The sequence below is a fragment of the Dipteris shenzhenensis genome, chromosome 3, assembly GCF_047967505.1.
Source record: "Dipteris shenzhenensis isolate YYH24624 ecotype China chromosome 3, Dip_SZ_1.0, whole genome shotgun sequence".
Lineage (NCBI taxonomy): Eukaryota > Viridiplantae > Streptophyta > Polypodiopsida > Gleicheniales > Dipteridaceae > Dipteris > Dipteris shenzhenensis.
This window is the reverse complement of record NC_141598.1, coordinates 47354895-47426983: the sequence shown is the minus strand read 5'-3', so window position 1 is coordinate 47426983 and position 72089 is coordinate 47354895. Positions and strand designations below refer to the sequence as shown.

Below are 72089 nucleotides of genomic sequence, written 5' to 3'. Positions count from 1 at the left end.
TGGTACACCATCCAAATTCATTTCTATACTTAAAGTTCTATTAAAAAATTCAACTTTATGAAAATATCCTTCCCAAACCAAAAGTTTACTTTTTAGCACTACATTTACTAATAATGCAAAAACAAAGAAACATAATTCTCTATGTTGCAAAAGTCCTAGTAGTATACATCTTTATTTTGAAGAATCCTCATTTAAAAACTTAACTTTTCCTTGGCTTGTTAATAATTTAAATCCATGAAAATTTGTATATACATGTGTGTGTGTATCTATATCTGTATATATATCTACACACACACACACACACACACACACACACGTATGTATGTATGTATGTATGTATGTATGTATATATATATATATATAGTAAAGGTCCATACATGAGATTAATTTACCATGAGAGACCTATAAAATCTCCAAGACTTACTAACGGTGGTAATGAACACCTTTCAGAGTTTTGGAACTCTAAAGTCTCAAAGACTTAATAATGGTGCCAATAAACACCTTTGAGAGTTTCAGAAAGCAACATTGGGAAAATCTCAATGAACATTAAATGGTGCCAATCAACATCTTGCAATTATACTTACAAAGGTTTTTAGATGTGTTTGGAGTGAGTGAAGCACACACCTTCAAAGCATGCATCTTGATGGAGGGGGAAAGAGAGGGAAAGAAGGAAAATGGAGGGGAAGGCAGTAAGAGATGGAATGGAGGGGAAAGAGAGGGGGAAGGAAAGATGGAAGGGGAAGAGGGAGCGGATGGGGAGGGGGGGAGGGGAAGAGGAAGAGATAGAGAGTGGGGGGAGGGGAAGGGGAAGAGAGAGGGGAGGGGTGAGGAAGAAAAAGGGGGAGAGGGGAGGGTGTCTCTCACGCTGCCACTGCGGTAGCAAGAATTTTAACACAAAAAAGGGGGAAGGGGGAAGGGAGATGGAAGGGGGAGGGGAGAGAGGAATTTTTGAAGAAAAAATTTAAAAAGGTAGGAGGAGAGGGAAGGTGTGGGTGGGAGGGGGTCGTGCTACCGTGGTAGCAAAAAAAATTTAAAAATCCAGCCCTTTTTGCTGTCCACGGCAGTGCAATGAGGGTGGGGAGGGGTGGGAAAGGTGGGGAAGGAAGGGAGGGACAGAGGAGAGTAGAAGGAGAAGAGAGAGGGAGAGGGAGGGGAAGAGAGAGGGGAGGAGAAGGGGAATAGAGAGAGGGAGAGGAGGGAGGATAATGAGAAAGGAAAGGGAGAGGGAGAGGGAGAGAGGAAGGGAGGGGAACATGAAGGGAGTGGGAGTGGAAGGGAGGGTGTGATCGAAAACGAGTTATGGGAGAAGTGATATAGCCCTAAAAGAATTCAAACTTTCCTCTCCCCCTTTCTCCCCCCCCGTCACATGGGTGAGCAATCCAAACACTCAAAATCCCTCATACCCTACGACTCCCATCAAGATCAACGAGTAGACCTCGTTTGGACATGATGAACCATTGGCCTAATTACTCGGAGCTGGTTCTTTAAAATACGAGAGATGGCGTCGATTTGGTGCTCCACAAACTCCCCTTCTAGTAGGACTCGCCCGACCATTAGGTCAAAATTCCTAAGGTAGGTAATTGACAGAACCCTAACTACTATGCTCACCAAACCAAACCAGAGCACCTACTACTCTACGGCTGGTCGCCTAACCAAACTAACTATTAACTACTCATTGGCTAAGCCTTAGCTAAGCAGGTGACTTAGTCCGCCACTTTGTCTTAGTTATGCAGACTAACGCATTGTAAAAGGATTGGGACTTGTACCGCCACTTCAGGCCCATAGTCACCGCCTCCTAAATATTCCACGAGGATTCCCTTTTTTGTAGAAGGGCATTCACCTGAGGTCGAACCCCCAACTTCATGCCTCACACACTTGTAACCTAGCCGTTGAGCCCTCTCGCAACTTAGTGACCCTAGTTGCACCCATCATTTATAATGTTATCTTCGAGGGTCCATCCGTGCAATAGGAGCTCGGCCACATGGGTGTCAACACATCCGTTTTGATTCTCAGAATATACTTACCTTCCTGATGAAGTTCAAACCTGTGTCGACCGATCATTTAGCTTGTCTGATGATAACCATTCCCGCTAGCATCCCTATGGGTGACATTCCATATGGGCATATATTATTGACTCATTAAATTCCAAGCACACCCCATTTCTGTCCATCAAACCAGATGCCACATCTACAGTCCCGTTGCAAGGTCCTAGTCTGATAGACCACATTTGCCCGACTAACTGGTTATCCTGCATCTACCCATGAGGGTCCTCGTCTTATTGTATGAAGGGAATAAGGGCAGCTGACTAACCAAAGGAGACGACGCCCCCATCCTAGAGGCCTAACCGAGGTTATCTCAGTTCAGACCGCAAAACTTTGACCCTAGTGACTTAGTCTATCCAGGTTTAGTTGGAACACAAACCATGTGTCTAATCTAACCACCCATTGCAAATCAACCGAACCACACCACAATCGTCCACTCAATGTTCAAGTAGAACACACAACGCTTGCATCGTTTCATTACATACACACATGCAGACTTCGCATTAACCAAAATAGAGAGCCACATAGACAATTGAGGAGGAAAGAGAGAGTCGTCTGATTGAGAGAGGTAAATGAGTCATCAACCCAGAGTATATATGCTCATAGCATAACAAACACACAGTCGACTTCCCCTCCTACACACCACAGACTCACGGGTCGCCTCGGAGTTGGAAGGTGCAGTCCGTCATTTCTCTTATGGGTGTGCCAATTGAAAGCCTTGCCTGCTTGCTCGGCCTTCATCTCCTTAGATCACATTAGATGTCCAACAATTCTATGCACCAGAGTGCTCGTGGGTTCGTCTCCGTTGTCGATGCATTCTGCTGATCAAACAGCCTATCCACCTTCGTTGTGTTGCCTTATAATCTTTGCATGGTCAAGCCCCGTTGCGCATCAGTCAGACTCGGCGTGCTCCTTGTCCCAAGTTGTGATTCCTCATTTGGCGATTTGGTCTGTGTTAGATCGTCAAGGAGCCGTTGGATGTGAATGAGACGTCCACAATCCATCTCAACTCCAACCATCGATATCCTGCATTTGGATCACAATACAGATCCGCCCTATGGTCCTGGGCTGCCACGTGTCATCCAAAGAGCTCATTCAAGATCTCCCCCAAGGGCCACACACTCCACTTCTGAGGTGCCTCATAATTGCAATCGTGGCCTTTGTATCCCGTGCCCATAGCCACAGACTATCGGTAATTCTGCTCAGGCCATTTGGCATTGGTGCCATGTACATGGATTTGCACATGCTCCTAGGTCTCCTGTAGACTGTTCTTTGATGCCACATCCTCTGCTCCTCCAGGTGGTGCCACATGTGCCAAATGTCAGACTATGGTTGGGGTCTTGGACCTTGGGCGCCATGCAAATGCGGTAGACATGCCATGTGGTCACCACATGGCTCGATGAGCTTGCAGGGCTATTGAGTCGACCGAGAAGGAGAGGATTGCTTGGATCTCAAGGCCGGGGGATCCCTTGTCAATAGCTGGACACTGTTACACACCCCCCCTTTCCAACCCCCGCCAAATTTGGGGAAGGGGTGGTGCCTGTTGCAATCTATCATCACTTCTTGGAACTACCATAGTGATGTGGTAGACTGCCACAAATTTGAACTCTCTGGTGGAGACCTCCACTTGCAGAGGAAGATCCGATTTGCGACGTATTGGTTTTATCGATCCCAATGGGCAAGAATGGCTTCTAGTTTCTCTACCTCACCTCGATCCACGAGTAGGACTGGCCCACATGGCTTCTGGGATCTTTCGGGATATGTGTCCTCATGCACAGTCTTTGGCATGGACATGTGGAAATTTGGATGCACGTGGTAGTGTGGGGGTAGCTCCGGCACATACGCCAAAGTACCGACCCGACGTCGCCAAATCTTGACAGTTTTGTCGTAGCTCCTAGCCAATTGATCTGTGATTTTGTTTGGGTAAGTGAACTGCTCGGGGTCAATTTTTAGATAGACCTGGTCCCCTTCCTTGTACTCCACGTGGTGCTTCTTATGGTCTCCTTCCAGTCATAGTATTTCTTCATCCTCGCTTGTGCCTTTTCAAGGTTCTTGTGCACAATCGCCATCGAGCTACCCATTGTTCATGGAAGGAGCGCCCTATTGGTGATATTGCCACTTTGCTGACCAGAACTACTACATCCCTTGGGGCCATGAGACGGTACCCATAAGTGAGCTAGAATAGTGAAACTCCCATAGCAGAGTATTGCCAGGCTTGTGGCCAAGTTCCCCTACCCGTGTGCAAAGTACTTCGTCCGTAGTCCCTCATGGTCCTGGGCTTTCCGATAGTGGAGGCGATGCAATGCAACCTACACATTTTGTGCCGTGACTAAGGTGGATGTGGTGGGACCAAGAAAGGAAGACCTATTCTATGGTGACCATATCAGGATGTCGTAGAGCCAAGTTGCATATGTGTGCCAGACGCTTGGATCAGTGATGGGGATGGGTGATTTATGCTTAAAGAGCAGACTGCAGGCAAAGGTGGGATTTCAATTTCTAACAGGTTGTACAGCTATAATTTTCCTCTAACAATGACACCAATGAGGTCTTTGAAAGCTTCCTATGTGTTGTAGGCTTCTAAGATGAACTTATCTTCAACTAGCATGGAGCACACTATCATAAAGAAAATTTCCCTCATCATCCATTGGATATAATTTGAAATTTTATTCCAAAAGCCCTCTAGACCAAATCTTTGCATGGGATTTGTTATAGCAAGGTCCTACAAGAATGCAACAAAGTGGTTTTGGACATTGGCTTCTACATTGGTTACAATAAGGTTCTACATGGAAGTGGCACCGCAAATCTAAATACTATGTTTTAGTATGCAATACAACAACATTTTGCATGGATGCAACAAAGAGAGCTTGAATATTACGTTTTGACATTGGATATAGTACAGTCCTGCATGGATTCATAGGGATGTCGGACCTATTTTTTGTCAAAAGTTGGCCCTAGTGTTGGACCTATTTTTTGCAAAATTAGGCCCTAGTAGCATGATTTCGGATTTCATGCTTCCAGGCTTGTCTGGTGCTAGAAATTAACTCTATACACTAGAATTGCCATTGGATCACCTGGGTTCAAGGAAAATCCAAAAAGAAATTGTTCACTGAGAACCGTAAATTTTTAGGTTGGAATATTATCTTCCAATTTTCCACCAAAATATTTATGAGTTGTTGGGTTTTGCTCTGCTAAGCCCTAAACCCTAGTTTTGATTCCCTACCTACTAATTGAAGAGAGAGCATGGATTTGGCATTTAAAATAAAATATACTAAAGTGTATAGATGATATGAAACAAATGATGAAAAGAAACCCTAAACCCTAAACTATTAAAGGTACATACCTTTTTCTACCTCATTACAAAGGGTATCAACCGTAGTGTACAACTGCAATTCTTTTTCTGGTGGGTCTTGTACTTCTTGTTGACTCGAGGTGCCAGCTTCTTCATCTTTGTCCCCGAACAACGACCTTTGCAAATCCAGGAATTCCTCCTCTGACATTTGGTACTCTAGCTCTAGATCCTTGATTGCTTTCTGTGTGAGACTCGATGGCCTCTAAATCACTAAGGCTAGAGTTATCATAGCATGCTATCTCATTGACTTTTGGATCGACGGGAGCATTGAAGTAAATGACATCCTCATAGGCATCATTTTCTAGCTAGCATAGCACCTCATCCTCTCGAAGACTAGTTTCCTCCATCACTTCTAAGAGGGTAAGGTATTCCTCACCCTCAATAGTGGTTGAATCAATCAATGTGAGGTGTGGGCTTGTTGCTGCCTCATGAGGATTATAGGTGGAGGATGGATATGCACTCGATATCCATGACTCAGATAGGATGATAGGATGACTTGGCTCAACTTGCTCTTTGGCTAGGTCTATCGCATGCTCCTCAGGTTCTATGTCTAGGTTCACCTCGCTCGCTCCATGACTTATGGACAGACCTTCCCCACCACTAGTGGATGTAGAAGGATGCTCACGCTATTGTTCAACATCCTCATCAAACTTGCTAGTTGTGAAGATAATGGAAAGGGCTACATCTCTCTCTCTATCAAATGAATGGGAGGAGATGTAGCATCCTTGAGGGGAGTAGCGTGCTCACAAAGAGGAGTCTTCTTGAACTTAGCACTCTAGTCAAGAGAACTCAAAATCTCCAATGGGACCCATTGGTGAGGGGAGTTAGCAATCATGACAGATTGCCCATGGATAAGTCTATCAATAAATTGAAGAGAGGGATTATGGGTAGGAAGGAAAGATCTCAAGTGTGATTCAAGACTGAGTGGCTTGTAGGAGATAGGGTAAATCTAGTCTACTAAGGCATGAGAATGCGTAGATGAAATCCAACGGTCCAAGGCTTGTCTAGGAGAAGCCATATTATGGGAGGATGCTTGGGAAGACAAAATAAAAAGGATTCTTGGGACAACAAAGAAGGTTGTGAGAAGTAGGAGTGTGAACAGTGAATGTAAAAATGGCATTTAGTAATGCACTTTATATATAAGGGGACATTACCCTAAAAATAAAAATAAAAACAATAAAATTAAAATTCTCCCCCCCCCCCATCTTCCCCCCTCCCCCTTCCTCTCTCCCCCCTGCCCCTTTCCTCTCTCCCTTCCTCTCTCCCCCTCTTTCTATCTTTCTCTCCCTTCCTCCCTACCTCTCCCTCTTTTTTTGTCTCCCTCTCACTCTCCCTATCCAAATGCTTCTCCCTCTCCCTCTCCCTATGTTAAGAGGGACTCTAGGGGGTAGGCTATTAGCCTAGGGTGGTCATTGTCTCTTGAGGCCTTTGCTTCAATCCCTTATTTAGAGCCATAACATTACTTAAACATTTGTTTCTTCTTTGGTAGAGTAGGTACAAAGAGAGGGAGGGACAGCGAGAGGGCTGGAGAGAGAGAGAGAGAGAGAGAGAGATTATATTTCAAATTTCTATTTCTTTTTGTTTTAGGGGGAGAGAGAGAGAGAGAGAGAGAGAGAGAGAGAGAGAGAGAGAAGAGAGACAGAGAGAGAGAGACAGACAGACAGAGAGAGAGAGAGAGAGACTTCTGAGGAATGATTATTATGTTTATTTATGGTTGGAATGAGAGAGGAAGAGAGATGTTATTAATGATATGGAAATGGGATAGGGACTATGGAGATGGAGAATGATAGATATCGAGGTAGTTTACAATTTATTATACTGAAGAACGTCAAAGATGAGCATGGGGAATGGATTTCTCAACTCTATAGAAAATATTTATGGATAACAATGCAACCCACTAATCATGGGTGCTATAAAGTGGCTCGGAAGGATGCAATGGAAACCTCCAAACATTGGAAGGGAAGGATAATAGATTTTGAGATATCTCCCAGTAGCAAAACATTAACCTAACTATATATTCAACATATATTTACCCACGCAGACATATATATGCATCCACATGTAGGCCTTCCATATCGTAGGTCCAATTGTAAGTATTCCAAAGTAATCTAGTTTCATGCTTCAAATTATTTGCATTTTTCTGGGGCCTTTTTTATGTCTTGTACTTGTTTTATAGATTTGTATCCATCTAGTTACAAAGAGTGGGAGTCTGCAGCATGCATAACTAGGGTGTTGCATGTCCACCAAGTTTAGATCAAGAGTCTTCACAATACAAAGGTCGCACACCATCAGAATGGAAGAAGGACGAGACCTTCTTTTATGACTCAATCTTTAAGCTATCTTCATTATACAAGAATGTGGAGCTCATAGTCCTCAAGGAAGTCTCATTGATCAGATTGAACACATTCAAAGCCATTGACATGTGCATGCATGAGATTAAGCACAACCACCATGAGGTCTTTTGGTGGCATCGATGTTCTCTTATGTGGAGACTTATGTCAAGAAATCCCAACAAAGGACAACTGGATTTTTTTGGAATAATCGACATGGACAAGCAATGTCCCCGGTGACTACAAATTGCAAAATCCCATGAGACTGGAAGACATAGCGTTCATCAACCTCCCCAACAAGATCCGAATCGGTTGCTATACAGAAGCGAATCTGGAACTTCTAAATGATTTGTATCAAATAGAGAGCCACTACAAAAACACACCATCCCACATCTCTTCTATACAAATGCCTCCAAGGAAGATAAGCACAACAACTATGTATTCAACTTCCTCACATCGACTCCACATGTCCTAGAAGCAAAAGACTTCAATCATAAGAGGTGCAGCAAGAGAGTATCCATTCAAGAAGACCCAAAGAACACTGCCAGTTTACACAAAGAACTACGTCTCAAACCAAGAATAATAGTGAAAATATTCTAAGGTAACCTAGACATCAATGATGGCTTGGTTAATGGTGTAGATGGGACATTCAAAGGATCCAACACACATACAAAACCATTTGTCTTGCCTGGGTCGCGAGTCCGCTTACCATAAGATAGGAGCAAAAACACACTCCCAAAACGAAATTCTTTACAACACCAACATATCAACACATGGACACCAATCCTTGAAATTAAGCGAGATTTCCAATTAGGCAAGAATCACCTCAACACTGTTTGCTGACAACAATTCCCAATCTAGCCCATAGCAGTAGCAAGATAGTATCCATCATACACAAGGCCTCTCCATGGACAATGTTGCATTTGACCCCATCCAACATCAAGGCCCATGGATTAGTATACACTAGTATTTCATGCATCCATGATCCCTCAAAACTGTATCTTCTATCAAGAATAAAGCACATACACATAAAGGTGGACCCTCTGGTCATACCAAAAATAGGAAATAAACCAAACGCAATTTCATGAGAATAATCATGGAACACAATCACTCCAAACCCTCACCACAAGATCATTCTTTTTCCACAAAAAGGACCTCCTCATTAGCACAAGCATCTGTTACTAATGCAGTAACATTTAGACTGCCACCAACTTTATGAATTGCTCTTTCATATATTTTTACAATATATGCTGAAGTTTTTTCTTTTAGAGACATATCAATACTCTCCAAAAACATTGTTCCCTTCGGAGTAATGCACATTACATTTATCAAGGGTCTAGCCTGCTTGCTAGTCCATCCATCAAAAGCAAGAGTGCACCCATATGTAGGAATAAATTCCAATATCTTTTTTTTCATGCAGTCTGCCACAGTCTGTTTAACTCTATCAAGATGATCCGTATGCATTTTATTATAATCTGGCAAAACAAATCCTAGTCTAGCACATGACTTTATGGTATTACAAAATGTCTCCTCTCTCATGACATTGAATGGTAGACCATTTTTTACAAATGCTTTGTCCATCTTAAGTGCTCTTCATGCACTTGTTGTCAAAGAAAACTGTCCTCCATAGATGATTGTTCTCCCCTTTTTCTCTTCTTTACATGACAGACATTAGTCACATCAAAACTCACCTGCAACCCGCTTGCTAGGAAATCTACATCACCTTCATTTATTGATACACCACTCACATTTATTGATGCTTCTCCTTCAACAGTCTCATCAACCTCAGTGCTCATATTAGGACTTGGACGATTCCTTATCAGGGTTAGATTAACTACTTTTTTCACTTTCTCTAAATACGATTTGCATAACGGAAGAACATTAGATGGAGTGCATGATCAAGCATCAACATCATTGCCAATTTCGAGAAAATGTTGCTTGATGCAATTAGAACCGCCCGTGAACTTATGTCCACAATATTTACACTGCACGAAAGAGATCGAGGCATGCACTCATATCTCCGTCACATAATGACCAGATATTGCCGTGCACCATGCTTTTGAAGTTGCCCAAAAAAAAATCCAAAAATATTAATTTGCGTATGCAATAGAAACATACTGCAATACACATTTTGTCGAAAGCAACACATATACTTTTAAAAACACTTTCAAGAATGCAATATATTAATTGTCATTCATTCAAATATCATTATCAAAAAACAAGATTATTTTCATTCATCAATAATTATATTTCATTCACATTAGATTATATCCTCACTAGGATATAATAATTCATTTTTTAACATTTTTTTAAAAGAATATAAAATATTCGTTCAAAAAAAGTATAAATGCAAATTGTATTTCATTCATTCACAAAATGGACTCATATTCTATTGAAAGAATATACTCAAATTGTAAATGATTCATTCACATTCTATTGCAAGAATATTACATATTCATTCAAAAGAAAGTGTAATAATGAGTAATGAAAATTGAAAGACCACAATTCATATTCTTTTGAAAGAATATACTCAAACTGTAAATCATTCATTCACATTCTATTGAAAGAATATTAAATATTCATTCAAAAGAAAGTGTAAGAATGAGTAATGAAAATTGAGAGACATGGATTCATTTCTACTGAAAGAATATACTCAAACTATAAATCATTCATCCACATTCTATTGAAAGAACATTAAATATTCATTCAAAAGAAAGTGTAAGAATGAGTAATGAAAATTGAGAAACAAATAGGAAATGAACTAAACCCAATTTCATGAGAATAATCATGGAACACAATCACTCCAAACCCTCACCACAAGATCATTCCTTTCCCACAAAAAGGACCTCCTCAATAGCATAAGCATCCTCGATGCCATAGTGCTATGTCTCGAAGAAACACATATGCATGCAAACAATTAAATAGCTTTACCAAGATTTCAAATGATCTCATCAAATTCAGGGCTAGGGATCACAACATGCTACAAACATACACTCACCTTAATGAATCAAGTCTCCTCCTATGAGACTAGCTCTGAATGCTTACTAGCCACATGTTTGTGTGTGTGTGTGTGTGTGTAGATGCATGTATGGATATATGCATGCTTGTGTTTTCCAATAAAAGGACACATCCTAAATCATATATCATAGATGATATGTGAGTTCTCAGGACTTGTATGAATTATTCAAAATTTGTAATTGTTTATAGAAATCGCATATAACAAATTGTGACCATGGAGGAATTGGAATTTATGACACATGTAAACATTTTAACTTTTTTGTTTTGAACTTACAATTACATAACCAAAAAATATGATAATGAAAAGGTTTGTATATCAAGAGTATTGCTTATTGAATGTACTAGATGAACCATCATGCTTGCTAGCAGACAAGGTGAATCCAAGGAGATGAATTGAAGTATATCATATGATACCAATAGTAAGTGTTACGGGTCCAATGAATATGATTTTCTATTATTGAGTATTGCAACACCTTAAGATTAAATATTGTGGACATTTTGCAACAAAATGACATTGTTTTTTCATCCATCAATACCGTTTGCTACTTTGCATCCATTATTAGGGTCCTACTGCCAAACCAGAATGGCAGTAAGTCAAAAACATCCACTGGAGCTATAGCCTTTTTCAAAATTTGAGCTTGTGTTAATACAACAAGAATTTAGTCTCCAACTATCATTGTTGCAAATCCTTATACACTCATTATAAGAGAAAATCAACAAAATTAAATTTCTATTGCCTCAAGATGTTTTAGATGGAAACTAATAGCATGCCACTCTCTCTCTCTCTCTCTCTCTCTCTCTCTCTCTCTCTCTCTCTCTCTCTCTCTCTCTCTATAGACACACATGTACGTGCGTACATAGACACATGTTCGCATGCACATGCATGCACACGCACACATGCATGTGCATGCGCATGCACGTGCACACGTGCGCACACGCACATACACACACACACACACTTATCTGCATTCATATTAACTCTCACACACACATACATATACACATATACAGTCATGTATACTAATTAGGAGAATAAACGTGTTAATTGTGTGAATTGACTATCCCCCTTCTTACATAAGAGTAGGATTGCTCTTACTCTACCCTTTTTTTAAACAAGATGAGTTATATTCATTTGTCTTGCCATGAGGAAAAAAAGAAATATAATTTAATAATCATGGTGGTGATATTTGAAGCACAACTAATTATCTTGAGTTACTGGTTGTGTAGATGAGAGAATGATCAAACCAATAGATAATTTTTGTTCCTCTTATTGTGTTGATGTTTTGTGGTTTGTCCAGGTAGGATCCATGGATCATTGTTAGAGTATCGATAAGTTGTTCCATTCTATGTTTACTCATGAATTGAAGAAGTTTCATCATGTTTGTGGATGTGTTCTTGTAGTTGATGTTGAAGTCCCCTATAATAAATTTATCAGATGTGTAGGAACGATGTAGAGAGCTTGTTCTACTTGTTGGAGTAGTGTCTTTGTCATGGCATTTGACTATTAATTATGGAGAGGAATTTAGATTCTTATGCTACAATATATATATATATATATATATATAGAGAGAGAGAGAGAGAGAGAGAGAGAGGGAGGGAGGGAGGGAGGGAGGGAGGGAGAGAGAGAGAGAGAGAGGATGCATGCACAAGAGTACACACATACATGGAGGGGGGGGGAGAGAGAGAGAGATTTATTATTATTTGCAATGAAGACCTCATGGGTATGTGATGTCAAATACAAAGTACAAAAATTACAAATAGAATGAGTACTACTAAAGAAGCACCTAGAGCTCTCGTAAGTGTTGGAGAAACGTTGTATAGCATACTTCAATGACGTTAGACTCTTTTATTAAGCACCTTAGAAGAGATTCATTAAATCTAACTCGAGCTAACAAGGTGAAGCTGCAGGTTCCCAAGCATAGAGCACTCTTCTAGAATCACCTTCATGGGCTTTGCAGAGCTCAACCAATGATGCACCTGCACATTTCCAAATTTGTCATATTCAAGTTCATGAAAAAACTTTGTACAGGATTTCAAAAACGTTAAAGTGGTGAAGTGTTAGACCTAAGTGACAAAGAAATCTTAGCCAAGGACTTACAAACTCACCTTCGTCTGCAGACAGCGTGCTGTAGAGGTCAACAATGCTGGGACAGTTGCCTTGGCACTCAGCAGAGCAAAGAGCTCGGGTAAAACTGCTTTCGTGAAGTGCATCGGAGGAAATGCCCACGGACATCCTGTCGAGTCCGCAATATTTCACACAATCGCGTTTTTCGATCCACTCCGCAAAACGTTCTGCTACGACCATGGATGTCTGCAACGAAAACAATTAACGATCGACTTAGCTCCCTCACGCCAGGAGAGTTCCGGAATTTTGTGATCCTGCAACGCGGCCGATTCGCACTAAACTGATCCCCGGCAAGGTCCCGAAGAACCCCAACGTCGAGCGTATTCTCGCTATAAAGTTCCCAAAGTCTAAAAACGCTAGCACAGGAATTACCTGGCATTCATATTCAATATCCTGATTCCCCACTATTCTTTTCTCGAGTATGCAGCGCGCTCCATTCGAGGCCACCGCAAAGGCACAACGATCAACTGGAAGATCTTCGCACTGCAGCTTGCCTGTTCAGCAGACTCCAAGATTACATGAAAGCTTGTAAGAGGGATTCAGTCAAGCTTTGCAATGATGAAACATCGAGCTGCTGTAATTACCTGAAACCAACAGGAAACCTGCGGACAGGATCGCGACGAAAAGGTAAAGACGTGTGGCGTGGGCCATTTCGTTGGAGGTTCTGCAATTCAGAGACGCATGCAATGCAAAAACGTCTGAAGAACCGTCTCCGCTTCTCTGTTACTCACTGATCCAGGCTTAAGGTCAGTCGTCCTAGACTTTCTCTTTAACGCAGAAACTCCCTCTCACTCTGATCTATCGCATGGGGGCGGGGGGGACGGGATGCAATGAACAAGAGGCGATACGATAATTGGCGGAGTGTAGAAATGCGTGATTAAGGTTACGTACCTACTAAAGGATGTTGCAGAGTGCGAAATTTACAGATAGAGAGACAAGGTGGTAGAGAGGCACAGGCTATTCTTATACAAAGCTGTGGAGCGTGGAAAACACCCTGGTCAAAACACCCACCATTTTTCACAAGAGATTCCCTAACCCTTTAGACTGACCTCCCAACCTCCCTAGGAATCCTCTCCCTTTGTTTGGCATTTTCAATGCCTTTCAAGTGCAAGCTACCTTTCAAGACGAAGTTTTTCAGTCCCACTACATGAGATACCGTCTCTTAACCTTTCCCTTTAGGATTCCGCTCTTAGTGGTTCCACAAGTGATAAGGAAAGCAAAGAGGGAGGGTTTTCCCAAGAAAGGATCATTCGGATTAGTAGGGCGAGATGAGTAGGATCATTGGGATTAGTAGGTCGAGAGCTTGTATCCCAATCGAGAGCTTGTATCCCAATCATTTCGGCTCGAAAAGCCCAACCTCTACACATTTGAGCATGTGGAGGTTCGTCAAAACAGGTGGCTCATGTAGTGTAGCACCAACAATAGGACACAAGTGGTGTGGGCAGAGGGCCACATCAACAATAATAGAATTAAACTTTTAAGGAAACTTGGAACAATGACTTTTTAGTACCAAAGCAATTAAGAATAAAGACTTCGACTTTTAAATCCATATGATTATCAAAGAGTAATTTACAACTAGTGTTAAGTAATTATATAGATATACAAATTGCACTTTTGAATAGTGCATTTAATGCAATGATTGCAAAAACTTTTGCTTTTAACAAGAGGTTTATTTATTAAATTTGAGAAGAGGTTTAAACTTCCTAGGATCTGGTGTGAAACTACTTAAGTAATCATATGCAACCACTTGTTCAAACATAGTTTATTTTGGGGAGTTTGTAGCTATCTTCCCCCCTCCTTGTAAACTATATCGAATTGAATTCCAAATGTGGGAGTATTATATGGTTTCCTATGAAGTGACCCCCTTTGCCGTCATGGTTGCTAAGATCATTGAAATGTACTTGTTCATTGTCCATGGGAGTTATCAAGTACCTATTGATGCATAGGGCATAACATAATGCTTCCACCTTCTTTTGCTTTTAGAGAGAGAGAGACCTTTTTTTTCCGTACTCTTAATTTAGAACATCGTTTGTTTAACAAATATGTAGCATCCATTGAGAACGACATTTTCATAATATGGTGGCATATGAATACTCATGGTCTTAATATCCTATATTTTAAGAATTCACTTTCAACAACACTTCTTTGAATAGCAAATTTTTGCAAAAATTATTTCAAATATATATGTTTCATATCAATAAGGCACATATAATCTCCAAAGAGCATTTTGTTAAAATGTTCCCTAGTTTGCTAGTTGAGCCCAATAGACTTTTTCAAGGGTTTAAATTTGACCTACCCTTGAAGTACAAATACCCTCTAATACAGATGGTATAAGTGAGGGAGATGGCATGCCTATATTTAGATATTTGGAAGATTTTATGTGGCTGATGCCAAACATCAAAGACCACCATGGTCTTACGACATAGTCTCTCGACATGGGATTGCAACAACTGACATGGACAAAATAAAGATCATCATGGAACTTCCCCCCCACTAAATGCCAATGGACTACAAGTCTTCATGGGCCATGCCGAATGCTATAGAAGGTTCATACTGAGGTATGCCATGATTGCAAGACCCCTATATAAGCTCCTAATCAACTTCATTTAGACAGACAAATGCGAACACAAGTGGAGATTGATCAAAACCACTGTTCTAATGGCACCAAATTGGGACATAGAATTTCATGTACATATTGATGGTTCTAGTTATGCAGTAGGGAGTGTGTTATGTCAACCTGGTAAACACAACAAAGATACCCAGTATACTTTGCAAGCAGACAGCAGCTAAATTATGCGGAGGTGAATTACACCACAATAGAAAGAGAAGCCTTGGCAATGATCTACAACATGAAATTTTGACACTATCTAGTGGCTACTAACTTTATCTTCTACACAGATCATCAACCCTTATTATATCTTGTAAAGTAGCCATGAACCACAGGCTGAATCACTCACACTACAAGGCATAGGTCCTTTTCTGATGAAAATACCGATGCTTTTTACATTTTTAAAAAAAAATTTTACGGGCGCAAACGTCGTTATTAAAGTCATTAAAAGCGTCGGAAAAGAACGGTCGCTATAAACCGTCGCTATATAGCGACGCTGATAAACATCACTATATAGCGACACTCATAATCGTCGCTATATAGTGACACTGGTAAACGTCGCTATATAGCGACGATTAACAGAACTAAAAACAAAGCATTAGTGGGGCTAAACAGGGCTATAGCAAGCCAGCTTGCTAGGGCTTGCTATAGCCCTGTTTAGCCCCACTAATGTTTTTTTTTTTTGTAATTACAAACAAAAGTTTTTAATTACAAAATTTTCCTTGCGAAAAGGGTGATACAAAATTGCTCAAATGAAATGATCGAGCAACAAAAGCATATACATGTCAAACATATACAACATTGTTTATTACAAAATTACCCTTTCTAAAAGTGTGATACAAAATCGCTCAAACGAGCACATATACAAAATGACATACATGGCAAAGTATATGCAAACTGCAACTACTACTCTACTACTACTACTCATTCAAATCGTCCTCATCGTCTTCATCTTGTTGGCCTGTTCCTTGGTCCTCGTGAGCTGCGTCTTCTCCCTAACCCTCGTCACGTGCGTCTAATCCCTGGCCCTAGTGATCGCTCGCCTCCGGTGATGGAACGCTTGAGCTTTGACCCTAAGATTGAACCATATAAATTGAAAATTAGATTGGAACTTAAAGAATAAAACAATTTAAAAAGTGAGATTACAAGTAGGAGTAGACTTATACCGTGCGAGCAACCACCTCAGCCCAATCGACCGTCGCTCCCATTGCCTCTTGCTCAATAAACCACGGCTTTGTTTCTATGCGAAACGCGCGTCGCGTCTCTGCATCTGTAGGAAGACAACCCATCGCAGCTTATTGTGGATCTAATTTACGAGAGTTAGAGTCAGATAAAGTGCATGTAATATGTAGTAAAACAAATAGAACAATACATTAAATGAGAAGAAGTAGACTTACCACGGTTGCCTCGAACGCCAACCGTTTGCCTACACCAAAGTGCGAAGTGCCTACGATGTCCAGCCGTCTCCTCGCAACCCTCCTCTGACCCTCGAACATTTCGAGATGGTCCCTATTCTGCTTCTTGAAGAACTTCCAATCAGCTTTGTCTGCCCAGTTGGGTTTAGCCATCCCCTTTACGATGGAAGTACGCAAGGTTAATCTACGATGCTTCAAGACCAAACCCATGCGCTCTCGCATATAATTCTCATTAAACTCCCAATTTGGTGAGTTAGGGTATTTTTGTTTTAATTCATCGATGACCGCCTGCTTCTTTTGGTCATCTTGATACCGCCAATCGGTAGCAATGCCGCTCTTGAAGTGATGGCTCATCAACCGCCTCATGATAGCCATCACTGCTTTGCCCTTTCTATCTTCTATTATCTCTCTGACAGCCATGATTTGATAGGAGAGGTCCTCGTCTGGGTAAGGAGGACTGATGGTAGTGGCAGAGTCAGAGCGAGTGGAAGCTGTGCAAGCGCTTCCGGAGAGAGGAGTAGCAATGGGATTAGGAGAGGGCAAGGGACCTGATTGAAACTGTGTCTCGGGACGCTCAAGAGAGGAAAGAGGGGAAAGAGGGGGGAAAGAGGGGAAAAGAGGGAGACATATGCATAAGAGGAGACATATGCCCATGCATAAGCATAAGCATGAGCATAAGAGAAGGAGACATATGCTGATGCTTATGCTTATGCATGAGCATAAGAGCATGAGCATGAAAGAGGGAAAAGAGGGGGGGAAAGAGGGGAAGAGAGAAGAAGAGGGAAAGGAAAGAGAGATTGGAAGAGGGGAAAGAGGGGGGGAAAGAGAGAAGAAGAGGGAAAGGAAAGAGGGAAAAAGAGACATATGCTCATGCTTATGCATGAGCATATGTCTCCTTCTCTTATGCTCATGCATAAGCATAAGCATGAGCATATGTCTCCTTCTCTTATGCTTATGCTTATGCTTATGCATAAGAGGAGACATATGCTCATGCATAAGCATAAGCATATGTCTCTTATGCTCATGCATAAGCATAAGCATATGTCTCTTATGCTCATGCATAAGCATAAGCATGAGCATATGTGTCCTTCTCTTATGCTTATGTGCATGCTTGTGCATAAGAGAAAGAGACATATGCTCATGCTTATGCTTATGCTTATGCATGAGCATAAGAGCATGAGCATGAAAGAGGGGAAAGAGGGGAGAAAAGAGGGGAAAAGAGGAAGAAGAGGGAAAGGAAAAGAGGGGAAAAGAGACATATGCTCATGCATAAGCATAAGCATAAGAGAATGAGACATATGCTCATGCTTATGCTTATGCATGAGCATAAGAGCATGAGCATAAAAGAGGGAAAAGAGGGGGGAAAGAGGGGAGGAGAGAAGAAGAGGGAAAGGAAAGAGAGATTGGAAGAGGGGAAAGGGGGGGGGAAAGAGAGAATAAGGGGGAAAGGAAAGAGGGAAAAAGAGACATATGTCTCCTTCTCTTATGCTCATGCATAAGCATAAGCATGAGCATAAGTCTTATGCTCATGCTTATGCTTATGCATGAGCATAAGAGAAGGAGACATATGCTCATGCTCATGCTTATTCTTATGCATAAGCATAAGAGCATGAGCATGAAAGAGGGGAAAGAGGGAAAGAAAGGGAGAAGAAGAGGGAAAGGAAAGAGGGAAAAAGAGACATATGCTCATGCATAAGCATAAGCATAAGAGAAGGATATATATGCTCATGCTTATGCTTATAAGAGACATATGCTCATGCATAAGCATAAGCATAAGAGAATGAGACATATGCCCATGCTTATGCTTATGCATGAGCATAAGAGAAGGAGACATATGCTCATGCTTATGCTTATGCTTATGCATGAGCATAAGAGTATGAGCATGAAAGAGGGGAAAGAGATTGGAAGAGGGGAAAGAGGGGGGGAAAGAGAGAAGAAGAGGGAAAGGAAAGAGGGAAAAAGAGGGGGAAAGAGATTGAGAGATTGAAGGAGAAGGAGAAGGAAAGGAGGGAAAAAGAGATTAAAAGAGGGGAAAAAAAGAAGAGGGGAAAAGAGATTGAAAGATGAAAAAAAGAAGAGAAGGAAAGGAGGGAAAAAGAGATTGAAAGAGGGGCAAAAAGAAGAGGAGAAAAGAGATTGAAAGAGGGATAAAGGAAGAGGGAAAAAGAAGAGACGAAAGAGGAGAGAAGAGGGAAAGAAGAGGGAAGAGAGGGTTCCTCCGCCCATCACTATAGCTAGCACTTAAGGCGCTAGCTACTTGCCAATGCAAATAACAAAAATAACAAAAGGAAAATGAGGAAGCACTTTCTTACCTGGAATAGTACATCCCGCTCGGTGTTTTGTGGACTGGCCCTACAAAAGAGAGGAAACATACCATTTCAAATAACTAGTTAGAGGAAGGAGGAGTTTAAAGAAGTAATTTCTCAAAGAGATTGGATTGAGGAGACAAGGAGAAAGCAAAGGAAGAGAAATACAAAAAAGACTAGAAGAGGTGAATCTTCTTTCTTTCACAAAATCTCATTTTTTGGCTTCAATCCTTTGAAATCAAGCATGAAAACTAGCACATAGCCTTAGCAATACAAGGAGAAACATCCTTCAACACTCACGAAACGAAATCTCACAAAAAAAGAACCTACATTGTTCAAAGAGACTCACCTTCTTGAAAAACTTCTTTTCAAGAAAAGAAAGAGGAAGAAGGGTGGAGAGGGAGCACAAGTGTTAGGAGAGGGGTGAGGTGTGGTAAGGAGTGGAGAATAGAGTGGGAGGTCATCGGAAATAGGTGGGAGGAGAGATTGTAGCTTACAATAGAGATTGCTAAAGAAGGCGCTGCACGTCACGAGGTTCGGGTTTTAACCCACAGTGTCGCTATATAGTGACGTTGGTCAATCGCTATATAGCGATGCTTATATTTAAAAGCATCGCTATATAGCAACGGAACAAAGCAAATCGTTGCTAGATAGCGATGGAATAGGTCAAAACGTCGCTATATACCGACGCTTTAGGACACTTTATGTTTAAAGTTCAAAAAGAAGTTCATAGATGCTATTTTATAACTGTTAATATATTTCCTTGCAACTTATGTTGTGATTTTATAAGTGCAGATGGAAGGGATGAGTGGAAGCTTGTCCGCCGATGATGCGCCAATGCCCGGGAGCACAAAGTGGCTTACAGAGAGGTTATATTGTCATTGCACTCATTGCAAGTGAGAAGTATGACATCAACGTCGTATTATCATGCGCCACTTGCGGATGTATGGGGACGGCGTGAATCCTTTCGGATTACGCTCGACATTTTGGTCGACATGGCCCATAGTCATGATGAATTACAATATCCCACCATAGCTAACAATAAAAAAGGGACACCTCATGCTTGCACTACTTGTGCCAGGGAAGTACAAGGCAAAAAATATGGACGTGTACATGGCACCTTTGATAAAGGAGTTACAGATATTATGGAGAGGAGTGCGGGTCTTTGATATTTCCAGAGCTCCTAGACATACCAATGATATTTTGGTCAGGGGTATCTTGATGTGGACCATGCATGACTACCCAGGATATGGAGAGTGCACAGGTACATGGTTGTGTCTCTACAAGTATAATATAGGATTATGCTTTTATGACTCTCTTTCGCACGCATGTCTTATACTAACACATTCATGCACGCGTGCAGGACTTGTTGTTACAAGTGGGTACCATGCTTGTCTTGTTTGTGGACCGGGTTTGAAATTGCTTGCACGATACTCCAAACATATGAGGAAAAATGTTTATGAAGGTCACGCTCAATACCTTCCGCTGGACCATCTCGCACGTGGAGGTCAGCTTGATCCACCACCATCATATTTGAAGGTAAGTGACTGGATTCAAGCTTGGAGGGCGAATGGAGAGGAACCTCCTCATGGTATGAAGAGGCTATCGATCTTTCACGAGCTTCCTTATTAGGGAAAGTTACAAATCAATCATCTCTTGGATCCCATGCATATCTTCAAGAATGTGGGGGCTACTATTTGGGCACACTTGGTTGGTTCCAAAGACTCGAGAGGAGTGCGAGAAGACTTGCATGCTATGAATAGGATGTCTCATTTGTGGCCCCAAGTGCATGCTTCGGGAAAAGTTGTCCTCCCGAAAGCAACGTGGATCCTCTTTACGAGGGAGGAGGCAGCGGTCAAGGCAGACATTGCCTCTTTTCAAACACCGACAGGGTACATGCATTGCTTGAAAGGAGCATTTTCAAAGGACAATAAGCTTAGTGGGCTTAAGTCCCATGATTGGCACAAGGTCTTACAGGTATTCTAAGCTGTAGAATTAATGTACCGATAATCGTGATGCATTAGCGTAATTATGATTATGTTATATTGTTGACATGACTTCTTTGTTACTTTGATAGTTCATCCTCAATTACAATAAAAGGGTGCTTACAAGAAGATGTTAGAAATGCTATATTCAAGATCAGTGGTATTGTGAGGTATGCTTACTATAAAATCGCATTGATTGCATTTTCTTCAATTTAACCTGAATAATCTATAGATTGATTATGAATATATCTTACATGGACATGTGAAATAGGTGGATATCTCAAAAAGAGATCTCCATATCGAGCATCGAGAAGGCTAGGGTGGAATCCATCGAAGCCCTATGCTTGCTTGAGAAGCACTTTCCCTCGAGCATTATGACAACTCAAGTCCACTTGCTTGTGCACATAGTTGATGAGGTGGCTATTGCAAGTACCGTTCATAGTCGATGGATGTTTTTTCTCGAGCGGTTTATGAAAACTTTGAAGGGATTTGTAAGACAAAGAGCAAGACCAGAAGCAAGCATGGCAGAGGGATGGCTTGTGCAAGAGTCATTAGTATATATCACGGAGTTTCTTGCATCCACGAATCCCGATATGCCGCAAGCTTGGCATAACAAGGATGACGATCACATCGTTGGCGAGGTTCCCCAAGGAAAAGGGATTGAAAGAAAGATGAGCGAAGAGCAAATGGAGAAATTCAATAAGTTTTGTATCCTCAATAGCCCTGAGATGCAGAAGTGGATTGAGAGATATGAAGTGGCCAAAGCAGAAAGAATAAATGCAAGGACGAGATTCAGAGTAATGTACAGGCGATCGCAACCATATCCATGGGATCTGGCTCTTCTCCCCACTCACATGTCACTTGATTGGCTACAACTAGCTCTATGTAAAGCCGAACGCGATGGAGAGACAATAAATGAGCGCGAGCAAGAGTTATCATTTGGATGTATGATGCATGTAAGTTTCTTACCTCTTGACGTATTTAAGTAATTATTTGTGGCAATATACGCTATAAAATAGATGCATCTTCATTGTTTTAATGATGCTCTTTTACAGTACAAAAAGTAAAGTGCATTATGGTCATATGGACAACATTTTTGCATGGAACGCATCGATTCAAAGAGAGTCACGTATGATTGTGGAGTCATGTCTAACTTCACACAAGATAGCCGATCAAGTGCTTCGGATACCAATCTTCTCTCCTCACAGTTGGATTATTGTGGAACCATAGGCGAAATCTATGAAGTTGATTTCAGACGATTTAGTATTTTCATTATTTAGTATTTTCATTCTTGATGTAAAATGGTTTAGAACTATTTACAATGGTCCCCATTCGACAGTGAGAAAAGATAGTAGCGGTTTCTTTACAATAGACTCCACCAAACATTGGACCGATGAAAGTGATACTTTTGTTCTTCCCGAGCACTGTGAGCAGGTGCATACTAATGATTTAATTAATCGAAGCTTTTGTTTTTAAAGATCCATTGATACATGTACTTAAGCATAATTTCATATATATAATTGATGACATTTGGCACCCATCTTCAATATAGATGGTTTTTCATCCGGATTGTTCTGATCCAAGATGGTGGTACGTGATCCAAGTTGCACCACGAAGTAAGTAAATTTTTGAAGATAGAGATGTGGATATGGAGATGCCACTACCAATGTCGGATCCAATTGATCCCAATGAATCTAGCGAAGAAGATGAAGATCACAATATGAGCCAAGAGGAAGATGTGCATAATGACAATGCCTCTCAAAACTACCACCTAATCCAAGAATCTAACTTCTATCATCCAGTTACACCTAACTTTTTTCCAACACTTGACAATCCATCCCTTGAGGACTATCAAGTTGCTAAATCCATTTTCCCTGCTCTCCCTCCACTTTCCACCAACATCCCTACTTCTACCTTCTCAAATTCATGACTTGCTTCCACCTCAAGCTTTTCCCCTATAACCTCTTCCTCTCCCCCAAGACCACATATTCCTCATATCTCCCTTGAGTTTTCAATGGAAGCCACCATTAGTGATTCCATCAATGAGCTTAAAGAATTGGATAATCCAAATCGCACACCCACACGAGAGTTATAGCAGGATAAAGATAGGATTCCCATGCCTGGTAATCCCATTGGTGATTTTTGGAGGCAATACCTAGACATGCAGTCAAGAGGAGGATGGGACCTCTCTGAAATTTCAATGAGTATCCGCCAAGCGCAAATCACTCTAGACGTCAACAACAAATTGGAGCCATAGCCTGCTGCTTGGCATAAACCAAATCTATTCAACAAAAAGTACCTCCTTGAGTACTTACAAGATCCATCTTCCTTCACACATCCTACATTTGATGTGGTACCCCGTCACTACTGGTGGGATGCCAATCATCATGATCTAGATAGTGTAGATGCACTTCGAAATTGGCCGTTAATCAATAGAAACTCCAAGATCAAATGGACAAGCTAGGAAACACTCATCAGAGCCTTGGACAAGCATACATCAATTATGCAAGGCTTATGACCATTTGCCCACCAACCTTAGCTTCAATCCAAATCAACAGATAGATGCTCAAACAACAAGTCACCTCTTTCAAAGAGCCATATCAGGGCGTTATGTGTGTTTGTTCGAAGAAATGGTTGACAATGGCTTCTTAAAAACTGAGCAAGCAATCTACAATGTTCGTGGATTATAGGGAAAAGATCGACAACAAGCTCGCTCCATATATCACCGATGCCATCTTTACCATACTCATTGGGTAAAAACAGGTGCAACACAACATCATCTGTAGACTCAACCATAACTCGACGGGTAATCAAATCGGTCCACAGTAGTTGTTAACCCGGTGGCAACAAGGGCCAAAAGTGCAGTCTAGGAGGACAATGATGAGAGCATTGTGTGTGTAGAGTAGTGGCAAAGCTCTGCTTGTAATATCTTGAGCCTGAAAGATGGTATGATGAATCTTAAAGGATGAGGATAGCCAAAATCCTCTCTAGAAAAGATCCAATCATACTTGCAAAATCAGGATCTAGAGAGAGAAATACTAAATCTAGAGAGAGAGACTAAAAGCCTACACTTTTTGAGGTCCCCCCACTTTGTGTAGGGACCCGAAGGTCCCCCCACTTTGTGTAGAGACCCAAAAGGTCTCCCCCAAATGTGGAGGGACTTGTCCAAAAGGTCTCCTACAAAAGAGGTCCCACCACGGAGGTACCTAGGGATTGTGTAGAGACCATGTATAAATATCTCTCAATGAAATGAAGCTCCCACTCTTTGGGATTCAGTGTTCAAGCTCACTATTGTGTTCATGTGATTGATCTCCATTGCGTCCATGCTCTCTTACACTATCGTGTTCTAGCACGCCCTTACCTTTGCACTCCCTACCCTCCTCCTCCTCCCTCCTCCTCCCTCCTCCTCCTCCTCCTCCTTCTCCATCTCCTCCTCCCTCCTCCCTCTTCCTCCTCCTTCTCCCTCTTCCTCCACCCTCCTCCTCCTCCCTCCTCCCTCTTCCTCCACCCTCCTCCTTCTCTCTCTTCCTCCACCCTCCTCCTCCTCCTCCCTCCTCCCTCTTCCTCCACCCTCCTCCTCCTTCTCCCTCCTCCTCCCTTCTCCTCCTCCCTCCTCCTTGACACTCCTCCCTCTTCCTCTTCCTTCCTTGTCCCTCCTCCTCAACCCTTACCCCTCGAATCCGCAAAGGAGACTAGCTCTCCACTCCTCAACATTGGACTCCTCCTAAACCTTACAACCCCCTCTGAACCCTAGAACTCCTAGATAGCTCTCTCAACCGTGTCCCCTTTTCGAACCCTGAAATCCCCTTCTAAACCCTTGAATTCCAATGGAGGCGAGAGTCTCCATCAATCGTTATGATCAAGCCCTCTTTCTCACCCATGCATGAGATTTGCTTTCAACACATTAGCCTACACCTCTCATCAGAATACGAATCAAGGACCTATGCTACAACGAGCAACGACACGACTGTAGGTGACCAACACCCTCGAAACTTGCACTTGGGAGAAACAGGGACAACAATGGTTCTCAATGTTGAGCCCCTCCCTGTCCTCTTCGACATGATACCAATTGCTCTTCATCTCCTCATAGACATTCTCCATGTGATCCCTATGAGAGAGAGTGTACATATTGCTGCCTTCCACACCATGGAAGTCATACAAGAGTCAGGGAGGACCGTGTTTGGCCATATGTATTCGCCCCGCATTTGAGTCATCCCATTGGAACACCGAGGGAACACCTTCTAGTCAATGTCAGTTTGTATGATTGGGTGAACCATGAATTTGATTTGGTAGTCAAGGCCAAGGCCAAGGGGTAGTGGGACAACTACAAGGCCGAGCTACGGAATAGATCTTGGCTTTTCCCAAGCCCAACCACCCAAAACCTGCTTGCTTATTTCACCCATCTCCTTTGCCATGTTGAGAAAGCTCTTGGGCATCACCATCACTGAGGCCACACCAATGTGGGAAAATATTCTTGACATCTACCAAAACCCCATTACTAAGCAGACTGAGTTAGAGGTATCACGCAAGTTCCTAAAGTATAAGTTTTATCATCTTAGCATCATCGACTTAGTTGTCATGCACGTGATCGAGAAATGGAAGGGGGCATGGTACCTATATCTCAAAAAGGTCCCCATTGGCATTAATGCTTTACATCCGCGCCCCAAGGTCATATTTTTCAGCCCAAACCTACTCGCTCTTTATGTTTTTTGGGACCCTTTTACCCACGCAGTATGCAAAACAGGTTTCACAGCAATCTCGCATTTATAGTTTTAAAGTATCCATAAGTGTTATACACATAATAACTTTTTGTTGGTATCAGAGCATAGGTCTAGACTCCTAGATTAGTTATATGTATGCCTTAGGAGCTCATGTTTTCTCCAAAGCTAGTTTTAGTTTTAGATTGAGCAGTTTTTCTTGAGTGTTCTCTGTGAGACAAGTTTCCATCCATTGGTTTCCGCTCATTTCAATTCTTCTTATGAGAAATTCATGAGAGAGGTGTCTCATGAGGTGTGAGCAAGGCAAGCTCAGTTCTTGAAAAAGAGAGAAAGATCCTCAAGGTTCTCTGAGAAGAAGCTTCAACCAGCATCCTCAACAAATGAATGGATTTCCTGTGTGAGGAATGTTGCAAGGCAATTCTCCTTGGTTGGCGATTTTAGCCTCCTTGTTGCCATTCCTCCCTCAGCCACCACTAAGTCCAACCTCCACAAAGTTTGAGTGGCTGTCCATGCAAACCAACAAGCAATCAGCATCTACGAAGGCTCCATAGACGAGCCTCATCACTCGATGACTAGAGGATGCCTCTAACGAGCTGCTCCTCAGCCTCTCCTTCAACTCAGACCAACCAACTTCAATGACTAAGGCTCCAACAGCCAGCCCGCTCTAGCAAAACGAACTCTGGGTGGCAAGGGACCTCCACACATCTCCCTAGGTGCATCTAAGCATAGACGGATTCTCAGCCTTTCCTTCACGGATCTCCTTGTGAGCACATATTTCCTCCACAGGCCTCTAGAATGGGCCAACGGGCCACCTTCATCAACAGCCTACTTTGGAGCGGCCTCTCTGTCTACAAATCTCAGAACCGACAGCACTAGCGCCAAAACGGGCTCCTTCCATCAATTTCTTCACTCCACATAAGCCCATTGCAATTCTTAATCATTCTCTTTCGCCAGAGCAGAGTAGCAATGTATTCTACAAAGTCTCCCCGTTGAGTAGGGTGATCTGCGTAGAAACGATCCCAGGCGAATCGACTGTTACCGAGGATGCAGAATCAACGAAGCCAGAGGCCAATGCTAGATGATCAACAAAGAGTAGAACATTAAAAGATTTGCAGAAAGAAGATGTTTGGATGCAGTTGAAGAATCTCAACCAAAGGCGGACATAAGCTGATCTTCCACGGCACTTGACCTACGAGTGGCTCCCGGCATCTTCATGAGCTTTAGATCTGCAACAGCTGCCTCCTACGTGCTCTCTAAGCCTTCCTGGCCAATTTCATTGCCGCTTCGACGCCATCACACTCCTCGCTTCAGAGTTTTCTTCAAAGTCTTCTAAGTTCTTACCACGTGGCAGTTATAACCAGTGTTAGTTAGAAGTACCCTTGGTTTAGTCTCTGTTCTTACTAAGGTTAGTTTAACCTTACCTTGGTCAATGGTCAAGTAACTCACAATAACCATGGTTAGGGGTAGGATTAGTTAAGTTGTCACGTACTGGTTGGAGGATACACATGTGTGAGAGAATGATGTAGAATTAGAGAAGTATTGACCCTCCAAATGGGGTGGAAGGAGTGCCCACGTGAGTGTACTTTTGCTATTGACAACACTGCAATGCTCATGCCATCCCCAAACCACATATGAATGCATAATGGCTCATACACACATTCCATGCATACGAGAGGTCACAACCTCTCATGCCTCCCCTTAGGCATACCCCATTATTCTACCCTTAGCCTATGACTCTTTTATGCCTACCATTTATTAATGCATACCCATGCATTCCTACCCATTCCTATCCTAGGACCTACATGTGTGAGTGCTCCATATATATTAATTAGTCAACATATTCAATACATTATCCATATGGCATTTGGCCATTTAAACCTACCTAGCCTACCTTCTAATTATTACATTTGATCATGCTAGCCTAATACATTCTAGACTACAAAATCATGTTGTTACATGCCCTCTTGCTTGGGACATAGATGTCCTCATCTATTAGGTATTCTCCTTTGTCTTCATGGTCTTTAGCACTCATTAGGTTCCTGTATAAACTTCCATACAACAACTTCAATCTTTCATCTTCATATTTGGTACTCTTGCCAAACAAATCCAACATTAGTATGTTCCTTTAAAGCCAATTTTCAAATAAATCAATAAGAAAGGCATAGTACTTATCTTTCACGTTGTGTCGTCCATATACTCCTTTGCTTTGGACATTCCTACAAAGACTAATTCAACTTTATCCATTAGGGTTAGTAGGAATCCATTTTTGTTCTACTTTTCCTTTCCAATAGGATACCATTTCCTAATCTATCTCTCTCATATGCATGCATGCATTGGTCCAAGTTCCAAGTGACCAGTTTGGAACCATTAGTTTTAAGTTGATCAGACCCAAAACTTACAAAATAGGCCTAACTTACAAGATCAAGATCACCAGATCTTACTTGAGTACTCATTCTAGACCACTAGGTTTAATTGTGGATCCACCCATAGTCATGCGTCCATGACTTACCGATTACTTGAGATCTCTCTAAGGTCACCAGACCTAAGGTCACCATACCTTACTAAGCGCTTACATATCCACGACCTATGGCCATGTATAGCACCCTCTTGCTTGGGAAGAGCAGTACTACCTTGGCTCATCAACCCAACCTAAGAGAATAACTTAACCATCTCTAGGTTTCTAACTTCAAGACTCTTGGCACCATGGATGCCTTCCAAAGAATCCTTATCGAGTGTCTCTATATGATACCATTGTGTACATTTCCAAAGTAATAGTTGTGCACATGCTCCATTCTTGAGTTTTTCCTTTTTTTACGTATGATCCTACATGCAAATGCATTTATTACTTCATTATCCTACATGCAAATGCAATATTAATTCATTCTTTGTCCTAAATGCTCATCTTGAGTTTAAGTAGATCAATCTTTTGACCCTTGTCATCACCATGCAATTGTGTATTCCATTCTTTTCTAGATGATGAGTCACTTTTGTAGCCTTCATTCGAGTTTCCTCCACTTTTTAATAGTCTTTTGTAGCAGTCCCCTCCTTGCTAATTGTGAAGTGACCATGCTTCACTCAAAACGCTTCGATTTCCAAATTTTTAACTACCATGCCCTTCTCTCTATTATCTTCTCTTCCTTTTTCCCTTTATTTTCTCAATAATCTCCCTTTTTTTAAAAAAAAATGTTGTCTTTTATTTTATTTTTTGACCCCTTCTTTTTTTTTTCTAACCTTTTCTTTAAATAGTATCTAATCTCTATTCTTAAATCAATTTCTCTATAGCTTAGCTTCTACTCTTTATATTCTTTCAATTTTTCATTTTTCTTTTAAGCTTTATTTTTTTAAAACTTCTTTTTATTCTTTTTTTTTTCTTCTTATTTTCTCCATTTTGTTTTTATATTTTATCTTTATCTTTTTTTTAAATGTTTTAATAAATAAAATTGCAAGGTAAGGAGGGGGAAAAAGGAAAAAAAGACAAAGGGGTCCTTCGAAGTTAGAGGAGAGAGGGGTTTTTTTTTTAATTCCGATTAAGGTGGGGGGAAAATTTGAATGGTGGCAAGGGGGAAAATGAGGAACTAGAGGGACTGAGGGAAAGGGAACTAACTAAGGAGAAGGGAGGGGGGGTTTGAAATACGAGGGGAGGGATTTCGAAATGCAAAGGGGGAGGGCAATTAAACAATGTAATGAGGGAGTAAGTAATGATGAGGGGGGGAAGTTCGAAATGGTAAGTAATGATGAAGGGGGGGGACATTTAACGTGAATTGCAGCAAGGGGGGGCAGAGGCGGCTAAGGCGCTAGTGAGGCGCAGGGTACAAGTTAAAGAGCCGACACGTGGCGACGGCTAACGGGGAAACAGGATTGATGGTGGTGGGACAACTGTAGCAGAGGATCTAGGGACGTGGCAGAGGCAACTAGTAAGGGTAGCACGTGGCAGCTGCAAGGGTTGGCAGTGGCTCCCAGGCGCGGGTCGTGGACTGTGATGTACTTCGCGGCGCTGCGTACCACACGCCATGCGGCTAAGGCCTGTGCACAAGGCCTTCCCAAAAGGCCTACACAAGGCATTATATAAAGGCTTCCCACGTCGGGGACTACGCCCGACGGGGGTAGTTAATGCAGCCCGCGGACTACACAGGGGCCCTGAAGGCCTGTGATTGGCGGCGCAAGGCCGGTTCCCCACAAATAAAAAAAATTTGCCTATCGACAAAAAAGAAAGCAACTTTCAGAGAGGGAAAAGGAAGCCCCCTAGTGATTTCTTGATGGGTGAATCTTGATTCTCTTCGATGACTTCACGCCGATGTCAGTGACTATTGCAACTTCCACATGGCAGGCTCTCACAGTCAGAGGATCTTGGCTCTAATACCACTTGTCACGTACCGGTTGGTGGAGGATGCACATGTGTGAGAGAATGATGCAAAATTAGAGAAGTATTGGCCCTCCAAATGGGGTGGAAGGAGTGCCAACGTGAGTGTACTTTTGCTATTGACAACTCTACAATGCTCATGCCATCCACAAACCACATATGAATGCATAATGGCTTATACACTCATTCCATGCATACGAGAGGTCACAACCTCTCATGCCTCTTGGGATCCATCCCTTGGGCATACCCCATTATTCTACCCTTAGTCTATGACTCTTTTATGCCTACCATTTATTAATGCATACCCATGCATTCCTACCCATTCCTATCCTAGGACCAACATGTGTGAGTGCTCCATATATATTAATCAATTAACATATCCAATACATTATCCATATGGCATTTGGCCATTTAAACCTACCTAGCCTACTTCTAATTATTACATTTGATCATGCTAGCCTAATACATTCTAGACTACAAAATCGTATCGTGACATAAGTGCCACCTAAGCACATAGCCCCTACCAAGCACAGTTTGTAAGCAGCATGTGAATCCATATGCCACATCATCAATAACTCCTTTTTTATCAAAACTTTAACAATCCATAACTTCCAATCCATGAAGAATTTGGACATGCTCCAAAAAGGAAAAGTGATCGCCTTTTCGAGCTCTATGCGGCTGTCAAGTCAGAATCATTGTTAGCAATTAGACACTGCCATTGAAGCAAAACGAAGCTCATGGTAAGACCTTTGCAACAAATGGAAAAGCAATGCATAAATGCACAATGCATGCGAAAAGCACAAGTACATGAGATGACCATAGCAATTAGACACTGCCATTGAAGCAAAACGAAGCTCATGGTAAGACCTTTGCAACAAATGGAAAAGCAATGCATAAATGCACAATGCATGTGAAAAGCACAAGTACACGAGATAACCATAGCACAAAACATGGCATCCACAATAAAGCATTAAGGCACATGAAAGAACAAAGCATCATGCATCAAGCTACATCAGAACACCATCGACAACATGTATTGAAAAGTGAAAGCCTTTCCAACTTTAACCCAAATGTTTGTAAATCAAACCTGACGACTTAAGAGTAGCTATGAAAGCACTCAGGGGAGGTATTGACATGTAAAAACCACACTTGATCACCTTAAGTAGCAATGCATGCACTAAGGGGAGGTGATGGATTTGTAACTCACATATGACCACCTTGTGGTAGCCAATGGATCATGGTACCAAGGGGAGGTGTTGAGATATGGTGCCATGAGCACATAATTAGAGGCTAAGGTATGGTATGGGAATGTATTAAAGTAGCCACCCTAGGATGTGGACTACATGATGTGGAGATGTGGATCAAGGATATCCACAAGGAGAGATGTGGATCAGAGGATCCCACAAGTGTTGACTATTCAAAGGGCACTCTCTATATAAGAGGCCTATCATGTATTATTGAAGAGAGAAATGCACACTCACTCAAGATTCTGTTTATGAGTCCAAGCTAATCTATCTTGGAACCTAATTGACTTGAGGTACATGTCATGAGCACTGTCTTCATCATGTTTCCACATAGGTTCCATCCACCTTAGAGCGCTCCATAGATCTTGAGGCACGCATGTTTTCTAAAACTTGACCTTAAAAACTTTAGGTAAAACTCAAAGTCATAGGTGTGAGTTCCAATCCATAATAGTTTCAAGTTTTTGCAATACATAAGCTATTATGGGTAATAATAAAAACGCCAAAACACATTATCAATGCCTTAGAATAATCCTAGGAAGTGGCTAAGTTAAGATGACATAGGGACATTCTTCTATCCTTCTACCAAACTATGGCAATCATGCAAGAATGAAGGGATAGTGGTAGCTTAGATGGTTGGGTGTATGCCCACCTGAGCTGGCTACTCACGTTCAAATCCCTTGGGATGCCCCTACTGCCTGTAAGTAGAGGCCACAAGTGAATGCCCCCTTGTAGATGGCCATGTGTGTGTGAGTTGGGGGGGGGGGCGAATGAATGGACACTGATGTGTTCAGAGCCCTGCTCAAGAGGATAAGTTGGATGGCACCAACGATTCTCTTTGGAGCTTTATGATTAAGAATCTTTTGGTCTCAAAAAGACCTTGGGATTTCATGATAGGTGATGACGCCTGTGCTAGAGCTATACTCCTCTACAATAAGGAGTTGGTCGAGGTATTATGTACCCTTGAGAATTATGCACTCAATGGTTCGATTAACAACAGTGATAGCTATCCATTACTACTCGCTATAGCCTTTGTTGAGATGAACTAGTTAGCAATTTAAAAATAGCATGGCAAATCCAAATCACGCAAAATCAATGGTTTATATGCAAAACACACATCAATTATTTGAATTGAACGCATGGCCATTGGATTTTTTTGGTCTGTATATTTAGATGCACACATACAGAGATGGAAAAGCACGAAAAGCAATGTAAGGGACTCCCAAGTCTTTGCACATAACCTCTAAGAAAATGCGATTTGACAACCCGTCTTTAAAAAAAAGAAAAGTTTTTTGTCCACATCATCACTCATCCCTGTCCTATCTAGAACTGATCGAAAACACACACACACACTTTTTTTTTTAGTAATGAAAACACACACACACACACACACACACGTGGTAGTTGAAATTAAATTTGACACCCTCTCTAATTGGTTGCACATTACTAATTAAGAGGATTTGCTTTCTTTTTCAGAAATTGAATTTAGGCTTAAACCCTATACCCTCAGAAAGAAGGGGTGATTTCTGGACGCTTCCACGCTCTCTGTTTCGAATTCTGTTGATCTCTCTCTCTCTTTCTCTGTGTCTGTCTTTCGCGTGATCAATCAAGCCTCGGATTGCTTCCAAATTGATGTATTTTGTGCCGGATTAAAATCCTTCCTCCGATCGACACCATGTATCGAGCGTCCTCAACTTTCTCCTCCGCCATCAGGTTTTCACCTCTCCTCATCCTTGAGCACTGCGAAATACCAGACGTTCCATGTGGCTAATATTTTGAGATACAATGGACTGTGGTTAGTTTAACACTGAGGTGGCATTCTTACCGTTTCGAATTTGGTGTTGGATCCTTTGATCTCTAGGCGCCTCATCGAGGACAGTGTCTTGTCCTCTACAAACTCCATTATTGACAGCTACCTGTTTCGTCATCAGCCTAGCTAGTTCTTTAGTTGACGTTCTTGTATATATTATTGTATGCTTTTAACAAAAGTAAAATTTATTCTTCATAGTGAACCTTTTTTTAATTTGATCTCCTGGGTTGTTTCTGTATTTGCAGGCGAGGCATGCGAGTTCATGTATGCTTCTTTCCCTCAATTTGGCAACTTTTAGTGGCTTTCCCCCCCTGAAACGCTATCTATTTGTATAGGAATCACAATAATGTCAACGAAGCTTCCTAGACTTTTTCTAGCGCCTTACGCTCTTATGAATCAACATCCAGGACATTAGACGCTTCAACTGGGTTAGAAACTATGCAGCAAAGGAGATCAGATTTGGTATTGAGGCTCGAGCTGTCATGCTTCAAGGAGTGGAGCAGCTCGCTGATGCTGTGAAAGTTACCATGGGTCCAAAGGTAGAGCGCGATCAGTTATCCTTTTCACATAATTATATGCAGTCTACTGTACGTCAGAACGTGCAAACTTCTGTTGGCTTGCAGCTTTTGACATGGGAGGAGCTTTTGTTGTCAGGGACGGAATGTGGTTATTGAGCAAAGTTTTGGATCACCAAAAGTAACCAAGGATGGAGTTACTGTAGCCAAGAGTATTGAATTTAAAGATAAAGTGAAGAATCTGGGGGCTAGTTTGGTAAAGCAGGTTGCAAATGCAACTAATGACGCTGCTGGTGATGGTGAGTTTGATTAAAGCAAGATCTATATGCTGCAGGCATGTTGAGACGGGGGGTTGTGTTATTTCTGTTGTCGGAGCTCTGTTTTAGCAGTTAAACAGGATTACCAGTCAAATGAAATGAATGCAGTATGTCTCACAGTTTGATAAACTCATAGTAAGAGCAAAGCACGTCTTTTATTATTCCATCGTTTTGCAAATTGTGGCTGGTATATGCTATTCCTTTGTATGCAATGGTGGAGTGAAAGTTACCCTGGGAGGTGGAAAAGCTGCTCCCAACTTCCAAACTCTCATGTGCATGAGCATTGAAGAGCTTGCATGCATTTACTTAGACTAGCCTGTTTGCTGGAGCCTCGATAAGGGATTGCCCGTCAGCTTGTCTGTTCTTGAATACTTGTTTCTTTTGTGGCCCTGGATATATTTTTCTGATATTGATTGGTTGTGAAATGAGCAGGAACAACTTGTGCCACCATCCTCACAAGAGCTATTTTTACTGAAGGATGTAAGTCAGTAGCAGCTGGAATGAATGCAATGGATTTACGGCGGGGCATCAACATGGCAGTTGATGCTGTTGTAAATTACTTGAAAAGTAGGGCCAAGATGATAAGCACGTCAGAGGAAATTGCCCAGGTATGAAGGGAAGAGCTGGTAGTGTGCAGGGAAAGCAAGGGGGCAGAGTACATACTGTTGTGTATCTTCTGCTGAAATACAGATATATCGATAGGCTTGCATGCATGGGGAAACAGGTATACACATGTGCATGTGCATACACACCGAAGCACTGAAACAAATAGCCATTTGTGGTTCAAACCTGGCTGATCTCACTACTAAGATAATTAGATTCACATAAACCACAAAGGGGAGAGCTAGCTGGTTACCTTTTACCTATATTATCCTAGAGCCTCACCAAGGTGGTTAACATCCTAGAGGGTATGCCTTCTGTGTTGCAGAATACCTAATATATGTCTCTGAATCTCCCTAGAATGAGCCATATGAGGTCCTTAGCCTTTTTTTTCGGTCCAAGGTGTCTTTATCCATTGGACACTATTTTAAGGATCACAACTAAGACAATCATACCAAGCTATTCTAGCTGTTCACGTCACGGCTCTTCAAACACCAAAAAGATTTTATTTATCCTTTTTTGATTGCATAACGGTGGTTTGTTACTTTATTCTATGTTTGTGGTATATGTGCTTGCTTGATTTGAACTTATGATTTATATATTTTCTTGCAATGTTCAGGTAGCTACTAGATGGAAAAGCACGTAGTACATAGTATTGGACCCTAACTTTGTGGTTATTTAGATAGTAACCTTTCAGGAAAGTTCAAATATCACTTTCAATTGGAGAACAAGTTGAGATAATATCCTTATTGGGGAGGGCAACCGCACCCAACTTCAGTCCTGATTTTTACCAACATTAAGTTGCAAAGATGAGTCTTTGCAGTCTAAACTTATGTAGTGGTCAATTTGGCATTCGTTTCTGATAATTATAAGATTTATTATGTTTAACAACTACAATTAATGCAATGCCACATGCCAACATGTAATTAAAAACGACTTTTTAATTTAATAATATAAAGACAGCTCTAGAGAGAGAATAGGGAAGAAGGAGAGAAAGAAAAGACAGAAATAAATTTTATTAAAGTCTGCTAAAGACCGATGGGTCTATGCGACTGATAGAAAACGTGATACAATGAGCAAAAGGGTGGAGCTACTAAGCGAGCATCCTAACCCATGATAGAATTGTATAGACATAGTCATCTCTGGCATCATCATCCACATAATAGATGCAATTTGATCCAGTGCAATACAATACAATGCAGCATACACAAGGAAAGCATAAGGCATCAAGGTACATGCGATGACGGATTGGGCAGTGTAGGCAAGAAGCTCGTGATAGATCGCTGTCTGTTGTTTGGAGGAGTATCCCATCGTGCCCTTTTGGTGGCTACTCTACGCTTGACAAGTGCCACAGTAACCCCTTTCAGGCATATCCCAGGTCTGAAAATAGATGAAATGTCAGCTATTATATTTTGTGCGTCTGTCCTCTATGTCGCGTCTTGGCCTTTGGGTCTCTACCTCTCTTGCTATCTATAGTCGGGGGGCAGTGTGCTCTGGGAGGAAGAACTCTGTGATCATGCTTTGGACTGGGCCAGACAAGGCCTCCCGCCCTTGTCTTCGTGACCTTATGAGACACTCTCTATGTCGAACCGCCTCGTCCGTGAAGGTCGCAAGGCTATAGTTACCAGGGAACGGCGTTCTGACATCTGGAACGTCTGGAACGCCGTTCCAAGAAGCACGGCCCTAGAACGTCCATTTTTGTTTTTTGTGTGCTCTTTGAAAGTTTCAAATGAGTATTTTAGAGCTTATATAGAAAGTTTAAAGCTGGAAAATGTAAGTTTCTTTTATTTTCTAACATAGTTTTATGTCATATGATGACGTGGTGTTCCGGTTCCCGTTCCCTCCGTTCCGACACCCGAATTTTCGGAACATTCCCGTTCCTTGGTAACTATGGGCAAGGCACCTCTGATCTGGGTATGAGAGAAGTCTGGAAAGGCCCTCGAACCTGTCTCTGAAAAGGCAGTGGTATCACACATGTATCTCGTAGTAGACTAGGCAATGGAAGGCGAAGTGTTCCTCTGACTTGACCTCATATTGCTCACATAATGTGTAGATACGGCTCTGCCTGTGAATCTTGACCACTCTCGATACGGAGTCGATGCAATGACACACAGAACTGTCCAATGGCAATCCTGAGTGAGTGTGGCATGTGGATGTGGGTGTACCTTGGTGGGACAATGGAACCCTCCTCGAAGATACTTAGGCAATGGTCCTGGTAGAAACTGAGCTTCTTGTGAAGCTCTGCCTGTGCCAACCAGGTGTTGAATGTGTGTAACTATAAAAGATCCTCACGGATGATTGGATTGAACTTGTTGCCGCAAAACAGGATGTTAGAAAAGAAGAGAGAATCACTCAATCCTCCACCCAAGATCTCTCCAACTCTCACACACTCAACTTAGATAGGTGATCACAGATGCAACAAACACACACTCAGAAATAAATATAGACGGAGAGAGAGAGTATATTCATCCACCGGATGGTGGGCCAGCAAAGTGCTGGAGAAAACTGATGGACTCTCTCTCACAAACTGCACCAGATCTGAGTGCTAAACATAGCCTTGGAGAAGGGCTTTCAGTATTGCACTGGATCATCTATCTGAGTTGAGTGTGTGAGAGTTGGAGAGATCTTGGGTGGAGGATTGAGTGATTCTGTCTTCTTTTCTAACATGGTATCAGAGCCCAAGTAGGAGGCTCATAGGTGTGGGAGCCTGAAGGCAGGGACCTTGCTGAAGGACGACCCTGATTCAGAAGCTCTTGGGAATCGACTTCCACGACTGGAGGATTGTGCCCTTGTGAGAAGGAGGGTGACTCAGGTTCAGTCAGGTGTGTTTAAAGTTCGCAGTCCAGGTTATTTGGAGATGTGCTTTTGTTGTAGACCTTGCCAAAGGAAGGTCGGGTTGAAACAGACCCTCAGAGCATGGTGCCTGGAAGACTCCAGGTTGTTCACTCATTATGAGGGGGACAACTGGAAGATCGTGACGGCTGGATTGCTCGAGTTAGAAGGCAGGAATGTGACGGAAGATGGTGGTGCCAGGAGGTGCTACCAAAGATGGACCTGTGTACCAGGATGGTGTGCGGAAGCGGAACCAGACGTGGTGGAGCAGGAGCCACTAGATGAAAAGCCAGGAAAATATTTTGACATCGAAAAGTTCGAGAGGACTACGACCAGAGAGTTACTGGAGCATCTTCATTGACGTGTTGGCATTGGGCTTGGATGTGTCGGTGAGAGGGGGTGTTGGAATGGTCACCTCCCCATCTGTAAGCCCCCATATGAGGAGCGTGGGGGAGGGAGACCTAGGGCAGAAGATGCCCAGAGAAGAGAGAGGGAGGGGGCTGCCACATGGGCAGCACCTCACAGCCAAGAGAGGAGGATCCCTGAAGGAACAGTACGGGACAGCATCGTGGCTGTACGGGACTGTGCAGATCCTTGGAGGCAATGACATCAGCAGGGTGTACGGAACTGTACGGCGCTGGAGAAGGGCCTGGCAGAGGCGCTTGCATGATGGGGTCCTTGGCAAGGTATATGGGCAGGTCTATGGCCTGCAAGCAGGGCTGGCAGGTGGCAGGACAGCAGCAGCAAAGGGGCTGGGCCTTGCATGGAACAAAGGGCCAGCAAAGGGCCCTAAATAGGGCTGGATAGGCAGCAAACCAGCCAACCAACTGGTCGGTTGGTTAGGGCTGCTACAGACCAGCCAGTTGGCCCATTTAGGGCTGGCTGGTCGGTTGGTTCAAGGGGGCCTTGAGCCCTATAAAAGGAGAGACCTCAGGCCTCATTCCATATCCAACATCCAGCAAGTTCAGGAGCAGACAGGAGCAGCCAGAAGCTACTCCCTTGGGCCTTACACTGGGGGTGAAGGAGAGTGGAAGGTGAGCTGCAGACTCAGTTCCAAGGCTGGACCTTGGCTGTCTTCTAGGGCAGCAAGGTGTTGTGATCATCATACCTTCTGGAGCAGCCATTCACAAGCAGGTTGGAGCAGTGGAACAGCTATCTTGGGGCCTACATTCAGGAGGACCAAGGGGACTTGTGTGCTGCAGACAAAGCCTGGCAGGGGCTGCCCACCTAGGCTGATTCACAGGCAGTAAGGTGGAGAAGAACACACTAGACGGAAAGTATACAGACGCTCTAGGTGGAGCACGCGGCCTTGAGTCTAGAGACAGCCAGCAGATAGGAGAAGTACCTTGTGGTAAGATCAGAGGACCACACCATTGGTGGGACTCTCGATCTCTCTCTTTTGTATTGTGTCCAGACTCCATAGCTTTGGACGGAAATATATTATTTTGGTGGTTTTTGTATCTGGCTGGTTCATTGTCTATTGATGAGTCTGCACATCTACTTTATGCACATAAGTTAAGAAGTTTGTGATTCCACAACCCACACCACACTGTGTGAGCTCCTGGGCATTACTATTAGTCTTCTACTGTGCGTACCCTCTGTTGGGTAATTTCTAACACCTCGAACCTGTCTCTGAAAAGGCAGTGGTATTGCACATGTATCTCGTAATAGACTAGGCAATGGAAGGTGAAGTGTTCCTTTGACTTGACCTCATATCGCTCACATAATGTGTAGATATGGCTTTGCCTGTGAATCTTGACCACTCTCGATACGGAGTCGATGTGATGACACACAAAACTGTCCAATGGCAATCCTGAGTGAGTGTGGCAGGTGGATCTGGGTGTACCTTGGTGGGACAATGGAACCCTCCTCGAAGATACGTAGGCAATGGTCCTGGTAGAAACTGAGCTTCTTGTGAAGCTCTACTTGTGCCAACCAGGTCTTGAATGTGTGTAACTGTAAAAGATCCTCACGGATGATTGGATTGAACTTGTTGCCGCGAAACGGGACAAACAGAGCATCGATGCTGTATCGGAAGGGTGGCAACCTGTCTATATGGAACCCTTGTCTCTCAAACCATTCGCATGTGTCCGTATCTGCCTCTCTGATCAGCGTGAGCTGATAATGCCATAGAAGATGCTAGCACCAACCAAGGCAGCTTGTGCCGTCCTGTAGTACATGAGCCATAATCTCGCACGCAGTATAGATTAAGTGATAGTCTAGAATGCTGCGCCTAGCTGCAATGGAGATCCCCGAACTCAGCCTTAATGATTTGGTGGGGAACAGATGGCTTGCTGTGGATCATCCGTGATAACAAGAGAACCTGTAGTCTCTTAACTCGAGTCGACTCGGCCTCGGATAGGTCTGGCCCCCAACAAGGGCTGCCATACATGCCTACAGGTTGGACCAAGGAGTCAAAAAGGAGAACCTTGGTTTGAAAATGTGAGTGGAAGCACTCTCTCCCCAATTGGGCAAGGGAGGCATAACCTTTGCTCAAGTGGGCCTGTATCACCTGTCTCATCGCGAAGATGGGTCTAGAGAATACAACCACCAGGTACATGTATGACGAGACAATCTCAACTAGTGATCTGTCAAAAGTAAACTGCTCTCTATGTGCAACTGCTCTCGAGGTGTTGAAGATCCTAACCTTGGTTTTACCTAGGTTGACTGTATCGATCTCCAAAGGGCAGTGAACAGATAACAACCAGCAAATACTTAATTTACAGCCACTTAGACTTTCCACAGCAAATAAAATCAACTTGAACAGACACCTGAGAGCTAGATCGCCCCTGTCGTGCACCAGACACCAGATTGGCCCTAAACTTAGCGCCCCTTTCGGTATTTCTTTATCTTTTATTCTGAAGACGTGCTACAAGAATTGCACCGCAGTGCATAAGTCCAGGGATAGCCAACTGAATAATCCGATCATAGGCACTTCCGTCCTGCTTTGCAATTACAGAAAAGTCATCCCAGTACATTCCACGGTGGCCCTTCTTCCGAATCTGGCTGAGGGTTCTAACCTGGCAGCTCTGATACCCACTAGGGAGTCCTGGCAGGAGAGAAATCAGCCCTATCTATCTTGGTAGCTCTGAATACCCTGTTGGAAAGGTCACCTCCCCATCTATAAGCCCCCATATGAGGAGAGCTTGGGGGAGGGGGGGTGGGACCTGGGTTCTGAGGGATGGCCACATGGGCAGCAAGATATGTTTAGTAGTTCCTTCTCGTTTCGGTGAACAAAGTCTCGTTTCTTTCCGCGAACTAGATGGCGGTACTCACACGTAACGTGTCCGGCTCGCTCGATAGGCCATGTTTGGATTTGAATCGGAGTTGTCGGCGAAGAGTCTTACACTCATCATCGTACCAGCTCTTACACGGCACGGACCCGAGGCAGTGGATGGTTGGAGCATGTGGTGTACGGGAAGGCGTGAAGGACAACCTTTTGCAGTGAGCAACTAATCAAAGTGGCACGGTGCTCTAGAAGAGGCATGTGGTCAATCTAGGTGAGTAGCGTGCAGAGTCGTTCAGAGTATCTTGATGAGAGGTTGTGATAAAAATGTATGTCATGATAGGTGGTGTAAGTGGGTGGTGTGATGGGTGGCGTGACAGGGCGAGGAGTAAAGAAACCTCGGGTGGAGGTGGTGAAACATAGAAGTCTGTGATATGTGATGTAAAGGCAGGGGATTCCAAGATGTAGTCAACCACAATAGACCCTCCCCCATGTAGAAAGCATGTGAAACCACCAGATGAGGACCATCGCTCGAGACCATTATAGAGAATGAGATCATGTGCCGTACCTAGATCAAGAAGTGCATGTCTATAGGAGGTAACAGGGCCCCGTCTATTAGTGGACACATGATATGCCAGCGTCTGCGAGATCTATGTCGGGAAGTAGAACTGCATCCTCTCAGAAATCTAGCAGTGGCACCTGATGTGCTCTCGTCCTTGCGTTGAAGTCCCCAACTAAGAGAGTATCTCTGCGGCTCAAAAAATCCATAGTATCTTGGTGGATGTATATGGTGACGTCTCAGCATCCTCCCGTACTGCCTTGGCAAAGTGTGATGAGGTATTTGTACTCGGCGGTCCTTCAAAGGTGAGACTTTTGTGGTAGAAGCCTCAACTATGTGTGGACTGTTATTTCCCTTGGTCCCCTCTATTTTCCTTGGTGTATTTTGTTATACACACACACACACACGCACGCACGCACGCACGCACGCACACACGCACGCGAATTGATCTATACAAGACTGCCACTCCTTCTGAACCATGTACTCCATCTGTCTCCCTCGTCTCCTCCTTGTAGGCCGACTCCCAAGTGTATCCACAGACTATCGGTAGTGGACGCTCTCGGGCTCTGATGTGTGTATAGAAAACTTTGTCTCATCGTGTGTAGGACTACGAGAAATTCCCAGGCTTTGACCATATGGTACCATTACAGTTCCAAATGGTGCAGGCGAGGATCTCGGGGTCTTGCTTCTCATAGACCTCGCCTCCCTATGTGGGAGGACGGTTAGGTGACTGGTGGGGTCTGTTGATGACATGTCCGTCCCGCACTACATTCCATTTCTGAGATGCCTGAATAAAGGTGCCCCTGTCCTAGTCTTTCTAAAATTTCAGATGGTGGTAAGAATGCATCTATATATGTGGGAGTGCTTGTACATGGTGATGCTGTGCATTAACAACTCCATGCATCGTGTGAATAGGGTTATGTAATATCTACTTACATTTGCAGTTCATGCCATGTCTAGCAGTTCTTACTCACTTTCACAGGTCAAAGACATAAAGATTACAAGGTGAGCGTTGAAGGTAGAAGAGTGTGGAAGGATTGAGGCACACTTCAAATGTCTCATTGCCTATATATAGTGTCCCTATAGTATAGATTGGCCTATTGGCATGGTGAGGACCAAGAATACACACATACTTGAGCATCCATTTATACAAAGGTCTTTGTACCAAGGTGAAGGGTAGACTCGGCCTTGACAAAGGCTAGCACTAAGCACTAAAGGAGAAGGGTAATCAATTCTCATCATTCAAGCTACACTGCTTGTGAAGACTGCATGATTTCACTTGGTCTCTTCCAAACGAGCAATTCTAAGCAAAAAATGCTTAGATAATCTAGTTGATAGGGCAATGCACCACCTAAGACAGAAAGAACTTATCACAGTATCAGCAAGCCGCAACATGGGTGAAAATTTCACAAGGTGAAATTTGCTTGTCCGCTAGTATGACAAGATTATATCTAGGCACATCCATGAACTCATCCTCTATGTGCCTGAAACTCATCCTCTATAACACACAACACATTGCACTTTCAATCTCATCACAGTTACTTACAAAGTTGAAACCCATCATAACATACTTAATCACGCTTTGCTTCTCCAAGTAGTCAAAAGTAAAAGAGGGCTCCTTCAAGTTTGCATACAATTAAAATCAGATTTCCTATCCCAAGAGTAGATGACCGGCTGGATGAGCTTGAAGGTGCTAAGCTCTCTAAATTTAGGTGGTCAGAGTACCATCAATCAAGGGAGCATGATTGATATCAGACTGCATTTCTCATGCATGATTGATATCAGACTGCATTTAGAATTGGTGATGCACCCCATGCACCAGCGGCCTTTCAATTCCTCGATTTTACAGCTGGTCGTGACTCATGATATTAGGCTGCAGCATATGGTCAAGAAACTTGAAAGAGCTGATTTTAAGTGTGTTGATGAATTTGAGCTCATCTTTCATGTATAAATTTTATTATTGTTGTGCAGGTTGGTACCATATCGGCCAATGGTGATAGAGAAATCGGTGAGCTGATTGCAAGGGCAATGGAAAAAGTGGGCAAGGAGGGTGTGATAACTGTTGCTGTAAGTTACATGTATCCATTTATCCAACTTGTGAATGTGCTAAAGGGTACTTTAATTGTGGGTTTGCTTTGTAATGCATCTTATTTCGTCTACTTGTGATACCTTCAGGATGGGAAAACTCTGTACAATGAATTGGAAGTTGTAGAGGGTATGAAGCTTGACCGGGGTTTCATCTCCCCACATTTTATCACAAATCCAAAGACACAAAAGTCTGTAAGTGAAGTTGCTTTCAATGCTGTGCTCTAAACGTTAACAGTTGCCTTAGTCAACAAGTTCAAAGGATTCTGACACACTCTGACTGGAATGCAGGAATTGGAGAATCCAGTGATTCTCATTTATGACAAAAAAATCTCTGGCTTGAATCCAATTCTTCCAGTTTTGGAGATGGTCTTTAGGGTGAGAGTCTTCTCAAGAAGGCTTTTACACTTTTTAGCTTCATTTTTAGACGTGTTGATGTTTGTACCTACATAAATTGGCTTCCTGGTCTCTTCAGGAGCAAAGACCACTTCTTATTGTTGCCGAAGATGTAGAGAGTGAAGCATTGGCAACCCTTATTGTGAATAAACTGCGAGGAGGCGTGAAGGTAACTTGTTTGATAAAGTCGGCAATGTGTGGCATAACTTCTTGTTTTGCACATTGTTGGTAATGACGTCGATTTTTTACTTGCGAAGGTTTGTGCCATAAAAGCGCCTGGGTTCGGCGAGAACCGGAAAGCTAATTTGCAAGACCTTGCCACCCTCACTGGTGGTCAGGTGTGTATTTCTGATGATTATGTTTCATTTGCTTGCCTCAGCATTTACGAATACGAATTTGTGACTGAGGGTCTAGAGTTATCTTATGAACTAATTGTGATGCAGCTGATTAGTGAAGAACTTGGTCTAAAGCTGGAGAAGGTGGGCATGGATATGCTAGGCCAAGCTAAAAAAGTCACGGTTTCAAAAGATGACACAATAGTTCTTGATGGTGGAGGTGATAAGAAGGCAATTGAAGAAAGATGTGAACAGGTGTGAACCATACTGAATCTATTAAGGGCAATAGATCTACCTTGCTATGTCTCGAGTGACAAGATTGTGATTGTGGTGACAGATTAGGGACTCCATAAATGCAGCGACATCTGATTATGACAAAGAGAAAGCCCAAGAACGACTTGCAAAGTTGTCTGGTGGGGTGGCTGTTATCAAGGTGAGGGTTTAGTGAGGCATGTTTCTTTTGCTTTCTGGATTCTAACATGCTGAGACCACTTAGTGTGACGTCAGTTAATTTTGATTGTAAACAGATTGGAGGTGCGAGTGAGGTTGAAGTCAGTGAGAAGAAAGACCGTGTTAATGATGCTTTGAATGCCACTAAGGCTGCTGTGGAGGAGGGTATTGTTCCAGGTATAAAGGCTGTCTTTTGTTCTACTCTTTGTAGAAGAAACAGTATGAAATTAAAAAAAAAAACCCGAACTATATAACCAGGCGATGCGATGCCCCAATTGTGAAGCATCATCAGGTGAATTGTTTCACTTTAAGCTGCTGGATAGAAGCAAAATTCAAATTTTTATGCTCAGATGATACAAGACCTATATACAAAATTTAAAATTTTACGGCACTGCCTGCTTGCTTTCCAAGTGTCTGCTGCTGCTGTATCTGTGCAGGCCACGTGGAAGCTATAGAGAAACGATAGGGTTTGCAGTGGAGCGATCAAAAATAGACAATACTCAGACACAACTGAAGAACAGAACTCAAAAAACATAGTGTCTGTCGGTAATATGAAAAACTGAATACAAGAACCTCAAGCCGTCGTGTCTCAAGGACCGTGGCTGAGGTGAATCAGAAAGATGATTGCATGTAGAGAAACTGTAGAAAAGATAGCAGCAGAGGGAGCGAAACGCAGTCCTCCATGTAGCTTGATGATGACGAAGATGATGAAGGGCTGGAGCTGCCCTAGGAAATGGCTGAAAACCAGCATGCTCTGAGGAAGGAACCTTCAGGCTATCTGGAATAGCAACATGATGAAGAAAAGGAGCAGATCTGGGGCAGATCTGGAGTAGAAGGAGCAGAAGGGACAGATCTAGAGCAAAGGGGGGCAGATCTGGAGCAGAAGGGAGAGAGCTGAAGCAGAGGAGCAGATCTGGAGCAGGAGGGACAGAGGAGCAGATCTGAAGAGGAGAGGTAGATCTGGAGCAGGCGGGGCTGCAGCAAAGGATGACGGAGATGAGGAGCAGCTGCAGGTCTTGTCCTGTCATGGAGAGTGTGGGGGGCTAGTGCCTTTATAGGCCTGACCTAGCTGGTCGGCCAGCTGGTCAGTGGGCCTGCCAGCTGGTCGGTGGGTCTACCAGCTGGTTGGCCATTTCTGGCCTTTCTGGCCACTGGTTTGGGCCTGCTGGCTGACCTTTTTGCTGGCTTGCCAGCTGGTATGTTTGCCCCAGAAATTGGGGATTGCTAGTTGCTTAATACCCCCTCTCAATTGCCAATTTGGAGGGCAGACATTGTGTGCTTGGAGCTTCGTGTAGGGATGCCGATGGTGGTGATGGCTATCCCTGTGAAATGCCCAAGAGATGATCACAAGAGGAGTGTCCTTGCAAGGGAATTGTTCACTTCCTCAAGTGCCTGAGTTAACACGTATGATCAGCAGAAATAAGAACACTGTGAAGCTCGAGAGAATAAGCCACCCCCTCTCACCGCCGAAAGGTGGAGGGAAAAGCAAAGGTAAAGAACAAATATGTTGTAGCAGCACTGATAATCCAGAGACGGTAGGATTGCACCAAAGGAAGAGGTCGGAGCTGAACAGTGATCCAGTGCGTGCCCGATCTTGGACCTCGGGAGAGAGGAGTCTATCCCCGCCTCCATGCATGTAGAAGAGTCGAACAGAAACATCAAGACACATCTGAACAGAAAGGGTCCCGCTTAGGGAGAACTTGTAAATCCTGGAAGTCGATGTCGATGGAGATCTGGTAGAGATGAAGGATCATGACCTCCTTGTTCGAAGGAATGGGGAGTGTCAAGCCTGAAACCGAAAAGGGAGGGAGGGATGGGAGTAGAAGATGGAGGTAAGAAAGGGAGGGAGGTATGGGAGTAGAAGGCGGAGGTTAGAAAGGGAGGGAGGGATGGAAGTAGAAGATGGAGTTCTCTCCCATAGTGCGCAGCGGAAAGAAGAGGAAACTGATATGTTCATAGGAGTGATGCTCCCTGTACCTATGGCCTTCATCAAGAAGCAGGATCTTTAGATCACCAGAGATTTGGGGTCTTTAGATCACCATGGCTCTGATACCATATAGAGAAACGATAGGGTTTGCAGTGGAGCGATCAAAAATAGACAATACTCAGACACAACTGAAGAACAGAACTCAAAAAACATAGTGCCTGTCGGTAATATGAAAAACTGAATACAAGAACCTCAAGCCGTTGTGTCTCAAGGTAATATGAAAAACTGAATACAAGAACCTCAAGCCGTTGTGTCTCAAGGACCGTGGCTGAGGTGAATCAGAAAGATGATTCCATGTAGAGAAACTGTAGAAAAGATAGCAGCAGAGGGAGCGAAACGCAGTCCTCCATGTAGCTTGATGATGACGAAGATGATGAAGGGCTGGAGCTGCCCTAGGAAATGGCTGAAAACCAGCATGCTCTGAGGAAGGAACCTTCAGGCTATCTGGAATAGCAACATGATGAAGAGACGGTGCAGATCTGGGGTAGAAGGGGTAGAAGGAGCAGAAGGGACAGATCTGGAGCAAAGGGGGGCAGATCTGGAGTAGAAGGGACAAAGCTGAAGCAGAGGAGCAGATCTGGAGCAGAAGGGACAGAGCTGAAGCAGAGGAGCAGATCTGGAGCAGGAGGGACAGAGGAGCAGATCTGAAGAGGAGAGGTAGATCTGGAGCAGGCGGGGCTGCAGCAAAGGATGACGGAGATGAGGAGCAGCTGCAGGTCCTGTCCTGTCATGGAGAGTGTGGGGGGCTAGTGCCTTTATGGGCCTGACCTAGCTGGTCGGCCAGCTGGTCGGTGGGTCTGCCAGCTGGTCGGCCATTTCTGGCCTTTCTGACCACTGGTTTGGCCCTGCTGGCTGACCTTTTTGCTGGCCTGCCAGCTGGTATGTTTGCCCCAGAAATTGGGGATTGCTAGTTGCTTAATAGAAGCCTGCAGCCATGTGTGTTGCTGCTTTGGGCTGCCACCTAGGCACCCATGCAGATGCCCATGACATTGCCTTCTGCTGAAGCTGGAACTACGGAAGATGAAAAGCCTCCTTGTATGTTGTGAGGAGATGAAGATAATCTATGAAGAAGTCCTCATTGACCCGTGGTGCTTCGTGGGAGCCCCGAAGCATGAACTTGATCATGTACAAGCACTAGCAGCTACTCGTACCTTTTTTGAAACAAAGAAGCAAAATCTTCTCTGGCTGAAATGGGGACTGAGTGTGAGGGACAAGCTTGGGTGTAGTCCAGGCTTTACCCTGATTCCAAGTCGTGCAAACGAACTTAGATTAGAAAGACCGAATTGGGGGTGCTGGCAAGCTTTCAACTCAGCCAAAGAGTAGTCTGGGTTCTACTTTGATGCCAAGTCTTGTAAAACAACCATAGATCAGAAAGACCAAATTGGGAGCGCTCTCGGCCGAGCCGTAGATTCAGTATATAGGATGAGCCCAGATTAGCCTAGCACCACTCGCGTCTACACAACCCCTGTGTCCCATACCACAGGAGGCTACCATTCTAGGTGCTAAGGCTAGTCTAGGGCATACCCAATATCCCAAGGAGTCCTCCCAAGGAATCCCCACAAATGAGCCACAGCTCATATACACAGGCTCACCCAAGGTGTCCTTATCCGAATAATTTTAAAAGTACCAGCTGACCCTTTGAGGTCAGGGAGACTCCCTAGCATCTTGTAGATGCCTCCTCCAAGTCCTCTCAAGTGAACAAGCTTGAACCTGATACCACATGAGCCAATTACCATGCATCCATGTACAAAAGCACAAGGAATTATGTCAATGACTACTTCACAAGCATGAAGAGGATGAAGATCAACAAAGAAGATCTCATTTAAGGTGCTGCCTCAAATCAGGCTGACAAAAGCCACAGCAAGTCTCCAACATTTCTCCCACACAAAGTAACCTATACTAGGAATTTTTGTGCTAGGAAATCCTAGAACCGTCCTTGCACAGGTACGACTCTCTTACAGGAGTTGTCATGAACAGATCTGTCCTTTCCCTTGATGAGAAGTTAAGGGACTATTTTTGAGAGGTCTTTCCCTAGAATGCAGAACTGCTTTTGGTTCATGAGGAATTACACACAGTATGTACGATGTACGTACATGTGTGTGTGTGGGCGTGCACGCGCGCACACACACATATACATATATGTATATGTTTGTATGTATGTATATTCACACACACACACACACACACACACACACACACACAATAATTTTGATAGGTAAATGTATCTCACACACACTTATTTCTTTACACACACACTCACACACTTTCCCAACTATGAATTATTCTTTTATGTATCCCCCGTGAAATCTCCCCTTTACACTCTCTTTTTAACCATCCCACACACCAAGCACACTTATCCTCCCATACCTTCTCTACCCATGCACTCATTCGCTCCTTATTCCACTTGTGACTTAAACTTCCCTTAAACTTCACTTGTGACTTATCTAAGAATCCATATGGTTGTCTATATTCCTAGGTAAAGCAATAACAAGCTGGGAAAAACAAGCATTACTTGTCTACCCAAACGTAACTATGATGTTCTAATCTTATGGTCCACACTCCTTTGAGATTGAATTCCATAAGGTAACTTAGATGGAAATACATCTGATAACTCAGCTAGTAGATTCTCGAGCAGATATGACTCTTCAAAATCCATTGAAGATCTAACAAGTGCATCCCAGGTAGTCTGAGAATCTGAAGTTGCAGCAGGATGTCTACAAGAATATCTAGCAGTGGTATTATGAGTCAAAAATCCTGATAGTACACCCAAAGTCCATTGGCCGACATTCCAAATCCTTGGAATAGGGCTTATACATTGACGATGGGTAAGAATTTTGGATCATTGTCAATATTACAAACTGAATTAACAGAATGAATGGTTCACTGACGCGAAAAATAGCTCATTTTTCGGCTAACAACTATCGTCGGATACGCATGAGATAGTTGAACCAAACATGAGCAATGGAATCAGTCTCACTTAACATTAGATCAAGATCAACTTTCATAGAGTAATAAAAGAATTAAGAATATAGAAGCATTATGAAGTAAGAGTTGCTTGTCTTTATTATCAAGTTGTAGGCTAAAAAATTTGGCCACAAGGTCATTAAGATCAGTCACCAGAGTAATAGGCTGGCCATGCATTCAAATAGTAATTTTGTGGCCCATACAATCCCACATTGAGCTCCATCTAAAGAACCACTTTCTGCCAAGCAATAAATGTGTGTGGCCCATTTTCGGAATATCTTCATATTCATGAATTTGCAAGGAAAGCGCTGGCACGCTATGATCTTAGACCTGGAATCACCTTGAGTGATAAACCACATAAGAGTAGTTATTGCCCTACATCAGAGATGAGAACATTTACTTGACGTCCATTTGTGGTTCCCTAGGGGTTAGAAGTTTTGTAATTTTAATCCTGTATGCACACTACCACCAAAAAATGAAGACAAGTGTCCAATTGGTATTTGCTATATTGATGAGATGATGATTAAGTGTCCAACTGGCTATTTTATATAAAACAGAGTGACTCTCATGGAAGAAAGTTCAATCCAAGGGTGACTGCATGTTTTGAAGTGTCAGGGTCTGAGACAGGTGCTAAATGAACCCACAGATCCTCTAATGGTTATTGAAGTGCAACCCTAGTGATGAGGCTCTAGTGTAGAGGCTAAGCAATGGAGTAAGTGAAGCTTATAGTGCCATGGTTGTTCAGTCTTTGCCTGTAGTCAGCATCGGTCATTTCAGTTACAAAGCGTTTCATTGATATGAAAGTTTTGCTCACATTTTAGGAAAATCATAACGGTTTTTGTCTTTGACATGATGCTATTACTCTCAGGGATTTTGCAATTATGTTTGTTACCGGCTAGTGAAAGTGAACTGTTTATTGTGCAGGTGGTGGTGTTGCTCTATTATATGCTACGAGGGTTCTTGAGAAACTCAAACCAGAGAACTTTGATCAAAAGATTGGTGTACAAATCATTCAGAATGCTTTAAAGGTAGGAAATTTTATCCGTAATGTTCATGTACAATATTTGACGTTGAGGCTGTTCTGGCTCTTAGTTCCGGAAGTAGCTAATGAATCTGAGTGAAATGTCACTGCCTTCCAGGCACCGACTTACACCATAGCTGAAAATGCTGGGGTGGAAGGAGCAGTGGTGGTTGGCAAGCTTCTTGAGCAAGATAACCCTGACCTAGGCTATGATGCAGCAAAAGGTATTAGTTGATATTTTGCATTGGAATTCGTAGGAGCATTGATGCTGCTTTTCTGCATCAATATATTAATAGATAGTTTATGGTTTGCATTTCTTTACGTTTGGGTCGTATGCAGGAGAGTATGTGGACATGATTAAGGCAGGCATTATTGATCCTGTAAAGGTTGTTAGGACAGCGCTTATGGACTCTGCCAGGTAAGGATTCTTATCCCCGCCCCTCTTATGTGCATATGCCAAAGAGACTGGTATAGAGAGAGAACCTATCACATGAAAAATAGATACCACCCCTTCTCCTAAGCTCTATAAAGGAAAACCAACGCGAGGAGCTGTATTTTGAAGATGTCTTGCATGTTTGTGGCAGTGTATCTTCTCTTATGACTACAACTGAAGCTGTTGTTGCGGAGTTGCCTAAAGACGAAAAAGAAGGCCCGCCTATGGGTGGCATGGGTGGTCTTGACTACTAGAAAGAGAACCTCATTGTCAACGCTTTAGAGAAAGCTGTGAAAGTGGTAAGCTGAACGGATTTGTACTGTTACTTGAATGGCAATTGTGGATGGGGCACCAATTTTTGGGACCAGTATGTAGGAGAGCTCATCAGCGGAGGGTAAATGTATCTAAAGAGGCATATTGTCAGATCTTTGATTTTTATTAAGGATAGACTTCTGTGCCAGTTATTGATTCTCTTCTTGACACCCTCCATAGCTCTGGGGATGTTGATTTTTGAAGAAGATCAGTACTGGAGTTTGAGAGGAATTCAATTTCCTTAGAGTACTCCGGCTGTTTAATATCACTGGGGTAGCCCATTACACTTGTACAGTACAGTTGAAGTGTGCACCTTTTTCTAGCAGAATTCATGATTGACATGTTCAAGACACTTTGGGAGCTTGAGTGGCAACCATAAATCTTTGTCTTCATAACTGAAGAGTAATTTTAGACTACAGGTTTTACTGCAGGTGGCAGGCTCCTGGTACACGATCTCAAATGCAGTCACTTTTTGGCATTTGATGTTCTACATAGCTTTATATGAGTGGCACAGGTTTGAAAATTTGGCTTTTAATCTGGATGTTCCTGCAACTCAGAACAGAAGCAGCTTTGGAGTTATATTAAATCAAGAGGAATGAGTGAATGTGCAATTTTTGAATCATAATTACCATAGCCTTTACAGGTATCTGTTCATACTCTGTCCTCTGACATCTTATGTTTTTTATGTTTTGTAAGAAAATTTCTATCTTAAAGTGGATGTTGGGTGCCTTCAATGAGAAGGGTAAAATCTAAAATACTGGCCTGGGCATGTTTGTTTTCCTAAAAGTTGGATTTGGATATGCTATGAGGTGTTTTAGCGGTTTGCCTAGACACACAGCTTCGTGCTTGGCAACAGAGCTCGACAGGTTATGCGAGAGCAACCATTCAATGCACACTGTACTGTCTATTTAATGTTCACCCAATTCACACAGCTTCATGCTTGGCAACAGAGCTCGACAGGTTATGCGAGAGCAACCATTCAATGCACACTGTACTGTCTATTTAATGTTCACCCAATTCATTTATCTTTCATCTAGAAACAAGATACCTTAATCTGTAGGTTGAGTATTTTCCACTAATGAGCCTTCATTTGACAATGTTAAAAGAGGGACCCAAGTCAGTAGCGGTAATTTGAGACATTTATAGACAATCAAGATATGGATGGACCCTAAATGAGTGAGGAAGGACTCCGGAGCTCTGGTAAAGCTTTAATTGGCAATAATTGGCTCCATGATGAAAGTATGGAGAAATAGAAAGTCAAATTGATTGCTAAAGGCTAAGCCTTGAAGGAAGGTGTATATTTTGATGAAACCTGTGCAACCAAATTGGCTGCAAAGAGTTATGCCTTGTATCCTTTGCTTAGGATCTAAAATGATTGTGGGCTTGGACAAAGAATCAAACGTTTTGTTTATTGATAATCAGATCTCTACCAAGCTAGCTCAAGATCCTGTGTTGTTACTAAACACACGAACTCTCAACATCAATTCATAGGTGGCACTAGCTTTCCAATGAAAGATCTGATGGAAAGTATTCTAACCAGTTGATTGCAAAAATTAAGCAAGCGAAGTTTTTTAACATGATGGGTGTAAAAGCATTCATTGAGGGGTGCTGGAAAAACAAGTGATGAAATATGGTGGATTCACTTCTTGCACTTATCCGTGGGTGTCGAAAAGGATTACAAAAAGGCTTCCACCAGAGATGGGAGAACCTTAGGGAGGGATTGAGGGTCACATAATATACTTCAAATTATGCGGCAAAGCTTTGCATGCACCCTTCATGGTTACATAACCATTATACAATGTCATGTGGGCTTGTGCCAAGTACGTTGCACGGGAGGCAAGTAAGAATGATGCATATGGTTTAATGTGTTTCGACTTGGCACTTTATACTAGTGCCATATAGAACCATGGCTTCTTAAGAATAATCCCTCCCACATACCTCTTCACCAAGATACCACCTCTTGCGGTCTTCCCCTCCTTTTTGTTGAGTATGTGTTAAAGGACTCGTGCTCATGAGGCAAGTTATCATTAGGTTAGTATTCTGTGTACTTAAATTAGTGCATATGTTGTTTTTAGAGCATGAATTTCTTTATACAGCAACAGCAAGAAGCCATGCTAATGACTAATAGCAAGCAATATAGTAAGGCAAGTACGCACAAGCAAGCACAAGGAAAGAGTGTTTAAACTATCTACACAAAACCCCCGCCCCTTCCCACACATGGTGTTAAGGTGCAATACACAACGCAACAAAGAAGTTTGACAAATAATCGAGTGTAGATTTCACTATTGGGGGGGGGGGGGGGGGCAAAAGATTTTACCACGGAGCTATATACATGTGCCCTCTTGAGTAATTGTAATTTCACATTGGTATTATGAGCTATATAGATTTTTCACATTGGTATTGATTGTATAAGTCCTAGAAGTAGAAAATTCCCTTTCTTACATAAAGAAGAGTGTCACATGAGTTAGACTATTCAATATTGTTGGTTAGAAGAGTCCATGAGATAGAGCACATGGTCTTCTTCATGTTTTGATCTCCGTCAAAAGTATGATGATGTTGAATGCCTCAAAGATTCGTTTATACATGAGATTAATTCACAAACATGTCATGCTTCATGAGAAAGGCATTGTGTACATTAGGTTGCATAGTAATAGCAAACCATATTTTTCTCCACTCAATTTGAAGCTCTTAGAAACATAGATTTAGTACAACAGATTGAATAGAGAATCTACTCTTGGTTTGGGCAAGGGTCACAAGCATAGGCAACATACGTAGGGAAGTGAAGTTGTGGAAGCCATAGTTATGAACTTTAACAAACATGCAATTATGAAATATTGAGCGTTAGATTGATACAATCTCTAGTGCACTTTCCACAACTATTGCTTGAGCAACTTCTCCCTCTCCACAAGTGATGAAAGAGTAAATTTGTAACTTGTTGCATGCTCCTTTCAACTATTACATGCTTCCTTGCTTTTCTGTTCCACATTTCTTCCCTAGACACATGTAGGTGTAATTGCTTTAAAGCCTTAGCTTTTTAGCAGCATACAATTTTGAAATTAAGTTGTTATATGGTTTCAAGAGCAATCATATGGGTATAGTAATGTGGAAACCATTCTCAATAAACCATCTAGTGAGTTCAATCCAGGGATTAGAGTCCTTGAACAGTCGAGGGAGCCATTTGTCGATTAGTGAAAGATTCTTAAGGGCCACATCTGAGATACCGAGGCCCCCATGTTGCTTGGAATCTTTGAGTGTATTCCATGGTACATAGTGTATCTTGCATCTACCATTCTCCTCGGCCCAAAGAAAGGCATGGAAACTTTTTTCAAATTCTTGCCACCACTGGTTGTGCGGAAATTCCATACCAAAGCTAAGTATGTTGTGGTGGTTGTTGCATAAAGGATATGCTTGATGATAAGGGCTCTTGTGTTCCAAAGAAAGAAGTTAATTTTTTCTAAGGCATTAAGGCTAGACTGATCCTCCTTGTAGAGGGCCATCAGATCATCGGCAAACATCTGGGAGCTAACCCATTCTGTGTTTTCTGCTTGCAACAATCCCAAAGGTTCCAAGAAATAATCTTGATAGACTTCAGAACATCTCTTCTACAGCTTGGCTCTCTATTAATTGCTATTGCTGTTCATGATATATATAGCTTCCTGGATGGCTCCATCAGCTAAACTCAAATATGGGAACATCATTTCAGAAGAAGGAATGGCCATTGATCCCCAAAAAGTTGAAGCTATTCAAAATGACAAGGTTCCCAAGGATATCAAAGAGTTATAACATTTTGTGGATTAATTGAAATGGCACAACTAGTTCTTTGTGGTGGTATTGGTCACACATCTACCAATGATTCACCTAGCTAAACAAAGAAGGATGTTCTATTTGTCTGGGGAATGAAGCAAGAAAGGGCATTCCGACTACTTAAGAAGATACTCATGGTGTCCCCAAAACTGCAACCATTATATTAAAGTTTGTATTTTCATGTGTTTTTGGATGCCTTGGATATAGCGATTGGGGCAGTTCAGATGCAGAAGAGACAAAAAGGCTACTATCAATATGTGTACTATGCCAACTACACACTCATTGCACATTGACTAGTGTAGAGTGTAATTACTTTGTAATAGAAAGGGAGTGTCTCGGCATGATTTACTCGTTGGGAAAATTCTACCATTATCTATTAGGAAACAAAGTGGTTTTCATGTGGATCATCAAGCATTGCTATTTTTTGTGAACAAGGCACAACCGATAGGTAGATTAGCCAAATGGATACTATTGCTATAAGAATTTGAGTACACAACACTTCATACACCTGGAATCCACCATTTGGTAGCAAATTATTCAAGCCAACTAGAGACAGATGAGATTCTGGTGGAAGGCATCCCTGATAATTTGCTAGATGCAGCTTTCTTTGAGATAGAAGCAATCCACAGTACATATTGGTATGACTGGATGGTGTAGTTCCTAATGCATGGTCTATTTTTGAAGCGCATGCCTGTGGATTAAAGAAATCGAATCACATTGAGGAGAAGACCATTTATTATCATTGCAGGAATGCTATACCGAGGCTATACTAGTGTGGTATTGATTAAGTGGTACAATGGTGTGTACATTGATGGAGGCCCATCAGGGTGCATTCGGTGGTCACTTTTCATGAGAGACTACCACAAAGAAAATTTCCCAAGATAGATTATGGTGGCCAATGGTGATCAAGGATGTGCATGAGTTTGCCAAACATTGTTGGTGTTTTCAATGGGATAGATAACCAGAGAATGTTGATCGAATGCCACTAAATTTGGTATTGACTTTGGAACCGTTTCAAAAGTGGGCTTGGATTTCATGGGTCAATTCAAGCCAGCAGCTTGGTCTAGTATGAACTGATGGTTGTGGATTACTACACCCAATGGTTTGAGGCATAGGCATTACGAGACAATTTTGCATCAAGTACGATGTAGTTCCTATATAAAAGTATCATCACCTATTTCGGATGCCCCATTGAGTTTGTCTCTAATAAGGGAGAAAATTTTCTCAACAAAACTATCAAGGAACTTACGGATGTGCATATGGTGATTCACAAAATGTCTATGCCATATCATCCACAGGCAAATGGGCAAGAAAAATGCATAAGTCAAACAATGAAGCTAGCCATGAAGCTGACTGGGTTGAAAACCAGAGAGGATTGGGATATGATGTTGGATTTGGCCCCATGGTGGGCATACAAAACAAACTTTTAATGTTAGCACCAAAATGGCCCCATTCTGTGAATGACTAGTTTACAAGTTGGAGGCTGTAGTGCCAATGGAATTCATGGATCATGGTAGACAAGATGAGCCTAGAGGAGTCTATTCAATTCTAGCAAGTACAATTGCTTTGTTTAGAAGAAGACCAGATTTAGAGCCAGTATATCATGCAAGTGATTCATGAGCATAAAAGAGCGTGGGCGACCAAACATTAAATTTCATATTTTTAAGAAGTGCAATTTGGTTTGGGTGTATAATTATAAATTGAGGTTCTTCCTAGGAAAATAGAAGCTTCAATATCAAGGGCCATATCTCATTGTGAAAAGATTTGAAGTAGGGAACATTTTGGATTATAGATTTGCATGATAATGTGTTTCTAGTACAGCTGAATGGTTTCCATAGGAAGCCGTTTATTGGTCTGCGAGGCTGATGAATTCATCGGAGAATCCACAGAAGGAAATTTTGGTCAATATAGTATTTGGAATACATTTTTGTTTTTTGGTCAGAAAAGGAGATATTATATTATCTTTGAGTAACCTTTGTACATCATCAGAGTTTATCCAATAGAGCTTTGCTGTCCTTGGACATGACTTCATTGAGACTTGCTCTTTGAGCAGAGGTAGTAGCAGTAGTAGGAACACCCTGAACAGGATCAATAGACATCTCATCAGAAGCATGAGAAAAAGACTGAGATGGGGAAGCAGCAACATCGTGGCTCTGGTAGAAGGGTTCTGTGTAGAAGGGCTTTTTCATCTCTCTTGAAAATCCTTTTTGTGGGGAGGTAGCTAAATCTCACCTGGAGAAATATGAAACACATTAGAAGGGCTCCCAAGTGGAAGAACTACCCCTTAGTTTCAGTTGTCTTTACTCATGAAGCCAAAGGGAGCTCATTGTGGCAATCCATGTGGGGAGCTTTTGAGGTTTCAACAAATTTCAAGAACTTTTCAGATGGAAGACATGGCATGAGATCAGAAGGGAGTTTCTCTATCCAATCAAATCCAGGGCCTTATCTTGAGTAGGTTGGAACTATGGCAAGGAGATGTCAAATGTGAAGGGTGGTTCTATGCTAATCTTACATAAAGAATTTAGTTGGATATGGATGATCTTTTTTAGAAACCTTAATGCTAAATGGAATCTGAAGGATAGAGATAAATGGTATGCAAGATTTGACAAACTATGGGTTAAGTGGTATGCAAGATTTGACAAACTATGGGATAAATAGTATGCTCCAGAGAAGATGTCCTTCCTATTTGTAGCTTGTCCTCATGCCAGAAGAGTTTGAAAGCTCATGCAAATAGAGTGTGGAGAGCCATTAATTGGAAAGCTTTACTTCTAGGGGATGCAAAACTAGGCATGAGCCTTGGCTCCAAATAAGGGCACATGCAGTTTGCATCATGGTGGGACATAAAAAAGAAGACTTGATTTTTAGATCCCTGGGCCTACAATCTTGAACACACAAGGTTAAATGCTAACAACACAAAGCACAAGCATTGGTGTTTTATCTCTGATGAGCATGACAAGCTGCCTCACTATCTTCAGAGAAGACCACCACCCTTAGCTACTCCCAGTATTTGGAATATATATGGTGATGGCAGCTCCCTGTATTTAACCAACTGACAGTTCAGATGAGTGGAAGTGCTTGATAAGGTGTTTTAAGTTGCATGAGCTTGCATTGTTGATTTATTTCTAAACACTCTTTTCCTTGAGCTATCCAAGCATGTGTGAGAGGCCACTTTCATCTTCTCTATGCTCACCATGCAAGGTTCTCTCCGTGTTGTGAATGCCTTTGGCAACCAAGAGATGGGTGATACCACAAGCGTGACCTCTGCTATCTAAACATAGACTCTCACACTTTGTCAGACTCTATGGGAAAACAAAAGGTTTCTTTTGTAGCCACCCACAATTTGTGTTCCAAGGTGTAGAAAATTCTAGATGATGTAGCATATTTGGCCCTACAACAAGCTAAATGGGTAAGCCAATATGCAACAACCAACTTGTCCTTATTTGTTGACTTTGATTCCCTTTGGATGGACAGGACATTCATAATCAGGCCTGGATCCAAAAGTTAGATCTAGAAGGGTATAATAATTTTGACTTGTGGGAGTGAAAGTGAATTTGTAGGCAGGATAACCGATTTGCATGCCTTCAGAATCACGGAGATATTTGGCCGCCTTGAGAGTTTATTAACATGAGAAATAGTTTCCACAGTATTCAAATTGATGTTGTTACTAGATGCCCCAATTCAAATAGAATTTAAATGTAATACTCAGATAATGGTGTTGGTATTCCATAAACATCTTGAGGTGAGGAAAAAGTAGTTTTTGTGGTTATGGAGAGAATTCTGTTCTTGACCAAATATGGTTATATGTCAGAAGCAAATTGCTCCATGATACATTATACTAAAAGGGGCCAAGATTGTGGACTCAAAAATTATGGGAGTGGCCCCTAGAAAAGAAAAGATATGTAGTGTGACTCAATCCAAGCTTAGGCAAATGTGGCTGTGTTATATGATTTTGCAAAAGTTGTGACCCAATTTTGTTAAAGATAGTGTAAATTGCACTATCCACATAGGGCATAGGGGAAAACCCTAACCCTAACCCTAACCCTAAGGGGTTCACATGTATATCTTCATGCTCATTGTCAATACACTTAGTGTACATGTAGCTATATCGTGTGCACTCCTCTCTCTCTCTCCCTCTCTCACTTTCGCTATCATGGTATCAGAGCCGATGGTGCTCCACTTCCTTTATGAGTGTCAAGCCCATCTGCGAGGCATCTTCCATTGAGATAGATTTTCATCAGAGAGAGTGAAAGACCTTGCTTTCGTCAAGGCACACAAGCCCTTGCTTTCATCAAGGCACAAGCCCTCTCCTTGAGGCATCTCCATTCCATCTCTACCTCTTCTTGTAGAGCTCTCGTCCATCTTCTTGTAGAGCTTCAGTTATGCTCGGTTCAGTTTTCCTCCATTCATTATGTTCATTGAGAGACTTCATTGTTTGCTGCCATTACAAGAGGGAGAGAGAGACGGTAGGGATTTCCTTGTATTTCAATAGAGCTTCTACAACAAACTCTGCTCTGAGAGAGCCATGTGCTACTTCTTTTAAAGAAATCTCAAAGTCGATCTCCTATCTATGTATTTCATGGCAATATTGTGGCTCAGCTACTAGCGTTTCTTTGCATGGAGGAGCAGCTAAAGTTGCTTGCCAACACAAAGCTCGACCTCCATCAACGACCTCTCTACAGGTCTGAACGACTCCACACAAAGGGGTCTTCATATACGAGAAACTCCATCAAAGTAACGTCTGCTTGCTCTCTTTGACAATCGACTCCTGCAGCAAACGACTATCTCCAACGTTCTAGCCCCAGTTATAGTAGGGCCAAAGTGCTCCATCCAGCTGCCTCCACAATGGCTAACTCAAGCTGCTCCTACACTCCATGGACGGGCTACCTCACGGAGCTGCAAATGACCAAACCTTCGTTGACGTCCATCACCCAGCCAAGCATCACCCAGCCAAGCACTCACAACCCCGACTCGTTAACTACCTCTGTTTGTGCTGTCCACCATCAATGATCTCGATGCCTATACAACCTTGGGACTATGTGCCTCCAACAAAATGACCCTTGATGGCTACTCTCCGCGATAGCCTACAAGTGTGTCCAATGTCTCCAGCAACCCCGCCTTCAGAGCCTCCTTCGACAAGAAAGGTGCTGTGACTTGTTCTCGCTCAATGCACACCTCCACAGAGTCAACAGCAATGCCTCCTTCTATGAACGACTCCATCACCTCTAGCAATGGTTGCTGCCTCAACGACGATGAGCGCCTCCTCACAAAGCAACCTTGCAGTAAATGAGCCGCACTTCACTAGAGCCACAACTCTACACGGCTTCATCCATAGCCGCCACCAACAACAGCTCACAGGCGTCTCCCTATAGCCATCTGCACGATGAGTAGACCTCTCCTCATGCGACGACAGAGTCTCGCAGATTTCTAGCATCTCCACAACTGGAGAATCAAGGTTGGAATATTCTAATTTCGTTCAAGACTAATCTCCTCATGGGATGACAGGTGGCCTTGCCTTATCTCGACATGTGGCACTTATTGTATCTCCACTCCTTGGCTCAAATGCCTACCACAAGGCACCACTACGCATTGGTAATGTGGCACCACATGCATCTCCAAGTCACCTGCCATGTGGCAGTCGTGTTTGCCATGTAGGCCTATCTCTTGCACAGTCAAAAGTGCCACATGGATTGCCACATCAGCTTACACAGTCAATGTGCCATGTCACCATCATCTACCACATTAGTAGCCCCAATCCAATGCCACATCATCATGACACATGGCTCAACCATGTCATGTGCCACATGAGCATTTTGCCCAGTCAGTAATGACATGTGTCACAGTGCCAGCAAGGCACACTTGCCTTTACACAAGCACAATGCATTTCTGCATGTGACCTTAGCCTACCACCTCACCACAGGCCACATAATCATTTTTGGGCCTTCTTGGGATCAAAATTTGGCCAATCCTTCCGCGAGCCATATCTTTTGATCCAGAGGGAATTTTGTAGAGATGTAAAAGGAAGAATGATTGCCAGCTTGCGCTCTACGCGCTGAGCACCTCAGATTTCACATTTGACATTTTAACAAGCCAGAATCATTTAAACCTCATCATCGGAACCACCTCCTGATCCTTTGCAGCATACCCAACACAAAAAATGAATGAAGATAAAATTCATTTGCTGCATTTGTGATTCGACGTGTAGTCTAGCTGTAGAGTAGCACCGCCATAGAGGAGATCCAACTCCATCAAGACAAGTAAGCCATTGCCGCATTACCCAATTAGTTCCCACCGGCATCAGTCCATGCAGTTCTGTCATCAGTGTACACACTCATACATCTGACCGCAACTCAGTCTTTTGGCATTTGGCACTTCAGCACCTCAGTAACACTTGGCAGAGTGATCTTCCTTCTCGGATTAAGAATTGTTGCATTTTTCTCATGGTCCTCGTAATACCTAATGAAACTTCGGTCTGGATGGATGAAACCCAAATAGCCAGAAGAACTTCCCAAATAGAACAGATGGGAATCTCGCTCACAGGCGTTGTCGAAGCAGATCAAAAAACTCACGAGAGCACGGACAATGCCAAAACAAGTGAGGCACAGTCTCTGAAGAAGCAGAACATCTGTGACAAAGTGCAGGAGCAATGTGTCGATGAGCCAATAGCTGTCTAGATGGAAACACTCCCAAACGAACTCGCCAAAAGAAAACCTGTTGCTGAAGCGGTAGTAGGCTCGAAGAAGTGAGAAATGATGGGGACATGGCGGACAAAGAGCTAGAAAAGATGCGAAAGGATCTTGAAGATCAGAGAGCCAAAAAGGAGGGTCTTTACAAATGGCTCTGCAACATGCAGAACGTATTGAACATTGAAAAAGACTAGATGATGGAGGAGCTGAAATGGGAGAATGCAAAAACCAGAAAGGTGATGCAGTAACTGCGAGAGAGTTTGTAGGTGAGGAAGGATGGGACAAAGAGCAACCGGGGTGGAGAAGACAACGAGGCATCTCTCCAAGCCAGGAAGGATGCAAAGAGCACCACGGTGGAGCCAGTTGTAGCAGCCACCAACGGTGGAGCAATTTGCAGTAGCCACGACGAGATGTAAAAAAAAAAACACTGTTGGAAGTCCAAAGAGAGTAAGCTACAAGACCTTGCAAGAAGATTACGATAGGGCTGCACGAGCTTGCCGTGGCTTTTGACAATTATGAAAAGTTTTCTGTCGTCCCAAGAGATTTCCAAACTAGAGTGGAAGTCTTGGAAACGGCTCATGAAGATGTTTTTGAGCATTTTAAGCAGCTTCAATAGATGCTGAGGGATTCAGATGAAGATGTTACATAGAGTGAGCAGAAATTGGAGGAGATGAAGGAGAACATCTGCAACCTTAGGATGAGGGAGGAAGGAATCAAGAAGCAACTTCATCATGTACAGAGCAATACTATGGTATTCACAGCTGCTGCAATGGTTAAATCAGATGCCTATCCTGTTATGTAGTAGGGTCCAAAATGCATGGTCTGCCATACCTCCATCATAGATGACTACTATATCCGATGGCCTGCATGCTACCACCTTGTGCACATTTTTTGCTTTGGGGTGTTTGTGATACAAAATCTAGCTGTAGAGAATGCCATTTTCCATTGCCCAGGTCATGGACAACAGATCAAATGTGCTTGCCTGCTACAGCTATCTATACGATGAGAAAATTAGATACTACAGCTCAATTTGCCATTTGGGCAAAGATACAAAAGACAAGGAGCTCAAATGGAAAAGGAGCCTAAAGGGAGGAACTAGCCAGGCTTCAAGAAAGGAGCAAGAAGGGCTGAGCCTACAACCAGGGAGCTCTAATCAAGGAAAGAGGAAGCGGCATGAAGGGAGGGGCTGGGTCCCTGTAGGAAGGAAGGAACCAACCCCATTCTGGAAAGGAGCAAGGAGGGCCGAGCCTACAATTAAGGAGCTCAACAAGGAGTCCTTGAGATGTAATATGAAGGAAAGGAGTCTTTGAGATGTGATCTATGTAATCTGTGTGTAATCTATTGAATTGTTAATCTTCTCCAGAGTTTACTTGGGCAATGTTTTCTCAGCTATGTGACTAGATAGTGTCCTTTGATCCATGCCAGCACGGTGGTAATAATGAGACAAAAGATTTCGATTTGACAAGTAATGTGAGACCAAAGATTTTGATTAGACAACTAATGTGAGACGAAAGATTTTGATTAGACAACTAACATGAGACTGAAGAATGAGGAGGTCGGGCTCAATGAACTCAAAGATTTTGATTACCAAACTAACATGAAACTGAAGATTGAAAAGGTTGGGCTCAATGAACTCTCTCCCTTCCCTATTTAAGTGCAGTGTAGACACAACTAAGAGCCCATTATGAAATATAACCCCAAAACTCTGTACATCGATCCAAACTTTGTACATTGATCCACCTACTACCGATCCACCTTACTGCTGATCCACCTATAGAGTATATATGGCATACCCAAATAACTTTGGAATGCTTTTGTGTTACCTGAAAACAATGTTGGATGGCATCCTCACAGAAACAGACCTGGAGAAGGAGGAAAATAGTTGCAAGGAGGACATGCTTCAGTGGTGGGTGTATTACTTGGAGTCGACAGAGATGGTGAATATTAATTTCCCTGGCTATTGTTTTTCCTACTCCTTTAAGGTACTTGTCAAGCTCATGATGTAGATTTCTTTTGGTAGGACATGATAAACGCTCAAAGATGTATAGAGCGCAAAGACCAGGATGAAGAGGACCCCCATCGAAAAGAGTAGTTACTATGGGTGTATAAGTCGGTAGACTCAAGCAAGCAGTGTGTAATTCGAGTGTGTTAATAGGTCTACCATTGTGCATCAGAGTGGCCTAAAGAGCTAGGAGATGCTTGCTATAGAGAGGCTAATAAGATAGTTGGGATTCTGGAATTTCCTTGAGCCACAAAATGTCATTGTGTAAAGTCTTTGGTGATCCTACTTTCTCTCTGTTTGGCTTTTTCAAGCGTTCTTTACAGCAATCTTTCTTTGATTGCTTGCAGACCCACTGCATAGATCATGAGGTCTTTTTGGCATATACTGAAAATTTCAGTTGATGTAATTGTAACACCTTGTTTTTGAGGTTGCTACTCGTGTAATATAATCAATTAAAGATTTCACCCCAAAAAAAATGTGTAGTGTGTTTATGTGTGTGTGTAGAAGGTGGAGATGGAGGTTTCTGTTGCTCCTCCCCCCGTGTTCATACCTTTGTCCTCAACTGTACCTTTGCCCTCCTTCCTGCTGTCTGTACAGCCTAATATCCTCACATCCGTACCATTATCCTTTTTTGCACCATCCATACAGGTTGCTTTAGCCATACCTTTTGTACTTACCTCCACTGTCCAGTCGCCTTTCCCTAACCTGTCCATATAGCCTGGGGCTGTACGGCAGTCCATGCTCTCTGCACAATCTGTCTTCAGCGCCACCGATTCTGTCCACTCTGCTGCAACATCCACACCTGTTGTACGACCGTCCGTACAGCCTGTACGACCGTCCGTACAGGTTGTACGATCGTCTTTGCAGGGTCCTTTTCCTACAGATTTTGAGCCGTTTTCCGCTTCCTTGCGTAGCCTTTTCGTACATCCTATAAATTTTGTACCAAGCTCATCCTTTGTGTAGCCCTCATCTGTCCTTGATCCTGCTTTACAGTCCTTTCAGCCTCTGTAGCAGCCCTCTCCCTCTCAGCCTTTTTCTGCTATATCTCCCCCCCTTTCCCCCACTGCTCCAAGTGATGGATCTTTTGTGTTCTCTGCATTCTCCTTCTGCCTCTCCTCCTCCTGCACGTGTCTTTATTCGGAGGAAGCGTGGTGGTTTGGTTCCCTTACATTTTGTCAAATTTGCGAAGCTCGATGTTGCAGGTGGACCTTCTTCACTCCAACTAGACCTTCTTCACCAGCTGTGTTCTACTTCTTGCACAGATGTTCCTCCATCGGCTTCCCCTTTGGTTTGTTCTTTGGATCCTGCCCTTCTGGTTTTCGGTCTTTGATAGGCTCGGCAATTTGGGGTCTGTCTTTATTTTATGGGTAGGGTTTTACCTATAGCTCCAACTTCGTTGTCAGGCTGAAGTTGCAGTGGGTCAGGATTGCATCTCCTCCTTTGTCTTTCTAGGCAAAGGTTTTTATTATTGACACTGCTCTTCATTTCATGTGGTGGAGAGCCTTGTTACTCGTGTTGGTATTCATGGGGCTGGTTTTTTTGCTTATGTGATGCCTTGGGATCCATTTTCTAATTGTCATCCATCCTTCTTAGCTTGTTGCGAGTGAAGAACTCCAAATGTTCCATGAAATGGGGAGTTAATGCTTCCAAGGTGATGCGCTTTGGGGCTAATGATCACGGCCTTGAAGGAATATTTGAGGGATTTCCTAAAAGTCTTCCTAGATGACTTGTGTGTGTGGGGGTTAAAGGTCACTGTGCCTTTACCCCGGTTATGTACAATACTCAAACACATATATAAATGAATGAAAAAGAAGATTAGGGTGGTTCTGCACCCACCAAAACTTGTGTGGCTCTCTGTATTTGTCTCTCTCTCTCTCCCTCTTCCGTTCTTACTTCCATTGAGAGCACTCTCAACTGGTATCAGAGCCCAGGTGATCTAGCTGAGCGTGCGTGAATGCTTGAAGCTCAGCAGCTCTGTGGGAGGAAGGAGAAGCTCTGTGGGAAGCTTTGTGGGTGACTTTACTTGCATCCGAGTGTGTAGAGACCTTGGAGGAGCCTTTGGAAAAGTCACTTTGGTTTTGTGAAGTGGTTTTGAGAGCTTGATAAGTGTTTTCAAAGAAAAAGTCGTTTTTTGAGCTTTTACCTGTTCCGTTCGATGACAGAGACTCCATATTGACTTGTAGAGGCAACTATTGCTTGCTTTTGGTGTCCACTTCACTTTAAGAGCTTGGAAACACCTTCATTCTTGAATCTGGGATCATTTCATTGGATTTCTGACTCACTGTGTCAATTTCTGCGTTTTTTGCCCGGGTGTTGGAACTCAAGTTTGGAGCAACCATTTGCAATTCTGTCAGTTCCGGTGGACTCAGGAGGTCCTAAAACTTCTATGTTGCTCATCATTCGCACTCCGGTGGAGTTTACAAACAGCTCTGTTTTCAAAAAGGTTTTTCAGTCCGTGTGTTGGACCCATTGATTGAGACCACGGTTTCCAAAACCGTCTGTCCCATTGCGTTCTGGACGCCCAAAAACCCCTACCTGCTAGTTCTTGAGTGATTCGGTGGAGGATTTTCAGAGTTATAGATCTCTGTGTATTCGATTTCGTCTCTCTGTTATGCATTTTTCATTCTAAGGTTTTGAAACCTTAGATTTATGCCACATGGCAGTGGATAAGTGTTGACTCCCATTTCTCACTCATCAGTTGGGATTTTGGAGTTCTAGCAAAAGAGAGAGATTTGCAGATTTTCTTGGTAATTATGATTATGCAATGGCGCCCATGTTTTGAGGCATCTCAGGTTCTATTTTCAGTAGCGGTCATTACCGTGGGACTATGATTTCTTGAGCATACCTTATGCAGATCACTCTGGTTGCAGTTTGAGCAGTGTGCGCTCATTCGTGGTATGCATTGGGTTGCAGTGGATGACTTATAGGCCATTTGGATGCATTGCGGTTCTTATTGGATGCGCTGATAGGCCCAAATTGCCTTGTGGGATGCTATTTTTTATGGACGCTTTGCACATGGATGCTATTTTATGCTGAGGGATAGCTTTGACACATTGCAGGTGATGCACTAATAGTGCTATGCTCTCTTGGATGAGATATTATTGATGCATATGCCAGTGGACGGTGTTTATGCTTGAGTCATTTGTCACTTATTGGCATTTTGGATTGCCATTGCAGTTGGCATTTTCTTTTGGGCCAGATTTGCTCATATGGATGCATAGTATATGCACATGAGTTAGATGCATCTTTTGATGCTTTGAGCTTTGAGTTTTGGTGATATTTCACTCTATTGTGGCATACACATTTGGGTGCACCTGGTATTTGGTTTGATTCTCTCTTGCAGGCACTAGCATTTGGGATTTTGTTTCATTTGCATCATGGCATCCTCTTCCATGTCTGAAAAGGAGTTTTTCAGCATTAAAAAGTTTGATGGGACAAACTTTTCTTTGTGGAAAGAACAAATAAGGGATGTGCTTATTCAAAAGAAGCAGATTAAACCCTTGGTAGGGATTGAAGCTAAGCCTGCAAATATGTCTGAGGATGATTGGAATGAGTTGGATGCATTAGCAAAGTCTACTATTAGACTTCGTCTTGCAGAGTCAGTTTATTTCACAGTAGTAAATGAGCAGACTACAGAAGATTTGTGGAAGAAACTGTGTGCCACTTATGAGAAGGAAATTGCCTCTAATAAAGTTTACATCATGAAGAGGTTGTTTGAGCTGCAGATGAAGGAAGGGGTCTCCATTGCTTCTCACTTGAATGAATTCAATATTATTTTCAGCTAGCTTCAGGCTCAGAAGATGAATTTTGATGTGGAGACTAAGGCAATATATCTCTTATGTTCATTGCCATCCTCATGGGATACCTTCCGTACAGCTGTCAGTAACTCTACACCTGGTGGAGTACTGAAATTTGATGATGTTGTGGGTAGCTTGTTGGCCGAGGAGATTAGACGGAAGTCTATGGATGGCAACAACAAGTAGGATGTAGCCTTAAATGTGCAAAGGGGCAGATCACAGTTCAGGGGGAAGTCCCAAGAAAGAGGGAAGTCTCGTAGCAAATCCAGGGCACGGAACATTGAGTGTTACCACTGTGGCAAGAAGGGCCATATGAAAAAGGATTGCTACAAGCTAAAAAGAGAGCAAAAGGATAAGAAAAAGAATGCAAATTGGGGTGCAAATCAAAAGGAAGAGAGTCCAAGGGAGGACAAAGGAAAAGTGAAGATCGAGGAGATCAATGCAGTCACACATGATAGTGATAATGACGTTCTCTTAATGTCTAGTTTATCTGCAGAGTTGCTTACCACTTCAGATGATGCATATTCCCAGGATTGGATTTTGGATTCTGGTGCTTCATTCCATGTTACTCCCCATAGGGAATGGTTCTCCACTTATGACAGTGGAAAGACAGGTTGTGTGCATCTTGGAAATGACTATGCATGTGACATAATGGGAGCAGGTGACATAAAGTTTTCTTTTGCAAATGGGTCTGCATTTGTTTTGAAACATGTGAGACATGTGCCTAAGCTGACCAAGAGTCTTATTTCAGTGGGTCAGCTAGATGATGCTGGTTTTCACACCACTTTTGGCTTTCAGAGTTGGAAAATTCAGAAGGGCTCTATGCTTTTGGCCAGGGGTGCCAAGTGTGGGACTTTGTATCCATTACATGTATCAGGGGTATTTGATCATGTTGTTGCAATAACCGAGCAGCCAAGCACTTCTTTGTGGCATTGCAACTTGGGGCACATGAGCTAGAATGGAATGAAACTCTTATGCCGTTTGGGTTATGTACCGCATTTGAGTTTCTCTGATTTTGAATTTTGTGAGCACTGTCTCTATGGGAAGCAGACTAAATCAGCCCATAAAAGAAGGGGAAAGAAAGAGTTTGAAATGCTTGATTTGGTGCATTCAAACGTATGTGGTCCCGTGCCTACACGGTCATTAGGCAGGGCTGAATACTATGTGACATTAATTGATGATGCAACTAGGAAAGTATGGGCTTATGCTATAGCTCGGAAGAGTGATGTGTTCCAGGTATTTCAGAAATGGCTGGCCTTGGTTGAGAATCAGTCAGGTAGAATGCTTAAATGCCTACGGACTGACAATGGTGGAGAGTATCTCTCTCATGACTTTTAGCATTTCTATGATACACATGGGATTAAGAGGGAGCTCACATCCCCTCGTACTCTAGAGCAAAATCTAGTTGCAGAAAAGATGAACCGTACCATTCAAGAAAGGTTGCAATGCATGCTTTCCAATGCAAGTCTTTCTGGTGGTTTTTGGGCTGAGGCAATGAAGACTGCAGTGCATGTGATCAATAGATCACCTAGTAAGAGTTTGGATGGTGGTATTCCTGAAGAGGCATGGAGTGGCAAGAAGCCCTCTTACTCTCATTTGCGTATATTTGGGGGTGAGGCATATGCACATGTGCCAAAAGAGCTTCGAAAGAAGCTAGATCCTAAGTCTAGGAAATGCATCTTTTTGGGTTATGGTGAAAGTGGAGAGATGGGGTATCATCTCTGGGATCCAGAAGCAAAGAAGATCATACGCAGCCATGATGTGGTCTTCAATGAGAAGAAGATGCATAAGGCACCCATGAGGGATGTGGAAATGAGGAGAATCACTTTCCAGGATGTGAATCCACCTGCATATGTTGATAGACAGCAAGCTGTCCATGCACCAAATGTGCAAGAAATGGTACCACCAAGTACTCCCACAGGTATACAATCAAGGGTAGATGATGGATCATCTATTGGTGGAAATGATGAGCCAAATGTGGCTGATATGCAGGTGGGACAGCAAGTTGAAATGCCCTTGAGAAGATCTTCTAGAGTGTCTAGACTGCCTGATAAGTTTATTCCAGGGGTAGACTATGTGATGCTTACTGATTGCAGGGAGCCTTCTTGCTACAAAGAGGCTATGATGCGCGAGGATCAACGCAAGTGGGAGTATGCTAATGCAATCAGAGATGAGTTCACTTATGAAGAATAAGACTTGGGACTTGGTTTCTTTGCCACATGGAAAGAAAGCATTGCCATGTAAATGGGTCTACAAAATGAAGGTCACAGGTGATGATGTGCCTAGGTACAAGGCCCGTTTGGTTGCTAAAGGGTTCAAGCAAGAGAAGGGTGTGGACTTTGATGAGATATTCTCTCCGGTTGTGAATATGACCACACTTAGATGCATGCTTGGACTAGTGGCAGTAGAGGATATGGAGCTTATGTAGATGGATGTCGAGACAGCTTTCTTGCATGGGGATTTGCATGAGGAAATTTACATGGTGTAGCCGGAAGGCTTTGAAGAAAAGGGCAAAGAGCATTTAGTTTGCAAGCTGAAGAAGAGTCTCTATGGTCTTAAGCAAGCACCTAGAGAATGGTATCAGAAGTTTGATGCTTTCATTCGGTCCCAGGGTTTTAGAAGGAGTGAAATTGATCACTGCCTCTATACTAAAAGGGCTAAGGATAATAGCCTGATAATCTTGGCACTATAAGTGAATGATATGCTATTGGCTAGCAAGAATACTTATGAGCTAGATGCATTAAAGGCCAAGTTGCATGAGGCCTTTGATATGAAGGATTTGGGATTTGCAAGTCATATTCTTGGTATGCGCATCACGCATGATCGGAGTAGGAAACTCCTTTGGCTTTCACAAAAAGAGTATGTTACAAAAGTATTGCAGTGTTTCAATATGGAGGGGGGGAAGGCAGTGAGTAGTCCATTGCCTCCATATGTGAAATTGAGTCATACAAATGGTCCCAAATCAGATGAGGAGAGGGCCATGATGGCCAAGGTTCCTTATGCATCAGCAGTTGGGAGTCTAATGTATGCTATGATAGCTACTAGACCAGACATTGCATTTGCAGTGGGAGTTGTTAGCCGGTATATGGCTAATCCAGGAAAGAGGCATTGGGAGGTAGTTAAGTGCATCATGAGGTACATGAAGGGTACCAAGGAGATGTGCATCTGCTTTGGTAGAGGAGACATGCGTGTACTTGGGTACACAGATTCAGACTATGCAGGGCATGTGGATAGTAGGAGATCCACTTCTGGTTATGTGTTCACCTTTGCAGGTGGTGCAGTGTCGTGGATGTCTTGCACACAGAAGTGCGTTGCTTTGTCTACCACAGAGGCTGAGTATGTTGCTGCCATAGAGGGTTGCAAGGAGGCTATATGGCTTGATCGGCTAGTGGGAGATTTGGGGATTCATACAGGTGTACCGACATTGCATAGTGATTCCATGAGTGCTATTCAGCTAGCACGGAATCCCGTCTTTCATGCAAAGACTAAACACATTGAGGTCAGGTACCATTTCATCAGGGAGGTACTTGAGGACAAGTGCATAGAGCTTGTCAAGGTTCATACAGATGATAACCCTACAGATATGTTGACGAAGAGTCTACCTAGTCAACGGTTTGAGTATTGTCGTGTATTGATGGGCATTGGATAGTATGCCCATTGATTGTTCTCCCTTAAAGGCACATTGTCCTTTAAGTGGGAGGTTATGGGGGTTAAAGGTCACTGTGCCTTTACCCCGGTTATGTACAATACTCAAACACATATATAAATGAATGAAAAAGAAGATTAGGGTGGTTCTGCACCCACCAAAACTTGTGTGGCTCTCTGTCTCTATCTCTCTCTCTCCCTCTTCCATTCTTGCTTCCGTTGAGAGCACTCTCAATGTGTTCATTCCAAATGGGATGATAACCTCAAGCACTTGAGATTTGTTACCTGCATCTTGGTGTGTAGAGACCTTGCAGAAACCTCTGAGTGGTTTTGGAGTAAAAAAGACATTTTTTGATGATTTCATTGTTCCTTTGGATTACTGAGAATTTGGAATGACTTGCAAAGGCAACCATTCCTTAATTTTGGTATCCATTGCACTTTGGGACCTTCATTCTTGAATTTGGCATCATTTTGTTGGATTTATGACTCATTGCATCTCAGTCAATTTTTTGGATGCATTTAGATATTTTGATGTCCTTGAGATGTCTATGGTCTCTGCATGACTTGTCTATGGCATTTGGCATCCTCATTATTACAAGAGGCAGATAGGGGCCCTGGTAAGAGAAGAACTAAGGCAAAAGGAGAAACAGGGAAGGATGAGATTGAGAGAAGAGAGGTGAATGGAGACCACTCTTGTACTTCAGGACAAATGGGAGTATGTTGATGGATCTACACCTAGACCATTGGACGATCCAGCCATCATAGCTCTACTCCATCTGTTGTCACAGCACCAGCAGTAGGATCTATAGTGGGATCTAT

At 42.8% G+C, this 72089-nt stretch overlaps 2 protein-coding genes across 2 annotated transcripts; one reads left to right on the top strand and one right to left on the bottom strand.

Moving 5' to 3' along the window:
* Window positions 1-12627: 12627 nt before the first annotated feature.
* Window positions 12628-13574, bottom strand: LOC147903904 (uncharacterized). The gene is made up of 4 exons (XM_087372359.1): window positions 13449-13574; window positions 13237-13358; window positions 12846-13050; window positions 12628-12716 (listed from the first exon to the last, which is right to left on the bottom strand). Exons 1-4 carry the CDS (start codon window positions 13513-13515, stop codon window positions 12628-12630), a joined length of 483 nt encoding a protein of 160 aa, XP_087228485.1. The 5' UTR covers window positions 13516-13574.
* A 19419-nt stretch (window positions 13575-32993) lies between these two features.
* On the top strand, window positions 32994-52003 carry LOC147903903 (chaperonin CPN60-2, mitochondrial-like). The gene is made up of 17 exons (XM_087402019.1): window positions 32994-33210; window positions 33553-33571; window positions 33715-33846; window positions 33962-34121; window positions 34572-34747; window positions 43328-43423; window positions 43532-43636; window positions 43733-43819; window positions 43917-44006; window positions 44095-44175; window positions 44281-44427; window positions 44510-44605; window positions 44700-44799; window positions 50498-50601; window positions 50713-50818; window positions 50934-51012; window positions 51179-52003. The coding sequence occupies exons 1-17, from the start codon at window positions 33173-33175 to the stop codon at window positions 51279-51281; spliced, it is 1719 nt and encodes a 572-aa protein (XP_087258145.1). The 5' UTR covers window positions 32994-33172; the 3' UTR covers window positions 51282-52003.
* The last annotated feature ends 20086 nt before the right edge of the window (window positions 52004-72089 follow it).

What these genes read in the sequence shown, in the direction of transcription:
- LOC147903904 (XM_087372359.1), bottom strand. Translation starts at nt 13,515, where the DNA reads ATGGCCCACGCCACACGTCTTTACCTTTTCGTCGCGATCCTGTCCGCA. An exon ending in ATATTGAATATGAATGCCAG is followed by an intron (nt 13,051 to 13,236) that starts GTAATTCCTGTG and finishes TTTTCGTTGCAG; the next exon opens with ACATCCATGGTCGTAGCAGA. An exon ending in CACGCTGTCTGCAGACGAAG is followed by an intron (nt 12,717 to 12,845) that starts GTGAGTTTGTAA and finishes GGAAATGTGCAG; the next exon opens with GTGCATCATTGGTTGAGCTC.
- LOC147903903 (XM_087402019.1), top strand. Translation starts at nt 33,173, where the DNA reads ATGTATCGAGCGTCCTCAACTTTCTCCTCCGCCATCAG. An exon ending in CCACCCTCACTGGTGGTCAG is followed by an intron (nt 44,176 to 44,280) that starts GTGTGTATTTCT and finishes ATTGTGATGCAG; the next exon opens with CTGATTAGTGAAGAACTTGG. An exon ending in GGAGGAGGGTATTGTTCCAG is followed by an intron (nt 44,800 to 50,497) that starts GTATAAAGGCTG and finishes TTTATTGTGCAG; the next exon opens with GTGGTGGTGTTGCTCTATTA.